Raw genomic sequence first — 70,157 nt, forward strand, 5'->3', positions numbered from 1 at the left:
GATTCTGATTCCAATCTCTCGAGCTGCGCTTAACAGGAAAAAGTGGACAGGACAGTGCTTCCAACCTTGGGTTTTGTCAGCAATCCAGTGGTACTAAAAGGGATTTGGGACTGGGCCAGCGTATGGCCCTAGCCCTGGCAAAGAGGAGGAGATGAGGCATTGGGGTTACTGAGCTCACACATCCCCACGGCGTTAGCCACTGGGACCTCTCATTTCACCTGCCATCTGTAACACTAACGTCTTTGGAGGCAGTGTTACCCATTTAACTACAGATGACATCTTTTCTGTCATAAAATCCGGGCGTGATTGATTGGTGCGTCCAGAGGGTCACGGCGTGCCGGTCCACGTCACATTCATCTTCCACCTCCCTTCCCTCTGAGAAACCACCATTCACACTGCTTGATTTTTTTTTTCCAAAACACCATTTTAATAAGGAAACAACAGAAATAAAAGATTGTTCTCTGGCTGGAGCCCAGACCCCATATAATACATCATATGTACAAAGTGGCCTTGGTCCGGACTGAGATTGCTCCTGGGGGTTCTTGACTTCTGCCACATTCCTGGGTCCTTGGACATCTGCTCCTCTCCAGAATGTAGCTGCCCTCTCCTGGCATGCCATAACACAGTGGCAGGAAGAGGGAACATGGTAAGTGGCTTAGAGGAGGGACTGGTGGGGAAGGAGACATTTGTAACAGCCAGATAAACTTCAAGGAAGGGCTCTCCCTCCTCAGAGTAGAGGGATGCCGGAGAGCCGTAGGGTGTCCTGCTTTGGTGTGGAGCGTGAGTATCCAGTGGGGCCCAGCCTGAGCTTGGAATAGAGTCCCTGAACCTTTTAGGATTCTTAAATCATCACCTCCCCAGGACAGGGCAGAAGGCTTCTTAACTGTCCAATTCTGAGCCTTTAGAGAGGGACTAGAAACCTCCCTGAGGGGCTGGTGTTGGCGCGCCAGGACTACCAAGAGGTCACAGTTGAGAACAATTTTGGCCTCTGGTAGCTGGCCCTGTGAGGGGCACCCTGCTGTCAAGTCAGCTCTTCTGGAGTCCTCACACGCCAGGCGGGATGGTGGCTAATGAGTAACAAGTGCCCCTCCTCGGTCAGCCTGCAACTTCCAGGCTGGAGGTCCAGGGCAAAAGAGAAGCAGGAGAATGATGGCTGCTGGTAATGTGTTCCAGCTACGTTCTACCCGAGGCAGGTGCCCCTGAATCCAAAGAAGGGCCCGAAGCGGGCACATCGATGCCAAGAAAATAGGTCACTGTGGGCATTGCAGGCGGGGAAGGGGTTGGTGGTGTCTCTTCCCAGGCGGTATGTACAGGAGGTGAGGGACAGCAGAGAGCCGGGAGCCCTGCCACTGGCCTGCGATGCAGGACTGCGTGTGCATCCCCAGGCTGCTCCCACCTAGATGGAAACTTCATATTCTCTCGTCTCCTGCAAAGGAAAGAGACTGCGGGGAGTTGGAAACTTGGAGAAGAGCTGTCAAGCCCAAATTATCCACCTTCCCAAGGCACAGAGGAGAATAAGAGGGCTCAGCAGGACCCTCAGGCAGGCAAACCCACCCAAGGGATCAAAGAACCAATCCGGAAGAGGTATCTAGGCTCGCGTGGATACTTACTCCAGTCTCATAAGTTGGATTGTCAAATGCTGACTCTACCGTGATGCGGTTATAGGGGCGAGGATGAGTTCGGGGAAGTTGCAGGGGACTTTTCCCCTGGAATCTGTCGGGGAACAAAAGAGTCAAGAGTACAGGCCAGGGGTGAGTTGGGTACACAGAATAGGAAGAAAAGCCAGACCCACCTGGAGAAATAGAGGTACACTCCTCCCACCAGCAACACCATGGCCACCAATGGTAGGAAGATGGCAGCAGCCATGTGAGCAGCGTCCAGGGCACTGGAGGCGGCAGGTGCCTTGGCAACTGAAAGCAAAGGGTGGGTGGGGTTAGAGTTAATGTCCCCATTTCTTGGAGCCTATGTCCCCTCCCTTCTTAAAGACATTTGGAGACCAGCTCCCATTAGCTGCCTATGGTAGACAAGAAGCTTAATGTCCCGATAGGCCCAAACTGTTCCTTCTCTGCCTTTCATTTGTGGGAACCCATGACCTGGGAGCTGCTAGAACCAGGTGTGAGGGGGACCATACATCTGGCTCTCAAGCATGGGGACTCACCATCCAGGCTACGGCCGTTGTAGAACCCATCCAGAGAGGCTGGAACAAGAGGGGAGGGCCAAGGGCAGTGGGTGAGCCTGATGGACCAAACCATCCAATGCAAGGAGCACAGAAGTGGACTGACCATGGGAAGGATTTGACCCGGGAGAGTCTACTCCTGCAGTGTCTTGGTGATGTCAGATCAGAGACTAGCAAAGACGGGGAACGGGAAGGGGCACGGGCCAATGCTTCTAATTCTCAACACAGAATTGATTTACTAGAATAGTTCTAGGGTCCGTACTGTGGTGGTGGCAGCAGTGGAGGGGGCACATGTTTAAGGGAGTGGTAGGTAGCACTTACCAGCCCTACAGATGGGTGGTGGGTCACTCCAATGCGAGGGGTGTCCAGGCACGCATTTGATGCTGGCCTGGCCCTTCAGCACATAACCAGGGGCACAGGAGAAGTGGATGGTGGCCCCTGCTGGGTGAAGCCGCTTCTCAGGGCTGCGGGCACCATTCTCCGGGGCGCTGAGGCCATGGCACGGCTTGAATTGTTCCACTGCAAGGCAGGCAGGAGCAGTGAAGGTGTCAGGTTTTGATCTTACTAGAGGCTCCCCTCCTGCCCACTGTACACTCACAGAGACACTTGGGGGCCCTGTCACTCCACTTGGGACTGCCTGCTTGCCGATCATGGCAGGTGAGAATGGCACTCCCCGTCAGCACAAAACCCTGGTCACAGACATACTGCACAGTTGATCCCACGGGAAACTTGGGGCTGGATATGAGGCGTCGGCTGTGCTCCACATCCCCTGGGTCATGGCAGGATGTCACTATGGATAGAGAGGGAAAGCAGGGCAGGCTCAGTGTCTGGGGTGACAGCTCAGTTCATAGGAGTGCTTTCAAAGAATCCACGGAACTCCGGATTTAATGGACGGCACTGCATAAACCCAGCCTGGTGGTGCACGCTGATATCCTGGCACTCCAGAAGGTGGATGTGATCCCACTAAGAAAGTAGAGGCAGGAGGATCAGAAATTCTAGGGAATCCTCAGTTTCATAGGCGCTTCAGGCTAGAAACTATGAGAGAAGGAGTGAGAGCAAGGGGTGGGGTGGGGGAGGGGAAGAGAGCGAGGGGGTGGGGAGAAAGGTCCGTTCGCCCTGGCTATATGAGTGTTACAGACCAGCTAATGCCAGACTGTAGGGCTCTACTCTGATGTCTTGTTTTGCCAGTGCTGGGACTCAGGATGTCACGCACGCCAGGTGGTGCTCTGCCACAGCGCTACATCCTCAGGCTTTCTGCTTTCTTCACTTTTGTTTATTTGTTTGTTTGTTTTTTGTTTTTTTGGTTTTTGTTTTTGTTTTTTTGTTTTTGGTTTTTCGAGACAGGGTTTCTCTGTATAGCTCTGGCTGTCCTGGAACTCACTTTGTAGACCAGGCTGGCCTCAAACTCAGAAATCCGCCTGCCTCTGCCTCCCGAGTGCTGGGATTAAAGGCGTGCCCGGCCTTTCTTCACTTTTTTAAAAAAAAAAAATGTGTGTGTGTGTGTGTGTGTGTGTCTGTGTAGTTTATATGTACTGCATACATTTAGATACTCATTAAGGCTAGAAGAGGGTGTTGAAATTGGCTACAGGAGGCTGTGAGCAGCTTGATGTAGGTACTGGGAACCACCTAGGTCTTCTGCAAGAGCAGTGAGAGCTCTTAGCCATTCAGCCATCTCCTCTCCACCCTCTTCTTTGGAGATAAATGCCTCACACTATACCTCAGGCAATCTTCAAAGGTCCGATCCTCTTGCCTCAGCTCCTGAATACTGAGATGATAAACGTGTGACAGACCATGCCTGACTGTGTCTACCCTCTGGCTGATGTGTCCTTTTTTTGATCATTAAGGTCAAGAAAGCCATTAATTCTTGGTCACCAGCCAGCTAGGAGATACTTGTAATACTTGTACAGCTTATTTGGAAGTCTTGTGACAATGGAGCATCCCATTTGACAGATAAGGAAACTGAGGGACAAGTTAGAAGATCAAGGATGCTAGCAAAAACAGGACCATTGCTAGACTTTCCTCTCAGGACCCAGGAGGCAGGCTGGGAGGGGCCACAGGGACACTCACCTCTCTGGCATGAAGGCAGGTCCTCACTCCAGCTTAGGTCCCACTGGCACATGAGAATACTGGATCCCACCACCTGGTAACCAGGGTAGCACTGATAGGTGACCACCGTGCCGTGCACCAGCTCAGGCTGTGATGGGTTCTTCCAGCCATTGGGGATCTCGGGTAGCTCTGGACATGTGTCGTTGCGGGGCACCTCTGGAGACACAGAAGCAGGGACATGGAGCCCCTCCTCGGCCAGCACCAAAGTGACTGCTAGTGCCAACACTGAGGTTCTTTTGGTAGGTTATCTTGGACCTAGACTGGCCTAGAGAGGCTTAGCGACTCATCCTCTCTTCTCAAGCCCCAGACCCCAAGTCTCCACCCCTCCCCCACCCATCACCAAGGTTCCAGGGTCGTCATCTTGGCTTCGGCTCTACTCTCAGAAGCACTTGGCCAGTTCCTCAGGCCTGAGAGATGGGTAAAGCAGGTCGAGGAAAAGACCAGCAGAAAGGAAAGCAGCAACACTTTTTTTTTTTTTTTGGAAGTCCTTCTCTCTGCCTCCCTAGAGCTTTCTTGCTCTAACCAAAGTCTCCTGGTGACACATGGCACCTTCCCAGGTTCCCCGTGTCTGACAGGGCATCCAGATTCCCTGTTGTCCTGCACCGTTTGACTAGCCATGATTTTGGGGTCTACAATCCGAATCAGAAAGCACAAGCTCACCAAAGAAGTGGATGACAAATCCTTGCTGGTAACCCAGCGCCGAGGTCCCAGGGTCTGACTGGAACTGGATGGTGACATCGGCCATGGAGGTAAAGAGCTTGAAGTGGCCACGGGGCCCTGAGTATTGGCCCAGGACCCGGGCTGTGAGGTCATCCCCATCGTAGAAGGTCAGTACATCCCCAGAGCCTATGCGCAGCCTGTAGAGGAGGAAGATCAGAGCGGAAGGGGCTGGGGGAGGGGCCGAGGTGGGCGGGACTAGAGGTGTCCCCAGCCTCAGGAGCCGGCTTGCCTGACCCGAGTCACTCACACTCGGATGTCCAGCATGATGCGCTTGTCCTCCTCCACATGCACACCCCAGATGCAGTCCTGCCCTCGGCCATAAGGCTCCGGCCAGTTTGGAGAGAGCACCACGCCTGCAGAGTCTGTGATCTCCCCGCTGCACACGGCTGCAAGGAAGGGGAGCCCGGGAAGGCGCATCCTCTCCAATATGGTGTCCTAGGGCTTTCACCTGCCCACAGGAGTACCCCACCCACTGCTGGGGGACCCCACCTCCTCCCTCTAGGAGAAATATCAATCACACTGAGCTGTGGCCCTGGTTCCATGACTGGCCACTAGGGACCTACCCTGCTTGTTGCCCTAGCAGACCCACCCACTGGTGCCTGCTGACCTCGGCAGGCTGGCTCTGTTTCATTCCACTGGGGGTCGTGGAGGTCGACGCATTCGATGATGATGGAGCCCTGCTCCAGGGTGTAGCCAGGGTCACAGCTGAACTCCACAGTCGTACCCACAGGGTAGGACGGTGCACTGCTGCTGAAGTTGCCGTATTTGACAAAGGGCTCATAGCAATGTCCTTGCTGGAAGGCTGTGAACCACAGGACCCAGGCCAGCTCAGCCTCTCCTGAGTAGGCCAGAGGACAGGTGTTCTACATCTTTCCTCGGGGATTTTCTTTCTCAGGGCAGAATGTGTATCTTGGGCTTGGAACAGGACACAGGGGAACCCGGCATCCAACTCTATTTTGGTCAGGAAGCCCTGTTGAATCACCATTGTACTCTTGTTGGCTAGTTTGGCGCTTAGTATACAAAAGGTGCTCAATACTTTTTGATGTGTTAACAAACCACGGGTATATGTGTGGGTCTAGAGTACCTCCTACAGCAGTTTTCCCTCCAAGTGTTGAGTCCTATATGTAACCTTCTTAAAACCTGGAGAAGTCGGGGGCTGGTGAGATGGCTCAGTGGGTAAGAGCACCCGACTGTTCTTCCAAAGGTCCAGAGTTCAAATCCCAGCAACCACATGGTGGCTCACAACCATCCACAACGAGATCTGGTGCCCTCTTATGGAGTGTCTGAAGACAGCTACAGTGTACTTATATATAATAAATAAATCTTAAAAAAAAAAAAAAACTGGAGAAGTCATTCTCTTGGTCCAGAAATCTGTGGTCCCAACAAATGCCATCCCGAAAGGATGGGGATGGGGATCTCGGGTGGGGGTGGGGGTGGGGGTGGGTCAGGGAAGGAGCAATGGAATGCAGTCGGAAAGGGGAAGAGTATGGGAGAAAGAGCCCAGCACCCTGGTTAGGCTCCAGCAGGCTCACCCTCATAGCGCAGGGCCATGCCTGCAGCTGCCCCACTGCTGTCAGTACTGAACTCCACGAAGAAGTGTCTGCCAGAGCTGAGCAGGCCCTCAATGGGCAGGTATTCCACCTCATAGGAGTCGTACACCGGCGGGGCCTCCACGTTATTTCCGTTGCGGATGATGAGCCTGGACCAGAAGAGAGGCAGCTCTGTGGTTGTTATCCTCCCAACAGGTTGTCCCGTCCAGGCAGGACAGCTCCTCACCTGTCGTCGTCTTCTGCCAGGGAGACCTTTTCAAAGTGCAGGTGCAGCCGCTGGCTCTCTGGAGCCTCTAGCAACCAGTGGCAGGTGAGGTTGTTGCTGTAGTTCCCCGGGAAGCCAGGAGAGACAATGCGGCCAGTGGTGGCATTCCGAATCACTCCACCACAAGCAGCTGTGGGAGGCAGTGGACTTAGCCTTGGTCTCCATCCTTGTTCTAAGCAGCCTCCAAAACCTCTTCCCCATCGCAGCCCCGTACCCTCTACATGGACATAGGGACTTTGTATGGGCACCATCTTTGCTGGGGTGGCTCTGAATGCTAAGCTTGCAGTCTTGACTCTGCAGCAACAAACAGCTCAGACTTCAGAATCCCACATGTGGACCATCCACACCTCGGAGGCATCACATGCTGCTCTCTTGACTGTAGGCAGTTCTGTTGCCGCCCAGCTGTGTGGCTGTTGGCAAGCCTCTCTCTCCTCTACTGACCGGCTCTGATTTCACCAAGCTGACTTTGTTATGTTAACGCTCATATCTAGACTCTTAACTTTCCTGGACATAGCTGATACTTTTATGTCATTCCATCCCCTCTCTCTCTCTCCTTCCTTGTCTCTTTCTTTTCCTCCCTTCCTCCCTCCTTTTTTCTCCTTCCCTTCACTCCCCCTTTTTTTTTAACCCCAGGGAGGCCAGACTGGCCTCAAACTGAGTTGGTGATGTCCTGAACTCCAACCCTCCTGTCTCTGTCTCTCAAGTACTAGGATTAGAGGCACATGCCCTTACACGTGTCTTCTTTATCTTTTTTTCTTTTCTTTTTCCTTCCTTCCTTTTCTTTTTTGTTTTGTTTTGTTTCTTGTTTTTGAGACAGGTCCTTGCTATGTAGTCCTGACCTGGAACTTGCTGTATAGACCAGGCTAGCCTCAAAGTCAAAGATCCACCTGCTTCTGCCACCCCAGTGCTGGATTTAAATGTATGTGTCACCACACCAGGCCTTTTGTTTCTGAAATGGTCTTCCTGTATAGCCCAGGCTAGCTTGGAACTTGCAGTCCTCTTGCTAGCTCCTGGAGTGCTGAGACGGCAAACGTGTCACCACGCCTTGCTACTTCTGTAAAACTAGCTTTCTGGCTTGCCTAGCATGATAACAGACCTCAGATTTGAACCTCCAGAACACAAAACAGAAAGTCAGTTATCTGTTTGGGTCTGTCCCTTAACTAGGATCTCCTTGGGACAGAGGCTGTGTCTTTCAGGGCAGGTTTAGAGTTGGTTCTCATTGTTTGATGACCAAAATAAATGCATGAATGTGGAGAGAAAGCAGGACCAATCAGGGATGATTCTCGCCTTGGCAGACAGACCACTGGCCACAGGGCCCTCAGACACCTTCTGCAGTAGCTCTCTATGCACTACTACACCACCATTCCTTGACTGACTGCTAAGCAATGCTCAACACTGACCCCTCTGGCCTGGTCCTGCTTTTTCTTTCCCCAAAGAAAGGCTGAGCTGCTTGTCTGGGCCCAACCGCGAGGGTTTCTGGAATTCATAGAAGGTGAATGGGGCCGGGAAGGGACCTGAAGCAGGAATCTGGGTTCCAGGCAGCTCTTGTTATTCTCAGATGCACACAGTTCTGCTCTCAGAGGCCAGACTACCATGGCCCACACAGAACATCGTTGCCCCAAAGGCTCCAGATGACAACAGAGTAGAATCTGGATAAGCTTTGTCTCTCACTCGCTATGGAAGAGCAAGCTAACTTTCTACTTGGTCTCAGCATAGAGCTGGCCTCCAAACAGAACCCCATGCCATCTTTGACTTGGAATCACCCAGTGGTTCTCTATTGCTCTTGAGATGAAGCTCAAGCCCATTACGACCTGAGTTCTCTCTATTGATTTTCCGTCTTCCCTTCCTGAAGCCTTCAGGCATACTCAGTGTATATCATGCTGTTTCTGCATGCTCCCACACAGACTCCACCAAACTGCCCTGAACTAACGTTTCTGGACTTGATCCCGGCCATGTCTGTGGGAAGCCACCCAGGTCTCCTCAGTGTGGAACTGAGCTCTCTGGCTGGCCTATATGCCTGCCACACTGAGGCCACCCCACGCCAGTGTTGGCTACACTAAGCCACTTTCCAGCCTCCCCACTAGACGGTGCTCCTTTGAGGCAAGAGGACATGTCTATCTAAGCTCTCTGACCAGCACTAGGAAAAATATAAAAGGAAATAAGGCTCAAAAGACAAAGTCTCTTCTCTTCCAAGAGGACGAGAAGCCAAAGCTGTCTGTCATGCGGCAAACCCGACACTTCCTCCACAAGCCTTCTGGGTTTGTAGCCATCTTGGATCTTTTCATCTCCAGGAACCAGAACTCAGGTCCCTGTTCTCTCATCCGTTCCCTCCTCTCCATTCCCAAAGTCACTGTCCCAGATCAAATCCTCTATCCAGGATGGCCTCTCAGCCTTCAGACAACCACAGTTGGCTCCCCTGAGGAGCAGTTCTGACCTCTTCCCCTTCCTCCTCAAAAGGCTCAACATTGTGCACCTCGTGTCTTGGCCTGACACTGCAGGTCCTTCCCACTGTTTGCTCTACCTGGCTGTCCCCGATGCCTCCAACACCCTCCCCTTCTTGTCTCTCTATTGTTGCTTAGCTTGTTCCCTGCATGGAAAGATCAAACCTTCAGTGCTACCTCCTTAAAGGGGCTGTCTCAATACCAACTGGGAAGGGATGGCTGCTTTGTCCCCAGGTCACTTCAACCTCCGCCCTTTGGCAAGGTCCGGCTATGGAGCTCAGGCTGGCCTAGAACTCAGACCCTTGTGCCTCAGTCTCTCAGGGGCTGGGACTGCGTTGTGACTACCACGCCAGCCACTTTATGACTGTTCCTTGGTACCTTTTACCCCCCTGTTTCAGAATTAGTGACCTATGCTCTAGTTTATTCTTTTAAAAGTTACATGTAGGGCTGGGGAGATCGCCCAGTGGTTAAGAGCACTGATTGCTCTTCCAGAGGACCTGAGTTCAATTCCCAGCAACCACATGGTGACTCACAGCCATCTGTAATGGGATCTGGTGCCCTCTTCTGGTGTATCTAAAAGCAGCAGCAGTGTACTCATATGCATACAATAAATAATTCTTTTTTTTTTTAAAGTTACATGTATATGAATGTGTACTTTTACATGTAAGTGCAATGCTTATGGAGGCCAGAAGGGGGCGTTGGACCCTCGAACTGGAGTTCAGCAATTGAGCGCTGCTGGAGTGTGTGTTGGGATGATTTCAGGTCCTCTTCAAGAGCAGCATGTACTCTTAGCCACGGATCCATCTCTCCAGCATCTCTACGCTCCTTCTTCCCCCTTTTCCTGAAACTGTGGGGTTCTCGGGGCATAAGCTAGGTGTGACTCCTGCCTCTTCTTACCTTCTCTTACCTTCTATGAACTCTGTGGTCACGTGGCCCAGAAACCCTCACTGCTGGGCCCAGACAAGCAGCTCAGCCTTTCTTGGGGAAGAAAAAGCAGGACCAGGCCAGAGGGATCAGTGTTGAGCATTGCTTAGCAGTCAGTCAAGGAATGGTGGTGTAGTAGTGCATAGAGAGCTACTGCAGAAGGTGTCTGAGGGCCCTGTGGCCAGTCGTCTGCCAAGGCGAGAATCATCCCTGATGGGCCCTGCTTTCTTGCCACATTTATGCATTCATGTTACCCATGCAACGTTGAAAACCACCTCTGAACTCGACCTGTGATGCTCACATATAGTGGCCAGGTAATAAGTGTAGGTTGGCTCAGTACGGAGATGCACGACCATCTTCTGTTTTTCTTACAGAAAATAATTGAACTTCCAGACAGCAATGGAGATCAGAGAATGACACCCCCCCCACACACACACACACACATACTTTGCTCCTCTGTTTGACATTGAGCCTTCCTTGTGGGGACCCACTCACCAATGCAGACAGGCTCTTGGGAATCCCAAAAGGGCTGAGTGGCATTGAGACAGGTGAGGAACCTGGCACCCTTGAGCTGGTAGCCAGTGGCACAATGGAAGCGGGCGCTGCCTCCTGGGTGGAGGCTGGTGACAGTCACATCTCCATACGCTGGACGTCGGGGAAAGTGGCAGCTCAGGAGATAGGCTGTGAAGAGAGAATGGGTGACAGTGAGGAAGGAGGGAAGAGGGGGAGGAAGAAGGGGAAGAGGAGGGGGTGCCTGCACAGCCTGCTCCAGGTGCCTTTGGGCTCAGAAGATGCATTGGAAGTCCCACAAAAGCATCTCATTTGTTCCCTTGTAGAAGTGGGGGTTGGTTATCGGAACAGCAGAGACCTGGAAGCTTGAAGACAGAGGTTCCTACCCAAGCCCAAGCTTAAGTAACACTTAAGCTTTCTCTAGGTGTTTTCTTACCCGCCTCCCCCGTCCAACTCCTGAGTGCTGCTACTGACTCTACCTCTGGCTGTCCTGGAACTCAGATCTGCAGATCAGGCTGCTCAGAACTCAGATCCACCTGCCTCTTCCTCCCATGTGCTGGGGGATTAAGAGCGCACTACACAAGCTGTTTCCTTACTTCTTAAGTGAGGCTGGAAATGCTTATGAACCTGAAATCTCTGGGATTGAGACCAGAGGGTCCTGAGTTCAAGGTCAGCCTGAGCTATGTAGTTTGACCATGTCTCAAAAACAACCAAACAGCTAAACTGAAACCATACAGGAGCTGCTAGACCTCTGGCACCCAGATGATGACAAATCTTCTAGAAGTCTGGGTGTACACATAACAGCTCAGTGGTAGCTTGTTCCCTCGTGTTTGAGCCTTGGCGCTAAAAGAAAAACATTATGGAGGACTTGTAGACATTACTTTTCCTGTAGGAAGCAGACGTGAATTTCGGAGGGAGAGACTGAAATCAGGCAGCAAAGATGTCCTCAGTACTCCCCGTGCAATCTGACAAACCTTGACGGCAACAGTAAAGGCCTCTTTGTTTTTATTCTTTTCTATCTTTGAAATGATAATGTAATGGTATCATTTCTCTCTTTTCCTCCACCCGAGCTCTCCCACATACCCTCTCCTTACTCATTTTCAAATGTATGGCCTCTATTTTCATTAACCTTAACATGTAATATATGGCCGGGCGTGGTGGCGCACGCCTTTAATCCCAGCACTCGGGAGGCAGAGGCAGGTGGATTTCTGAGTTCGAAGCCACCTTGGTCTACAAAGTGAGTTCCAGGACAGCCAGAGCTATACAGAGAAACCCTGTCTCGAAAAGCCAAAAAAAACAAAACAAAACATGTAATATATGTATAGGTATATAGATATATATTCTTAAGCATGACCTGCCCAGTATGTATAATGTGACGGGTATGTGTGTTTGCAGGGCTGACCATTTGTTATTGGATAACCGACTGCTGTGTGTCTTCCATGGGGAAGACTGTTTCTCCTGACCTCAGCATCCCTTAGTAGGTCTCTCTTAGTGGTCTTTGCCAATCTACTTTGGCATATCTACAGTTGTTTTGTTCAGCTCACATTTAGGCAGTCACGTTGGTGAGGCTTTATCAGGGTAGCTTCTGACGTTACTAAGAAATGTGATCAGTAGGTCAGCAAACGACTTTTTTTTTTTTAAAGAATTATTTATTTTATGTATAGGAGTAGAACACACGAGAAGAGGGTATTGGGTCCCATAACAGATGGTTGTGAGCCACCATGTGGTTGCTGGGAATTGAACTCGGGACCTCTGCAAGAGCAGTCACTGCTCTTAACCACTGAGCCATCTCTCCAGCCCTGCAAACGACTTTGGGACAGTGGGAGAGGTGTGAGAAAGTCACACTCACTTTCTTGGAAATTGGAGGGGGATTGGCCACTCTGGTTGCTTTGGGAGTTGTCATACCATTTATGACCACACAGGGGCAGCAAATCCCATAAAATTGCCTGGTAAACCCCAACCCTTAGGCTAAAGCCCAGAAATAGCTTATAAAGAGGGAGTCTGGCTTGGGTCTAAGAGGTAGGTAGAATGCCTGGAGCAGACAAGGAGAAAAGTAAAAAAGAAGGCTTGACTGTGCCTCTGTGCCTTTATGTGAACAGAAAAAGGGGCTGCCTTTGGGCAGATGAGCTACCAAAGTTTGAGTTGACTGTGACTCAGTTTTGAGGCCTTCCCCACCTGTCATTCTTAGTCGCTATGTGAAAACAAGAAGAGAGTTTTGAGGGGTTGACCAATAAAAGGCTAGTTGTGACTGGCCAGTGGAGAGGGCAGTGCTCAGGAGATGGGTTCTGGGGTCAGACTCCCTGGGTTTAAATGCAGATTCTGCCCGCTACTCCCTACACTGCCACCTTGGGCAGGTTACTTCTTTGCTCCATGCCTCGATGGTTTCTTTGTTTAACCGGTGATTTAGAGCACTGCCTGCAGCGCTGGGGAGGTTAAGCGAGAGGCCATATGTGCAGCGCCTGCACAACGCACACACCTACCTCTGCCCCGTTTCCCCCAAAGCTGGTTGTTAATGTTTGCCATTGCGAGTAGGAACGGCTTCTTACATTTGCTGTGCTGTCTAGTTTCTAAAGAGCCCTTTCTCGCCTAGTACCCATCATACACGCAGAAGAAAGAAGGTAGGGTAGGGGCTATTGACCCATTTTAAAGATAAAGAAAGCTGAGGTTGGAAGAGGCTGAGGGTCAGAGAGCTTCTGACCCTTGTCATACTGTAGAAGTGTGGTAGGGTAGGGATTGGAGTACCTGCCTGTCTCTCAAGGTTCTTTGCTTCCTACCTGGCCCCAGTTAATATGGGATCCTGGCTGGTGGAGTCAGAGACACCGGAGAGTGACAGGCCAGGCTGGCCTTGGAGCTGGTCCAGCAAGTCCCTCATTCTCCCTCGGCGGCGAGGACAGGGAGGACTGCACCCAGCCTGGGGATGAGGAGGAGCTGACTCCCTGGGAGCCATAGGCCAGGTGTCAGACTCAGCACCTGCGCTCTCATCTTCCCCGTGAGTCCCAGCACAACCTGGGGAGGGAGTGGGCTGGAATCATGTGAAAGCAGGGGGCTGGTAGCATCGAGAGGCACCCCCAGACTCCATCGTGGGTAAGTGCCACTTCCCAAGATGAGCTTCCTATTGCCATGACAACCAACCGTTCCTAGGGAGTCTGCACCACCACAATCTGTTGAGTTATTTTCTTGCTGGCGGCTGTTTCGGAGCCAACTCCAGTGCCAGGAATGCTTGGATGCAGGAGGGAGGGGCCTCCCCGGCACTCTGACTCTCCACCCGGACTGGGGGACTGGGACTCGGCCAGAGGAATCTATCCAGACACAGGCCTGTGTGGAAGCTCACGACTGTACCCTCCTTCATCAGCTTGGACAGCGCCTGCCTGCACAGGTGTAGGCGTGTGTTCCCAGGCCCTCCCTCACTCTCCTGGCACCCTCTTTCTCCAGCCCACGAGAAATGCCCGTGAGCACACGCTCCTCCTGTTCCCATCTCTGGGATCAGGGCTAATTACAGTCTATAATTAGGGGAATTACACTCATTAAGGAAAGAGCTGATCATTGACAAAAACTGGGCAGAGGAGGGAGGGCCGCTGGGACAAAGAGCAGGAGTGGGCCAGCTCCCCTAGGCTCTCCTAGGACTCTGCTCCCCCTGCTAGGCCCTGTTGCTTTCTCCCACTTTTGTCTGGAAGCACAAAGAGGGAACTGGAGTTTTGTGCAAAGGAATTTGCAGCAAGAGAAAAGGTTACTGTGGCATGAAATTATGCCTGCTGCTGAGGAGGATTGATGAGCCATTAGGGAGGCTGGAGGGGCCGCCCAGATGGTCATCCCTGCCAGGGTGGGGACCTACCACTGCTGAGGGCCTGGACAACCTCTGCCCAGCATTAAGGTCCCTGCTGACAGAGGCTGCTCCCCCCAGTTTGGGTGGCAAAGCCTTGACAAGGTGAAGAGACAGGGTCAGAGCATTCCTAGCTCCAGGATGCCTGCCCCCCCCCCCCCATCAATTCTTCCCCCCTACAGGGCTGCAGAAGTGGTCCATGCCGGCACAAGACAATGTCTTGATTGTTCTTACCAATTATCCCCCTGTTAGCTCGTGCGCGTGGGGGGTGGGGGAGTGGGATGGGGGTGGGGGGTGGGGGTGTCTGAATTAAAGTTAACCTGTGCAAAGGATGGAACAGACTTTCAGCCCAGGGAAGGGGGTGGGCAAGAAGGAACCCTATGGGGAAGCTCCAGCTTCGCCTCGCATCCTGCAAGCCCTGTAATGCTGGTTTCCTTAGTGGAGGGCATGCTATGTACCTTTTTGCTTTACTCAAAAGGTAACTGACTTTGTAGTCTAGATGGTTTGGTCTTCCCAGTAGGAAAGAGAGGGTCAGGCAGCGACTGCAGAGTGAGGAGCAGAGAGGGAAGAGTGGAGTTTCTAGCCAGCATAGTAGCTGGGGCCTATAATCCTTACACTCAGGAGGCCCAGGCCCTAGTGCTCTGGTGAGTTTGAGGTCGGCCTGAGCTACGGTGTAAGATAAGGGCTGTGAGATGATTCATCAGTGAAGGTGTCGACTGCCAAGGCTGAGGACCCGAGATCAACCCCTGAACCTACATGGTAAAAAAAGAAAATGCTTCGTGCCAAGTTGTCCTGGGCCATTGTGTGTGTGTGTGTGTGTGTGTGTGTGTCTGTATGTCTATGTATTTGTGTGGAGAGTATGCCTTTGAAGTATTCGCTAAAGACTACAAATAATATGTGAAGATTGTAAAGACGCTGGCTTATTCTGAATTGTGGTGTGTAGATAGCCTGTCTTATTTTTGTACTTTTCTATAGTTTTAAATGCTTTAAAAATGAATAAGAGCCGGGCGTGGTGGCGCACGCCTTTAATCCCAGCACTCGGGAGGCAGAGGCAGGCGGATTTCTGAGTTCGAGGCCAGCCTGGTCTACAAAGTGAGTTCCAGGACAGCCAGGGCTACACAGAGAAACCCTGTCTCGAAAAACCAAAAAAAAAAAAAAAAAAAAGAATAAGAATTGTGGTGAAGTTGGACACTTGACTCTGTATTTATAGCAATATTACAGTAGATTAATTGCCAAACAAATATTTTTTCCTTAGGTTTTTTTTTTTTTTTGGTCTTTTTGTTATTTTGTCTTTTTTTTTTCCAGAGCTGAGGACCGAACCCTCTACCACTGAGCTAAATCCCCAGCCCCCAATCAAATATGCTTGCTTTTTTTTCTTTTTCTTTTTCTTTTTCTTTTTTTCTTTCTTTTTCTCTTTTCTTTTTTTTTTTTTTTTTTGAGACAGAGTCTCACTGCATAGACCTGGCTGGCTTGGAACTCACTGTGTAGACCATGTTGACCTCAAAGACATACAGATCTGCCTCCTCAGCCTCTGTGTGCCACTGTGCCCAGCATAAATGAATAAATAAATAAATAAATAAATAAACATTTTACAGAAAATATTTCTAAAATTTTACCAGTAATGAATGGATCAGTCTTAATTCTCAATATAACATGAAATTATCTTATTTATTAAAAGTGAAAAGGAGCCGGGCAGTGGTGGCGCACGCCTTTAATCCCAGCACTAGGGAGGCAGAGGCAGGTGGATTTCTGAGTTAAGGCCAGCCTGGTCTACAAAGTGAGTTCCAGGACAGCCAGGGCTACACAGAGAAACCCTGTCTCGAAAAAGAAAAAAATCCCAAAAAAAAAAAAAAAAAGGTAAAAAGGAGGGCCAGAGAGATGGCCAGATGTAAACGCACCTGCCACCAAGCCTGATGACCACAGGGTGGAAGGAGCTCTCCGGTTCCCACAAGTTGCCCTCACACAAAACAAATAAATGCACTAAATGCATAAAATTTTTAAAAAGTAAAACTTATTTTTTTTTAGCACTAGTATACTAAAAAATTAAATAAAAGGAAAAAAAAATCAGAGAAGCCAAATGACCTGTTCAAAGTCAAGACCTGTTCAGGTAGCAAGAAGCCCACCCACCTCCTCAGAGTGTGGCTCATTTTATCACGCCCTGCCCCTTTCCTGCGGCATCCCCAGTTGCCATGCGGGGCATGGGCTGGATCCCAGGTGGGCGAGCAAAGCCAGTCTGCTTCGCTAAAGACCTCCAGATGGTCATTGTCAAGTCCCTTCAGCTCCTCACTGACCCAGACTGTGAGGACATCAAAGCCAACCAGGAGAGCAGCCAGTCATGGCTGGCTCCTCTCTGTTGCTCAGACCTTACCTTGGTAGCGGAAATGGAAAGTGCCAGGCCCAGCGGGTAGTGGGAGGCTCTGGAACCTCAGGGCTGCTTGGTGGGTGGGGCTGCGGATAACCTGGCCCCTCAGCAGGAAGGACTGATTAGCCAAGGGCAGTGGATCGGGGCCCCCCAGGCCCTCCACGGTGATGGTCTCCCCTTCCTGAAGGCTGATGTTCTCTACCTGCATGTGGATGGGAGAGAACAGAGCGGTGCTATCAGGACTTCTTGTACCTGAGCCCTGCTGGCCCGTGACTCCAGCAGTGTCACACACTGTATAGCATACTACAGTCCCCAAACTAGGCACTTCACACAGGAAGAGCCCATCTTGCCTCCTTGTAAGTATGAGATGGGTTGGTTAGAGAATATTAAGCATGTTACCAAAGTTCACACGGAGATTATGAGCAGAACTCCCTGTCGGCTTTCTATGGTTTCCTTCTCTGGGGTCTGTTTTCTCATTTGTAGATTTGATGGTACGTGAGGGCCTAAATACCAGACCCACGTACCCAGCTTCCCCTGGACATTCCCGATATATGATGCACATCCCCCTCATGCCCAGCCTGCCTCACTATGAACCACGTCTTCCCCCAGCCAGCAGATCCCGGAGCTGCTGACAATAATCTCACTCACTACCTGGGCACCCATGCCTTGCCTCTCCCCTCATGCCCTGCATCCACTCGGTCATCTGGACTGCATCCGTTCCATCGCCTTCCTCGTGGCTGCTGCTTCCTTTCTCGTCACGATTATTGCTCACCTAGATCACCCAAGCGACCTCCTCAACAGCCTCCCCGCCTGGAGGCTTTAACCCACTCCTCCCTTCCCATCAATATTTTCTGAACTGAAGCCATCAATAGTCTCAGTCCCCGCCGCACATCACAGGGATTCTTGTTTAAATCACTCAGTATTTCTCCAGTGAGTCTGTAGCCTGTGGTTCTATTCCAGACTCTCTGACTGGTTCTGCAGGTCCTGGCAAACAAGATCCCTGCCGGCCCATCAGCTTGGCCTTGTCTTGTGTCATCATAAGTGCTCTGGTCATTTCTTTTGGTTGTCAGAGGCCCCTTTGCTACCATCCTGTTCCTGAGACCCTTAGACCCTGAGCATACTTCCCTTCAAAGGTCAGACAACAACGATTCTGACCACAGAGACGATGCTGTTGGCTGATAGAGCTCCAGATTGAGAGCCTAGAAACAGGGGCTCATCTCCACCCTGCGTTCCTAGGCAAGGACAGTGTTTAGGTTTCATTATATTTATTATTTTTTTAATAGAATCTCATTATTTGGCCCAGGCTAGTCTCAAATTTGTGATTCTCCTGCCTCAGCCTCTTGAGTGTTGGAATTACAGTATGCGCCATCATGCCCGGCAGAGCTTTGCTGCTCAAAATGTAGCCTCTACACCAGCAGCATCTACATCATATAGGGGCTCCTGGGGAAACCAGAACCAAGGTTGAAACATAGCTCAGTTGGTAGGGTGCTTGCTTAGCACACAAGCAGCTACATAAACAGTGGTGTATGCTCATAATCCCAGCACATGGGAGGTAAATACAGGTGCTCACGAGTTGCTAAGTAACCAAGGTCATCATACTTGGTTTAAGTTTAACACCCTCCTCCCTCACCCTGGCTCCCACACCACACACACACACACAAACTCACACACACACACACACACACAAAGAGAGAAGAAAAGAAAGGGGGTGACCCTTAGACCCCAAGTGAGACCCACAAACTCCTTCTCTGAAGTTTAGAGATACTTGAGCAATGGAGACAAATCTCTGAGCTCTAAGGTCTGTGGCTCCTTGCTCTGAGACTGTGCCTTCAAGAGTTAAGCATCTGCACGGGGTTAAGCGGTGCCCAGTGAGTCACCAAACCTTTCCCATTTTATCTTCAAGCACCCCAGCTGGCTCCTCCTCCTCCCTCTCCTGCTCACTGTTTCTGAGAGTGGCCTCTGTGCACATCCTAACCTTCCTACCCCCCCCCCTCCCCCCGACTCATTCTGCCCCAGGTCAGGCCTCTTCTCTCTCCCATTCAAACCTCCTCAGTGGCTTCAGGTTGCTCAGAGGACAAGGTTCAGACTCCCCACTCACAGCCAGTTCCAGTGGCTCCCCCAGCCTCAGTTCCTTGTTGTGCAGCCACAAAACATCCCCTCATTCCTGCCCCTCTGGATAGCAGCCCAAGAATGACTGCCCCGCCCCGTTTCCTACCTCTGTTCCCCACACCAAACCATCAATTCTCTCCTCTCCAGGCTTCTCATCAGACCACCTTCTCCTCATCTACCCACTGAAGCCTTGGATTGTAGACTGGTCTTAGCACAAGTCCCCTGAAGGCCTGTCCCTCACAAGAGCTGGCAAGCATGGCCTGAGCCCAGTCAGGTCCAAGGACACAAGTGCTGCTGGGTATAGAGGGGCTCCTCTGGTTGAGGCAGAGGAGAGGGGGTGGAGGAGGGGCAGCTGCCAGGAGAAGCTCCCATCCCTGCCAGGGAAGGAAGAATTGACGGGAAGGCTCAAAGAGAGACGCTAAGGGCAAAAGCACCCTTTCTGCCAGGAGCTCCCCGCCCAGGCACATTTGGGTGGCGGCTGCCTGACCATCTGCTGGGGACATCCCTCAGGGAATCCCTAGCAGGCGGAGGCTGGATGAGGTCCCTTCAAACTTGGAGATTGCATGATGCTAGAGTTGGGAAAACAAGCCTCACACACGTGGAATCTGTAATTATCGAGAGATGCCAGGCAGCATACGATTCTGCCTTAAGTGGTACTGACTGCAGGCAGCAGGGATTCTCAAGGGGAGAGCGGAGGGCTTGGCAGTTCCCAGATCAGCATGGTGCAGGTGGGTCTCTCAGAGTGCCTTGAGGAAGGGTGTAGGAGGAGGCAGGGGGTTGAAATCAAAGAAGCATTTTCTTCCTAGTTTCTTGTATCTCCAGCTTGACTTCTAACCTGTGCCTGATTATGTTCTGCTGGGATCAGAGGGTGGGTGCGACAGCAATAGAGCATCTTCAATGTGTCAAGGTGGCGAAGTCCTCCCAAATAGAAAGAGGCCCAGAGAGGCTAAGGAACTTTGATAAGGGCACACAGCTATTAAGAAGCAAAGTCTTGCCTTGCTGGAGGTGCAAGGCAGCTCCGCTCTCCTCCCAGTCTCCTGGGGAATATCACCTGCAGAAATAGACTTCAAGACATCTTTATTGCCAGGCTCACAGGCCCTAGGTTTAGCAGGGAGGTGGATTTTAGCTTGGCCTGCCCTGGCCTTTTCAAGATGTTGGGATTTGAGTTCCCATGAGCCATCCTTTTTCTTGGCAATCGGTAAAGCTTAGGAAATTGAGAGCTGAGATCTCCTGCACCCCCTCTTTGGGTCTAGAAAGGGGGTCTGGCTCCCAGCTTAGCCTGGGGATGAGAGCTATGGTCTCCCTGAGCAGTTCTGGGTTAGCTGTGCTAAGCTGGTCCTCTGGGTTTAGAGGACCCACTTGCAGGCTTGGTGCTGAAGCTGGAATGTAATCTGTCACTTGTTGGAGGGCCAGGCTGACAGGGGCCAGACAGGGCTGGGTGTTGGACAAGGGGGGGAGATGAAGTCTTGATGTAATTTGCGGGCATCTGAAGAGTCTGGGAGGCAGATTGAAATGTCAGCTCTGCTCATGAGGGCTGTCTTCCCACACCCCATCCAGTGACAGGAGGGGCCCTGGGAGCCAGGCAGCGGGAGAGAGAAGCAGAAAGAACTTGGAGGATAATTCCCACAGGACCCTGGGCTGTCCGGCACTGCCTTGCCTCTGGAAGACCAGGGGGGGATGCGCAAGTAGAAAACACGGCCATCCTGAGCAGGGCCTGGTTCTTCCTGGAGGGAGGGCTCAGACTGCCTTCTGTCAGCCTCCAGGTCACATGTCTATGACTGACATACACACATGCCAATGGCATGACTCTCCAAAGCAAGCAAGAGGATGCTACCTTGTTTTACCTTCATTTGCTCCAGGCATGGCCGTGGACAACAGGGTGAGCCTGTATGTCATCCCCCTTATGTTGACTGTCCGACATCTAGCAGAGGCCCCAGCTTGTAGCTACCAGGAAGTACGACTTGAGGGGCCATTGTCTACCTGAGCTTAGGAAAGAGTGTCCTGAATCAGAGGGAGTCAGTTATAGGGACTGATCTAGGTTAACCTTTATGGAGGAAGAAGCTGAGGTCCAGAGAAGATCAGGAGCTTAACCAGTCACTAAGAGCTGAGCTATAGGAGGTAGAAGCAGACTTTAGTTTCTTAAGGTCCAGTACTTGTTTATAAGACCTTATATGTCTGTGTGTATGTGTTGGGGGGTATAGTCTGTTTTAGGGACAGGATGAAGGACCTAAAACTATGGAATCATATTTCTCAGCTACTCTCAGTACCTCAGACAGGCCCTCCCAGAGCCCAGAACTACCACCCCCACCCCATCACACATTACTGATGCACTCATCAGGGCTGGTCCTGACCTGGCTCAGCAGGGTACGGTGTTCTGCCCATCAGACTGACAGCTGGCCTGAGAGAGCTTGTGCCAATGGGGCCACCTGGGTATGAGGGCAGGGGCAGTGGGCAGCTGTGCCCAGGCTCCAGATGGTACAGAGAGCAGCCAAGCCAAGAGGGAGGCTGGCAGCGAGAAGGATCTTAGAATGGCAAATGTAGTGAGAGGCAGCCATCAGGTCCAGAAAGGCCTGGAGTCCTCACGAGAGATGGGCTCATGAGAGGGAGGGCAGAGGACCCGTGTGGGTGTCACAGGGCTTATGTCCTGTCCTGAGGGGTTTCTCTGGATCTTTCAGGAAAGAGCCTGCCCCAGTACCAAATGCTCTGCTGGAGCAAACCAGACTCCTTGGACCATGGAGCGCCTGACCTGGCCTCCTCCTGGCTCAGACCCTCAGAAGACATGGAGAGCGTCAGTATCATGGAGAAATGGCAGGCACAGAGGGAAACATTATGGAGGCTTGTGGTGGTCCAAACTTAAAGATTGAGGCTTTTGGAGATTTTGATATTCCCAGACTGCACCTTAACCAAGACCAGAGTCAGGGGTGGATTAAGAGCTGCTTCAGCCTGGAGCCTGGCTGACCTGCTCAGGAGTGTGATTTGTGGACACAATACAATCCTCTCCCTGGCTCTTCACATCTCCCTTGCCCAGCTCCAATTCCCACATGCCCTGGTGATCCCGGTGAACCGGAGGTCCACACTGGGGTTGCCTGCAGGTGAGTTCCATTCCTGACCCTCGTCCCTGCCTCCTACACTACACTGCCTTCTCAAAACATCCCAGAGGACAAGTCCTCCAGGGGACAAGTCGGTCATATCTGCTCCTTCCAAGACCAGGAGGCAGCTGCTGGCCTGTCATCCCACATCTTCAGAATGAGTGTGTTGATCTCCAGGAAGCCCTTCCAGGTTGGGGGAGGCACCCAGATCCGGGAATTTCACAGTTCTTCCGTGCCCCAATCCCACCTGCGCTGAGCATCCTATGATCACTGCTTATAATTTCCATCCTCCTGGAACAGGGGCATCTGTGTCCTCAGTGCTCAGTACAGAACCTGGTACATGGTACTCAAATTCTGTTTGTGAAATAAACCTGCTAATCAAAGATCATTAGTGGATGATTAACTGAAGGATCTTGGGCAAATCCCTTTCCTTGTCTAGGCCTCAGTCTCCTCGGCTATGTAATGGGTATATGGGTCTATAGTATCAGTAATTCTATAGATTCCCAAGTGGCCTGTGTGCTGTATCCAGGAGAAGTAGGTCTGGGGGAGGCAGTCAGAAATACCCCCCCAACCGTATATCCTGTTGTTCCATCTTTTGCTCTTTCCTTAAAGTAGGTGGAGAGCTGGCTGTGGTCCCTCTGTGTCCCTACCCCGACCCCCAACCTCAGATTCTGTCTCAGACCACAGAGTCCTCAAGGACTCTGCTTCTGTGAAGATGAGGAGGGGGTGGACCAGCGCATGCCATGTTTCCTGATGGCAGTCCAGGGCTGTGGCTTTCATCTCAAGGTTGCCTGGTAACCACTTTTGCATTCTAATGTGAAAGTGTGTGAGTGCCAGATGCAGGGCTACCTGAGGGGTGGGCACCCAGGGCCTGGACGTCCACTAGGGCCAGAGTAGGGGCAGGCAGAGCGGTCATTACATCTTGTCTCATTATCTTGTACACCCCGGGGTGGGGGGACCAGGACTGGACCTGGCCTGGCATAAGATTTTAGTTGTGGTGGCAGAGTTGAAGGATGGGTAAAACCAGTCCGAGTTTGCAGTGGGGCAGTCAGCCTGGCATTGCCCCCCCATCTCCTTCCTCACACCTGCAGCTGGCACCTTCCACCCTGTGAGCCACAGCCGGTGCCACCTCTCATTTGGTGATGATTTTACATTAATTACCTTAATTAAGCAGTGCTGAGTGCTAATGGCTTGAGAGGGGGGTGGTTGTTCCTAATTGCCCTTCCAGTCAGCTTGGAATGAGGGGCCTGGAGCTTGACAGAAGAGGAATAAGCAGTTGCAGAAGAAAGAGGGGAGGCCAATATGGGCAGGAGAGCCCTTACCTCCCTCCCTAGCTGGTTGGGAGACCCGAACCTGACTGCCCCAGAGGGGCAAACAGGAGGTGCCCTTTAGGGACACATGCAGCTGGCTGCCTGAGCTGGGACAAGTGGGAAGCAGGCCCAGAGTTGGTGAGCTGGGAGCTTGGTGATGCTTTCCAGACTTGCGGATCTCCCCTCCTGGGGCTTTCTGCTTCCCTGCCTGCTTCCCTTAGAGAGGTGAAACGCTTTGCTTTCCACTCACAGTAGTCTCTAAGGCAGGGGTCAAATGTCTGTGGCTCCCCCGCCACGCCCCTGTGGATCCCTGTTCTAAGAGGCCCTCTAGCATCACACATTGTATCCAGGAAAGTGGACGGCTGGAAACAAGGAGGATGGCCAGGGCTAAGATGGTAGGTGATGGTTCAAGACTTCGAGGACAAGCTGAGAAGGCCCAGGGACACTGACATCAGTGCTGGGCCTCAGTCCATCCAGGGGAAGGAAGGGACTGCTATGTGCATGTGGGGCTTGTGGGAGAAAGAAGCTATATAATCCATTCCATCACTTGCAAACTGTTCAAAACAAAGAGGGAGCTGAGCTGGCCACGAGGCAGAGAAGTAGCAGGACTACCCAGATGCAGAGCCAGAGCCCCCTGGGGCAGGGCGGGAGACAGGAAGGAGCATTACCTTCTCATCTTAGAGAAGTGACGGCTGGGTGGGCAAGGGAGGATGACAGGGAGCGTGTGCCATGGCTACTAAATCACCAGGAGGGATGAGCGGGTGCCAGAGGGCCAACACACACAGTGGTTGCGGTGACGGAGGAAGAGAAGCAGGGGAGTATGAGAGTTTTGGGGGGCAGTCACAGTGATAGAGTTTGTGGGTGAGCTGGTTGGACTAAGAGAAAAGGACCAGGGGACCCCCCTGCTGCTCAGGGGAACGATCCACGCTGTATCATGGTGACCTTCTTCTGGGTTTCTGACTTGGATATAATGGATGACAAGTAGGTTTGGGGCAACAAAAGCTAAATTTGTGGAGGCTGAAAGCCTTACTGATGTTCTACTCAGGCCTGGGGCTTTCAGCAGCTTTTGAATCCCAAAGGGAAGGATAAGCTGCCCCAGAGACGAGGGACAGATCTGACCACGGTGTGTCCATGTCAATCTTCCTGCATCCCAGGACCCAGCACTCGCTACAGGAGAGGACATGTTTGGGGAGGGATGAAGAGAGGAACAGGTACACATGGCTGAAGTGCCATAGCGTCTTCACAGGTGATCCTGTGTCGTTTCCACTCCCACACAGTTTCAGAGGCAGAACCCACATCCGTCCCATCCTCTGCCCACCCAGGGCTGAACCCCTCTTTAAACTCTCTCCTACTCCACTTACCAAGCCCCAAGGAAGAGGCTGAATGAACACACTGCTCTTCCTTGAAGCCCTCCCAGCTATTGCTGGTAGTGCATAAGGCAGAATCCAGCCGTGCTTATTGGTCTATCTTCCAAGCCCTAGGCAACCCCCACCCAACCGGTACCCTAAGCACTTCCACCTCTCCCTGTGTAGACCCCTTTCTAGGAAAGGATAATTTTCCTCTTGATGGATTCTGCTTACTCACCTTGATCTCTACTCCATATCCAGGGTAGACAGAGATATAGTAGAAACAGTCCAGGCCAACATCAGAGGGTGAGCTGGGGGCCGTGGGGGAATCCAGAGAGCCCTCTGGGCCTGAGAAATTCCAGCTACAGGGGCCTGGGAGGCAGGAGGAGACATGAGGCTAAGACCAGCTCTGGTGGGATAGATGAAGATTCAGCTATAGCTGAAATAAGCTCTCTCTCTCTGTGTGTGCATGCGTGTTGAATCTGACCTTTAGGAATGTTTATTTGTTGAAAAAAATGGGACCACCTTAGGGCTACCATGCAACCCTATTTCATTTCTCACAATGGTTCAGTTGGGGTGTGTGTGTGTGTGTGTGTGTGTGTGAGATGAGTGTTTTGCCTGCATGGATGTATGTGCACTACCTTTGTGCCTGGTGTCCACTGAGGCCAGAAGAGGGCATTAGATCCACTGGATCTAGAGTTACAGATGGCTGTTAGTGGCCATGCCAGTGCTAGGAACCCAGCTTCCCTGCAAGAACAGCAAGTATTCTTAACTGCTAAGCCATCTCCCCAGCCCCAGGGTTTCTGATCACTACTTTGTACTTGAGGCTCAGAGAGGCTGACTAAGACCCCGAGGGCTGTGTTACAGTTGGAAGAATCAGAACTTGAACTTGGGGTTATCTGGTTCCAATCCACACGCTTTAGACAGGCTGACCCTTGGTTGTAAAAGGTCCGGCAGGTTGGTGTAGTGTCAGAAAACAGAGGCATTTAGGGATGGTGGTGTGCCCTCCTCCCTCACTTTCAGCCCTGCCAGCCAGCAGGTAGCTGACCTGGTGGCTGAACTGTGGTGACAGTAGTGGTAATGATGGTGGTGGTGGTCTCTTCGTCATCCCCTGAAGCTGTGGAGGTGGCAATGGTTCCCTCGACACCAAGCCCTGTGGTCTTAGACATGACCTCTGGAACCCAAGGTCTGCCCATGTCTCCAGGACCCTCCTGAGTTGGAGTCCATGCTTGGCTAGGGGGTGTAGTACTGGGTCTGTCCTCTGGGAGCAGTGTGGGCACCGCCATACTCGGCCCTGGAGGAAGGGGGGATGTGATAGAAAGCTCAGGGGGTTCGGACTCTAGGTTCCAAGGTTTCTCCCTGGAGTGGGGCTGGGTGGGTGCTGCAGCCACGGCTGGAGTCGGACTGGTAAAGACGGGGCGGTTGTCCTGGTTGGTGAGGCGGGGGAGGGGGCTTGGAGTAAAGTGTGTAGGTGAGTCCGGCTGGAAGGGCAGTGCGGGCCGCGGCGCTTCCTCTCTTTCTAGCCCCTCTTGAAGAAATTCTTCCAGAAGTGGGTGGTGGTTGAGCAGCTTGAGGGTAGGGGCTGTGGTGACGAAGTGGACGCCTCGGTCTGACTGCTCAGGTGTAGGGGCTGCGGTCAGCTCCCCATCCATTTCCCTGATGCCCGTGGCTTGACCTTCCCCCGTGATCGGAGCCTCTGAGGAGAGTCCTGAAATAAGAATGAATGATCAGAGGCTCTCCTGCTACGCCACAGTGAACAGCATCCCACCCAGCGCAGGCAGGAGGAGATCCATCTTGCTTTTGACAGAGAGCCTTGGAGAGTGTGCTCATTGTTGAGAATCATGGCGCTATAAAATTTTAGAGCTGGAAGCAAGGTGACATCACATACTTCAAAGATGGCACATGAGCTATCCTTTCTCCTCCAGCAACCAAGACAGACATTACAAATCGATCATTGCACTATTTCCTGCTGTTTCCAGAATCAGCTTCAGAGTCCTTCTCAGCACAGAATGTAAGGAAGCCGTGACACGACAAATACATATTTGCCGTTTCTAATGCACCTCAAAGGCCTTATTATACTAATGAGGAGATGGGTCACGAAAGCAAGTGCAAAGGCTGGGGCTACAGTAACTCAGCTTGGAGAATGCTTGCCTAACAAGCACGAGGTGCTGGGTTCTATTCCGGCTCTGTGTAAACTAAGCACCTGTGACCTCGCTAGCAAGCATGAAGTGCTGTCAATTCCAGCGCTGTATAAACTAAGAACCCCAGAAGAAAGATTAGAAACTCAAGGTCAGCTTCAACTACATAGTGAGTTTGAGGCCAGAAATGCATGGGGCCCTGTCTCTAAAGAAAAGGAAGAGAAGAAGAAAGAAAGAAAAAAAAAAAAAAAAAAAGCCAGGTGCAGTTGCACCTTTGGATCCAGCGTGCGGGAGGCAAAAGGTTTTGGGTAAACCTGATCTACATGAGTAGGATATCCAGGGCTACATAGAGACCCCTTTTTAAGAGAAAAGATTAAAGAAGAAAGAAAGAAAGAAAGAAAGAAAGAAAGAAAGAAAGAAAGAAAGAAGTGCCCTGTTCAGAGTCTAATACCTTGTGTAACTGGAAGAGACAAGGGTTTTAACAAGAGTAATGTCTCTCACAACAGTGACTTTTCTGGCTGAAATTACAAGACATTCAAATTCATGTCCTGTTCCCAGTGAAACTGCTGGTCATTAGTTTCAAGAAACATATCACATATTTGGAATTTTATTTTAGATTTTCTCATGCTTGGCTTCTTCGCTCAGTCCCCATGAAATCCCTGCTCACTACCCTCTCCAAGAATGATTTCTCTCCTCTTTTTCCCTGATTTCCTGGACTTTGCTATGTAGACCAGGCTGCCCCCTTACTCACAGAGATCCGCCTGCCTCTGCCTCGTAGGCGCTGGCTGGGCTGAAGGGCATATGTCACCTGACTTTCCTGACTTTTTTTTTTTTTTTTCGTTTTTTTCGAGACAGGGTTTCTCTGTATAGCCCTGGCTGTCCTGGCACTCACTTTGTAGACCAGGCTGGCCTCGAACTCAGAAATCCGCCTGCCTCTGCCTCCCAAGTGCTGGGATTAAAGGCGTGCGCCACCACGCCCGGCTTCCTGACTTTTATGGTCTTTCTAGAGCAGTAGAGTCAGGGAAGCCCAAGTTCTGAAGCAGGTAAGGCTTCAGATGCATTCGGGTCCATTTCTCTGCGGTCCAAGTGCCTACATCCTTTAAACCTTAGTTTTCTTGTCTGTAAAATGGAGCTTCAGTCTTATCTCCTTTTCCCATTTGGCCTGTCTCGTTACCTTCCCCCTTTCTTTATTCTGAGACACAGTCTCACTTCCCAGGCTTCAGACCTGTGGTCTGAAGCTCACAATTCCCCACCTCCTGAATGCTGGGATAATAGGCGTACACCCACACATGACCATGCCTTCTTCCTTTAGCTTTCTTAGGCTACTACATGGGGAATTAAATGGGGCGTGGGGGGGGGAGATAGAATGGGCTGCCACCCACCCATTCACAGCATATGTCCCTGATCAATTTTGATAATTTCTTGCTAAAGTCGCATGAGGCACGAGAATCCTTCTCAACAGTTATCCAGGCAGCCATTGCCAACCAGTCAGGCTACAGAAAATGGAACTTATTTCCTGTCTCTTGTCAGCAGTATAGATTGCTCTGCTATTGATTATGTTCACTCCTTTAACCACGTCACTGAAGAGATGACTCACCTTCTGCTTGTGGCCCACTAGACTCCCTAGATCCTTAACTGCCAAGGAAAGGCCAGTAGATTCTGGCTCCATATCCAGTTCATACAGAATCCTGTCAACTCTGAGAAGGCTTAGGTGAGGGGGACATTCCTCATCTCTACAGCTCTCAAAATGGCTGCTGTGAGGATCTAGAAAGAAAGCCTACCTGGGGTGAGACAGCAGAGTTTGCAAGGAGGCCGGTTCCACTACACGTCTGCTGCTGGGGCTGTCTTTCCACAGGCTCACACCCACCCCATGGATTGGCAGACACAAAGAGGAGGCAGATGGGCTACATTCTGCTCAGGAGACCATCACAGCTCTGATGTGTCAGACAAATGGGAGGAGGGAGGAAATTGGGGTGGGAAAGGCAGGTTTAGGTTGGAGGGCTCTCCATTCTTCTGGGTCATGAGACACATGCAATTCAAAGCCTTGAAAACCTGGACCAATTGCTCCGTCCTGAGATGCCCACTAAAGTAGCCCATCTGTGCCCTGGCATTTGTGCCAAGCACTGATATCACAGTGTCCAAACTAGATACCCAGCCAGGCTTATATCCCCCAGAGCAGATGGTCCGACAATCCTGGGTGTCTTTCATCTAAATCAGTGACTTGGCGCTCAAGGGGGAGGGGTGGTGAGTTAGCACTTGTGACATGCTAGGACAAGGCTACTTTCTCTCCCTCCATGCACCCCCTCCAGATGTCATTCTGTCTTTGCCAGGTAAATAGTGACTATTCTCATCATGACATACACGCTGGACCCCCTGGAACTCTATTGTTCCAAGTCCATTTTCCAGGGGTGCCTATCAAGAGGTGTGTCCTGTGGCTCTCAGAGTGGGCACCTGTGGGACTCTTGGGCGGGGGGGGGGGAGAGAGAGAGAGAGAGAGAGAGAGAGAGAGAGAGAGAGAGAGAGAGAACAGAGAGCCTCTGCCTCGGGAAGTGACCATAGCTGGCACCGGTCTCCTGCCAGCAGTCAGGTGGGTGCTGGGCAGTGGAGTGGAGCTAATGGGCACCTCCCGTCACTGTCGATTGAGCTGATTGTGTTATCTAGGGGGACCGAGCACTTGGTTAAATGAGATCGAGATAGCATATCAAACGAGCAAATTGATTCCCAAATCGGCTGCCACTTGTTCCCTGCGGGAGCCACCCACTGTCAGCGAGGGTAAGATAATCTCTAGGAGATAAGCCATGTCTGTAGGAGGTATCTCCAGATACCCTAGTTGACTGTTGGAGGCCTGAGGGTCTGTAGCACGTCACTGGGGTCCCAAGGGTTGTAGTCAGGGGCTTCTCTTTGCCTGGCTACGGTTAATGTTCAGAGAGTGAGTGACTCAAGGACAGAGAGTGATACAGGGACCAGCAGAAGGAGGTGCTGAGCCAGTTCCCTCTGAGACCTTCTATTATTATTATTATTATTATTATTATTATTAAATCTTGCTATGTAGCCCAAGATGGCCTTAAGCTTTCAGCCCTCCTGCGTTAACCTTTCCAAGGGCTAGATGTTTTTCTTGTTGTTTTGCTTTGCTTTTTCATTTGTTTGTTTGTTTTTCAAGACCCGAGTCTCATGTAGCCCAGGCTGGCCTTGTACTTGCCACATGGTCGTGGGTGGCCGTTAGCCCAAGTGCCAGGATTGCAGGCACGTGACAGTATCCCAGCAAGCTTGCATTATTTAATTGACACAGCAACTTGGTGACAGAGGAATCTTTTTCGTGTGTTATGTAAAACCTACAGCCGGGCAAGGGAAAGACTTGCCCAGTGCTGGAGCTGAGAGTCGGTCTGTGACTGGCTAGCTCACTATTGATTATGGTCACTCCTTTAACCACGTCACTGAAGAGATGACACTCACACTCTGCTTGTGGCCCACGAGACTCCCTAGATCCTTAACTGCCAAGGAAAGGCCAGTGGATGCTGGTTCCACTTTCAGTTCATACATGATTTTGTCAGCTCTGAGAAGGCTGGGAGAGTGGTCCTGGTCTTGACGGCTTTCAAAATGGCTGTGGGAAGGATGCACAAGCAAACATGGAGGAATGGATTCATTCAAGGTCTCTGCAGGTTGGAAGTGACCCTGGCCCTTGGGAAGAAGCCTTGGCTGGAACCAAGAGAGCCCCTACTCCATTCCCAAAGCACAGCTGAGCCTGAAACCCAACTTTACTCAATAGTACTAGAGTTCAGGCACACAGACCTGTTCTGGTGTCGGCTCTGCCTGGGGTAGGTTTTTACACAATTTAATCCCAGCACCAGTAAGGCAGAGGCAGGCAGATCTCTTGTGAATTTCAGGCCAGCCTGGTCTACAGACTCCAGGACAGTCAGGGCTATGTGGTGAGACCAGTCTAATGAAAGAAAGAAAGAAAAAAGAAAAGAGAGAGAGAGAAGAAGAAGAGGAGGAGGAGGAGGAGGAAGAGGAGGAGGAGGAGGAGGAGGAGGAGGGAAGGGAACGGAAGGGAAGGGGAGGGGAGGGGGGAGGGGAGGGGAGAGGAGAGGAGAGGAGAGGAGAGGAGAGGAGAGGAGAGGAGAGGAGAGGAGAGGAGAGGAGAGGAGAGGAGAGGAGAGAAGAGAAGAGAAGAGAAGAGAAGAGAAGAGAAGAGAAGAGAAGAGAAGAGAAGAGAAGAGAAGAGAAGAGAAGAGAAGAGAAGAGAAAAGAGACTGGGTGGTGGTGGCTTCCACCTTTAATCCCAGCACTCAGGTCAGGAAGCAGAGGCAGAAGTGTGTTAGAGGCCAGCCTAGTCTACAGAACTACTTCCAGGACAAGGAAACCTTGCCAAAAAAAAAAAAAAAAAAAAAAAGAGGAGGAGGAGGGAGAAGGAGGAGGAAGAGGAGGGAAAAGGATAAAAAAGGAAGAGTGGGGGCTGGTGAGATGGCTCAGTGGGTAAGAGCACCCGACTGCTCTTCCGAAGGTCCAGAGTTCAAATCCCAGCAACCGCATGGTGGTTCACAACCATCCGTAACGAGATCTGGCGCCCTCCTCTGGAGTGTCTGAAGACAGCTACAGTGTACTTACATATAATAAATAAATAAATCTTAAAAAAAAAAAAAAAAAAAAAAGGAAGAGTGGTCTCTGACTTCTCTAGATACCAACGTCCTGGTGGCAGAGAGAGAGATAACAGGGAGGCAGTCCACTAGGATAGAAAGGATTTAGCTAAGAGTGAGGTCTCTCCTCTCTGGAAAACCACAGTCCCTGTTGGATGACCATGCGTATGGCCGGGAGGCATGCCATCCACAAAGAAAGCATAGTTCCGCATCACCCACAAAGAGGATAGTCACCTCTAAGCCTCGTTGGTCCCTGGGACAAAGCTGTGGGTACAACCAGATCCACTTCTATGATCTACACTTAGTCAGTTCACCTGGTGCCTAGACGCGGGGAAGAATTCCCGTGGCTCCCTGCAGAGCTCCAAGGGGCTGGGGCTGCTAGCCTAACCTGGGGCTGGAAAACACCCTCCTCAGATTTCTTCAATCCCCTACTGCAAAAGAGATTCCCTGCAACCCCTAGCCCTGGGCACTGCAGCATGGGCCCTCCCCCCGCATTAGCTCTTAAGCTATGCAAATAGACATCGGAGGGAGCCCTGTTTAAAGTATTTAGACGAAATGAAAAAAGGCTTTCATCGGCACTAATGAGCCATTCAGGATGCCTCCCCAGTGGATTCTCTCCCGCTCCGCCTCCTGGCCCCTCTTAGGAATAGAAGTCCCACCCCTGAGTCCTAGCCTGGTAGTTCCCTGCTCTGTTTTCACAGCCACCCCGCCCCCATAAAGTCCAGTGGGTTAGGGGTACTACAGATGAGGCCCGTTGGTCCCAAACCTGGCAGGTCTGGTTCAGGGTGGAGCCCTTTCCACCTCCTGCTAAGTCTTATGGTCTTACAGATAGGTAAACTAAGGCTTAGGACCAGAAGGCTGGTGGGTGATGAAGCTGGAGGCCGTGCTGTCCCAGGCAATAGTGTGGCCTCAGCACTTCCTCTCAGCACCATCACATCTCTAGATCTTTCTAGACCACAAGGCCTTGGGTTCTAATTCCAAAACCGCTTCACTAATATGCCAACTGTCTCCCTAGCTGTGAAAGGAAGGCATTGACTTCTGGGAGGAGGACTCTCCTGACAGAGACACAGATTCTACCTGCCACCCCCAACCCCATTTTCTACAAAGGTAGGGTTGTCACTTCAAAGCCCAGCATAGGCAGGCCCCAGCCATGTCCAGGACTCATGTCTCAGAGGCAGAAGGCCTAAGATGCTTATGCCCAGTATGGGGAGAAACCCTCTGGTTCTGAGACAAGATCAGATGGACTCTCTCACCATAGGGTAGAACCAGTTCTCAGGCTGGAGGAGAGAGAATGACAACATGGGGGGCCCAGGAGAGCCTGGGGGATGTGGTGAGCAGGGCGTCCACTCCTCTAGGTTCTAAAGGTTAAGCTGGCCCAGCATTGGAAGAATGAGAATTTAATGGGATCCATTTATTATCCCATAAAAATTAATGAGTTTATTCTGGAGGTTTCCTGGCCCCTTTCAAGTTTTAATAGGGGATTAGTGAGGGCCTGGCTCTGCAGACCCCTATTATCCCAGAGTCTGAGGGAGCGAAGGGGGCCCGGTGTGTTAGAGAGTATGGGTGCCCCTGGCCTGAGTCAGTGCCTGTCACATAGTGGTCCAGCTATGCCTCTTAGAAGTTGGCAGGGCCTACTGTCTAATTCTAGAAGCTTCTGACTCCAGACTCACCCCCTATAGTATCCAGCCTTCCAGTAGGTTCAATGCTATGTGCCTGCCTGTACTGACAGGAAGACAACATCACCCTCGTACTATATATGAGGAAACTGAGGCCCAGAGATGGGATGTGGTTTTCTCCAGGTTATCTAAAAGCTATACACAAGCCAGAATGGACACACACTTCCTGTTGTGATGTAGGGCCAACAGCTGGGCTTGGTAACAACTGCTATCCACGCGTTCCTGCCTGTCCTCTCAGCATCCCATCAATCCAGGGACATTTGTGTCATTATCCCAAGAGACAGACATACTCTGGGAGCCCAGAGTGGTTAAGTAATTCATTCATAAGCACACAGAGACCTGGGATTAGAACCTACAGCTTAACTCTGTTGGCTGCTCTGGGCCTCCTATCTCCCCTCCAGTCTGGATGCTGTTATACTAGGGCATCTGTGTGGGAAATCCTGCAGCTTGTGGTGAAGGGGGAGGCTTGGTGGCATCCTGGAGGGGCAGCATTTTGAGGTGGGCACAGAAAATGAGATTTTCCTTGTCAGAATAGGTACCGGAATTCCCTAATACCCCGTTTGTTCATATAATTCACCTGCCTGCTGTGCTGTCTCTATCTACATTTTGTGTCAATACCTTCTTATACTTCCAGGTCCAGGTCTGGTCTCCTCTCCGGATGGCTATTCCTGCCTGGCTGTCCGATGACCTCCGGGGATACTTCCTGATGGGTTCTGAGCAGATGAATAGCCTACACTGTGGCAAAGATACAGCCTTAGGCTTCTCTCTCCCCACATACCTCTGTCCATGAAGGTTGGTTCCTGGTGCTGGGCTTAGTGAAGGGTCGTCTCAGGGCACAGTTCCTAAGCACAGGTCTGCTTGTCTGCACAATCAGGATTCACTTTGCTCCCCAAAGCCTGGCTCTCAGGCGGCATAGGTGGGCAGAGGTGGGTCCAGCAGGGAAAAGCTGGGCAGCTGCTCTCAGCAACTGGTGGGGAGTGTCTGCAGAAGCTAGCAGGTCCCTCATCCCTGTGACCAACCTTCCTATCACACTTTGTCACCATCCTCTTTCCTGCTCAGCCTCTGTTGGGCCAATAAAGTCCAGACTTTGAGTGTGAGCAGGAGCCAGACATGCTTTGATCCCAGCACTTGGGAAACAGAAGCAGGCGGATCTATGTGAGTTGGAGACCAGGCTGGTCTACAGAGCTAGTTCTAGCACAGCCAGGGACACACAAAGAAACCTGTCTTGAAAAACCTAACCAAACCAAACCACCACCGCCACCGTCACCACCAGCGCCACTGCCACCACCACCACCACCACCACCACTGAGCAAGGACACCATCTCCCAGCCAGAGTGGCTAGCCACCAGCCCTCCATTTCTTGTCCCCTCTGTGAGCGCCTCACACTTCCTTCATTTGCCCAGGAGGAAACAGTCCAGGTCTCCACAGTAAACCAGATGTAGGGCCGGGTTTAGAGTGTTGGCACTAGGAAGATGCCTGTCCCACCTGCTCCAAAGAGGGAGCCCTCTGGTGTCTATTATCCATGGCTATACCTCTGGGGACAGAGCACTTATTGCCTCCCAAGAGACCGGGAGCTCCTACAAACATCCTTTGATATCTCCAGGTTGGAGTCTTATTGCCAGGTGGAGGGAGCAGCAAGGGAAGTTGAGGCACAGACCAGGAGTCAGGTCACCCCATCATGGTCTTGCCCCTTATAGGTAAGGCCTGTTGCTGATGTTCAAGCTATTTCCCCAAACCAAGCCTGCACATCCTATCAATACAATGGAGACAGGTGTGTGGGTGCTGTCTGCTCTCACACACGAGGACACAGTGAGCCATAAGGAACTCAGTGTGTGGAAATATCCCAGAGTACTGTTTATCTCGTCTTTACAACACGCTCAGTGACATCACAAGTATTTTACCAGTGTCAGCTCACAGAATTCTATCAGACAGGAACTTTAGCACCCCACTGGACAGTTGATGGAACAGGCGCAGGGAAATCCAGTTCTCAGGGTTATCAGTTTCGCTTTGGTTGTCTGGCCTCAAGCAGTACTTTTTGCAATATTTTATTTTTTCAATAATGAAGATGTTCTAAAGATTTCTAAAATATGTATTTAAATTTTGTACATATCTGTTTGCCTATGTATAAATATGTGCACCTCCGTGATTTTAAGGCTCATAGAGGCCAGAAGAGGGCATCAGATCCCCTGAGACCGGGAATAATAGGCAATTGTTAGCTGTCATGCAGGTAATAGAAACCTATCTGGAGTCCTCTGTAAGAGCATCAAGTGCTGAACCGTCTCTTCAGCCCCAATAGATAGGTTTTATGTCTGTGTTCAGTATGATAGCCAGGGAGAGGGCATGTAGCTTAGAAGTAAAATGCTTTCTTCACATGCACAGGGTCTGGCTTTGAGCCCTAGCATTGCAAACCGTTGAAAACAAGGTAGCCATAGTCATGTGAGGCCATGGAGCATTCTAAATGGAGCTAGTAAGGATGAGGTAGTATATTCTAACTTAATTTCATGTTAGTGGCGACTCTGTACACTGAAAAAATGTAAGGTGGGTAGCCTGGCCTCCCTCCCAAACAATATTCACTACCTCTCAGGAGGAGGAACCTTAGGTGAGGGTCCTGAGAGAGTTAGTATCGGAGAGGCCAAAGAACTAAGGTAAGATGATAAAAAACCCAAAGACTTCTTTAAGGCTTTCACGAAGGCTGCTGGAGGGCTGGGCCTGCTACCCCTCATTTCTCTAATGATATTTGCTTCCTAGCTGTGGCCAAGTATTCTGTAGGTTATTTATTGGGTGCCTTAAAAATTTTTATTTGCTTTATTTTATACATATGAGTATTTTGTCTGCATGCATGTATGTGTACCATCTGCCTGCCTAGTGTTCTCATTGTCAGGAGGAGGGCATCAGATTCCCTATGACTAGAGTGACAGATGGTTATGAGTCACCATGTGGGTGCTGGGGTCTGAACCTGAGTCCTCTGTAAGAGCATCGAGTGCACTCGGACACTGAGCCATCTCTCCGGCCCCAGGTTGCTAGGTACTCGGTGGGCAGTTGTGAGGGCTGGAGCAGAGGCAGTTTAAGAGGATTCTGACTTTATGGAAGGAACATTTGGCCTCCTGTGGTCCAACCAAGCTGGGCTCAGGAATGAGGTATGTGTCTCGTGGGAACACCTAGTCTGCTTTTCCTTCCTTCCCCACTGACCAGTGAGCAGCAGAGGGCAGAGCACCTTGGAGCAGTCCTGGAACAGCAGCTGCTCAGCTGCAGGGCTAGGGCCCGGCAGTCATAGTCACCAAGCATCCCTGTGCCAGTCACAGACTTCCCTAAGAGCCATCTCCCCATCAGAACTGCCGGCTGCTCTTTGTGTTTGGAATTGGTATTTTACATTTTCCATGTGAAGACTTTGCGGCTGAGGGGTAATTCGGATGGACCATCCGACTTCTTCCGAAGGGAAAATGGCCATCAGGGATCAGCCGTTTTACAGCTTGGGATCAACGTTGCTACTGCCCTGGTGGCTGCTTTGTTGTTGGTATATGTGCATGAGGAATAGACATATGCCCATCTGGTAGCATTGGTGTGTGTGTGTGTGTGTGAGTGAGAGAGAGAAAGAGAGTGTGTGTGTGAGAGAGAATGTGTGTTGTGTGTGTGTGTGGTGTATGTGTGTGTGTGTGAGAGAGAGAGAGTTGTGTGTGTGTGGCGTATGTGTGTGTGTTAGAGAGAGTATGTGTATGTGTGTGTGTAGTGTGTGTGTATGTATGTATGCATGTATGTATGTGTGTGTATGTGCATGAATATGTGTGTGCGTGGTATGTTATATATGTATGTATGTATGTATGTATATGTATGTGTGTAAGTACAAATACATACACAGGCCACTAGTCATTTCTATCTGTCCTTGTTTATGAATAATACACCCTAGAACCTTAAGCCCCAAAGACCCTAGGACACAGCAGAAGGTGATACTGTTCCCACAACGGCTGCTATGGCCCCTTATTTTACTACCCCCTCCTTGGACCCTAGTTTGACCTTTCCCAGAGCTGTTTGTCTTATAGCCCCCCAGGCCAGGCGCTGAGGAGGTAGGGAGGGGGAGGCAACACTGCTCTGGGCTGCAGCCAGGCTAGGCCTTTTCACTCCACTGTCCCTTCCCTCCTGTAAGGCTGTGCTCAGGGGCCCAGGGTGGAAGGAGCTCCCTGCTCACTGCCACATTCTCAGGCTTTCCAATTTAAAATCTAATATGGTCTCGCCACTGCAGAGCTGGGGGCTGGAGAGGTGATTAATGAGGCCTCTGCTACAGCGTCACCTGCTGCGTTCTACACCTTCCCCTGCGGCCTTGGGTTTCCCCCTCCTGTCTGCCTGCTGGCCCTGGGGACCTGGAGGCCAGAGCCCTGCCTGCCCGTTAGTGATTCCTGGGGCCGGGGCCTTAGAGCGCTGCCCTGAGAAGTAGGGGCTGCTGAATTGGCTCCCCCCCCCTACCCCCACAGGACAGAAGCAGTGGGAGGAGCCCCCCTCTTTTTACCCTTGCCAGTCTAATCTATCCTTCACCTTGACTGGGCTGCAGCTAACAAGGCAGGGTCTAGGTAGCAACTGAGACTGGGGTTCCTTTACTCATGCCCAGGGTTCTATTCATCAGCTCCTCCATCCATCTGCTACTCTAAGCCCCCTTTTCTACCTAGGATGTTAGGCAGGAGACAGAGGAGCAAGCTATCTGCGGGTCCCAAGGCAGAGGTAAGAGCAGAGGGGCAGAAAGGCATGGCCCTGAGCTGGGTGAGCAAGTCAACAGCCCTCCTGAGCCAGTCCAGTCATTACCAAACCATCAGCAGCAAAGACCGTATTTCTCTGAATGGCAAACCTTGGAAATGTCAGCTGAGACAGGAAGTCTGCAGAGCCAGAAACCCTGTGTTCTCCGTGGAGCCAAGAGCTGAACCATCTCAGCCAGTCCAGAGGCAGAGCTCGGAAACAGGGGGATGACCAAGAGAGAAACAACCATGGCCCCCACTCCCCGACTCTAGACATTAACCCTAGATAACCCCTCACAGCCACAAGCACAGCAAGCAGAGCTACAAGGTTGCAGGGCTGGAGAGCAGCTACCTTCCTAGGTCCCAGCCCAGCATCTCTGGGCTGCTGCCCCAGCCCCAACCCCAGTGTTCAGACAGCGGCCCCTGAGGTCATTCCCAGCTCTTTTGTTCACCTCTGGGAACTTGGCTCCGATGTCCAAGAGTCCTTGGTCCTAATGAAGGGACTTATCTCATGCATAAGGATCAAAGTCACCTCCCTACCCCAGTCACCTTTGCTCTCTGATGCTTCTGTCTGCTGCATCTGGGAAATGCCTATTCAGGAACTGCGTTTGAGGAAGAAGCTCTGCTCATGGAACTCTGGGATACCCTGGTTCTCAACGCTCTAGCATTGGGCTCTAGGTACTTCTTTCATTGGCAGTCACTAGAGTCTCTGCTCTTAGCTGTTGGGGGCCTTATCAAAGCCTTGGCTCCAGGATAGCTCTACCTCTACCACACTGATGGGGTGTAGCTTTGAGCTTGACCTACCCTCTCTGGGCCTGTCTGTTTTTTCTTAGCACTTGGTTCTTGGTTTCTTAACAAGTCCTTAACAAGTCTTTCGGTGGGAGGAGGCAGTTACAACTTCTTTATTATTGGTGCTCAACTCTAGGCATTGAAAGAGCCTCCTGGTGGGCACAGTGGGGGATTATACTCTATTATTTGTCACCTGTATGCGCCAAAGCCCATTTCCTTATATCTAACTCTTGGTCCACATTTGCTGAACATTGGGCATGAGAATACACACACACACACACACACACACACACACACACACACATATATGCATATGCATGTTTTCTATGTGTACATGTTATGAGCATGCATGCTTGTGTGTGTGCAAAGGTGTGTGCATGCATGGGGGGGGCCTCAGGTGGGGTTAGAGGACCCTGAGAGCTCTCCTGAGCACCTGCTGTCTTCTGGCTCTGGGTCACCCTTTGCTTCTTGCACTATCTGATGACTCCAATCCTACAGGTGAGAAAGCTTGGTAAGGGAGCTGACCCGTGGGAGACAGTGTAGCTGAGAGGCAGACCTAGGGGTCTGAGGTAAAGGCAGAGGACAGATGCAGGGACAAAAGGGCCCTGAGAGCAAAGACAGGCTGTACCCAGAAGTAGGCTTCTCTCTGAGGGGGCTGGGGCTGCCTTTCTTTTTGGTCCATTGGTCCAAAAAGCACTTTTCTCTGTGCTCTCCCAGCTGAGACTAGTTTCCAGGGCCAATGGAAATAGCAATGGGGGTGAGTGCTTCTTCCTTCTGGGTCTGGAGATAATGACTTGATAGTGTGGCCTTTGGGTAGCCTTGAGCCTCAGCGTGGGTCTGAACCCCCTCTAGGAAGTGCAAAGATGATATCAGAGGCCCTTGGATAGCTTCACCAGCATTCTCCCTTCTCTCAGCCTCTTGACCCTTCAGCATCCCTTCAGCCCTCCCAGCTCCTGCAGGGGCTGTCAGCAGATCTACCTTACTTCCAAATGACCTAGGGAAGAGTCCCTGGAGTGTTAAGCTCTGCCTTTGGGGACTTGGTGAGGTGAGGGAGCAGAAGTAGCCCAGGCTCTTCCTTCAGCAGGTAGGGATCTTTACTTGCCTCGTGCCACCTACACACTAGCCCAGGCTATCTTTGTCACTATGTTTTTGTGCAACTGAGGGAAGGGATCTCAACTTCTGAGCATCCCAGACTGTGGACTCTCTCTCCAGGCTTGCCCTGTTCCTCCACTTCCACAGAAATCTTCAGCAGGAGAGAGGAGAGGCACGGAGTTGCTAAAAATAGCAGCATCTCTGATCTTCCTTGAGGGGTCAGTGGAGCCCAAGATTGGGGTAAAGAGAATGAAGTGGGCTGTTGGGAGTGGGGACAGCAGCCTGAGCTGAGGCCTGATGTGTTTATTCCATTGGCCACTGCCCCAGAATACACAGAGGGCCCTGACACCCAGGGTTGGATGGACAAGCCAGGCAAGCACGCACAGCCAAAGCTACCTGCATGTCTAGGCTGCTTTCTCCCCAGAATCTTAAAGTTGCTATGCAGACTCAACCCCAACCCCTCACACCCACCTCCTAATCTCATTTTTGCTTTGACCTCCAAGGTCTCTTCTGAGCTGGATGGAGGGACACCTTGAATTGAGAGAGCTAAACTTTCTTCCCCTGTCTTTTTCCTGTTTCTGTTGCTTGAAGCCCAGGACAGGAAAGACCAAGGGAGTGTCAGAGTCAGTATGAGATACAGCAGGGCTAAGACTTCAGACACCAGCCCACATTCAGAGGCCTCATGAGCACCACCCAGACCTGAGGATCAGGCACAGAGGGATGGTGAGAAAGAAGACTAGACTAAGCAGTGTAGAATAGGGCTCTGCTACAGGACAGGTTCTGAGTGGGCCATGCAGGAGGAAAGAGAAAGCAGTCAGGTAAATAAAAAAATAAAAGTGCCTGCACATTACTTTTCATGCCTCACTGGAGACCTCCTTCACACTTGTGGCTGGAAATATCAGGGGTACTTTGATCCCCAAATTGTGACTTTCCTCCAGTTTCTTTAGCCATCCACAAACTAAGGTGTCCTGATAGGAGGGAGACTGCCAGCTGTTGGGCCAGATGTTTCAAATCACCAGCATCTCCTGTCTGGATATAAATAATTTGTACGACTATGTCGGCAGAGCAGTGTGCCAGGTGAAGACCCTTAAAAGTCCATGAACCCAGGCTGTCTCTCTGCTGCTTGGTCTCATGTTGCAGACCTTGAGCTAATGCTCACCCCTGACTTGAGAGCTCAGCCCTGGCCTGGCTTCTTAGTTCATCAGGTCCAGGCCCTCCAGTAACTGCCCAACAAAGTGGCTGCCCCTCTTGGTGCCCTGCATCTCTCCAGCTATTGGGGGACCCTCTCCTCAAATAGAAATTCTAGCCTTTTCCTAGTCTTTACCCTCACTGATTTCCTTCGATTTTCTATGTTGTCTACAAAAGAGGTGGGAGAGAATCTGGTGCCATTTATTCCCACTGGCACAGGGAGGTGACAAGATTCACCCAAGGTCACATAGACATCAAGAGCCAGCACAGGGTAAACTGAGGGGTGGGGTGGGGTGGGGGGAGGTGTTTCCTGGCTTTTTGACTAGTTCTGTGCTGTTGGAATTTTTCCTGATATGCAGTCTCCCCGCACGGCTTGATTCCTCTCTCCCTAGGCTCCAGAGACTCCCCAGGCACCTGCTGGCTTGTGGGACCCTGGCCAGACACTCAGCAGGTGGCTGCTTGGGGGGACAAAGAAGCTGGTGATCGCTGGCTGCAGAGCTGGGAGGGAGGAGGGGGCAGGAAGAGGCCGAGAGGGGAAGCAGTGTAGATGAATCTGGGCTGAGGATGGAGAGAGCAGGAGGAAAACAGCCTGTAGATAAGATGTAGGGATGCTCAATCGCTTAGGGTTTTCCTACCGAGTGTCTCTAAATCCTGCCTGATGGGAAGGAGGGGCTTGATTGTGAAGAGAAAAGCCTTTGGGGAGGGGCTAAAAGTGTGAAGGGGCCTCTGAGGGACATCATGAGGTTACTACCAGGGTATGACAATTCTGGTTAAGTCCTTGGGGACACACTTTGTGGGTAGATAACCTCAACTTGGATTATACAATGTATTTGGTTTGGCGACAAGCAGGAGGTGACAACCCTGTACCATATTTGCATGTGGAAAGTTACAGGGAGACCCAGACCCAGTAGAGATGGGAAAGTTTCATCATGGCCTGGCCTGGGGACTTCAGAGACTTTCTGGGCCTTCACAGAATGAGACAGTGGTTTCCTGCTACAGGTGAGAAACTGAGGCACAGAAGTATGCCAAGATCCTGATCAGGAGTCATCTGTCCCTGCAGTCCAGGGTAGATGGATCCTGTAGGTGTCACTTGGTTGTATCTAGCCCATTTAATTACTACTAGAAGAGGAAAAAATACCCAAACAAAACAAAACAAACAAAACAAAACCAACAACAACAATAACAAAAACCCAAACCCAAAACAAAACCAACAAAAACCAGAAGTCTCTAGTCTACGTAGAGGTAGCTAGAGATGATCTTAGTTATTAAGGATGCAGCTTGTCTCTAAGTTTCTTAAGGTCAGGGCTTGCGTTATAGTCCGGTTTCTGATAGGTGATGAATAGAGGGATCGTTGAACGGAGGACGAGTAAGTGAGTTAATGGCTGAGTACTTAATGGGTTGCATTTGCTGGGTAATCAGGAAAGGGAAGGCAGGAGAATGGAAACAGACAGGACAGACTGGCATTCTGTGAAGGCAGGACCAGCTTCAGCACGACGGGGTCTAGGTTTTATCAAGCATCCTCACCGCATCTCCTCTCCTCCCGGGCTTACTCAGTCTCTGCTCATCTCCTGGCAGAGCCCCTTGTTCCTGCTGGGCTCAGCCAGGACCTCCCACCTCACCCCTTCTCTCCCTGCCAGACACCCTGCCAGCAAGGCTGCAGGCTCTGCAGCCAGAGCCTGGGATTGTTGTTGGAGACCTGGCAGGTTTGTTTGCTCCGGAGCCCTCTGAGAAATCTCAACAATCAATGGCCAACAACACTCTGCCTGCAGCTGCAGCATCGATCTTCTTCTCTTCCAAGGGCTGGTGGCTGGGGGGGACCGCAGGTAGGTAGTTGGATGGGAGCTGGGGAAGGCTTAGGGCTTCCATCTGGGGACTGGGCCTCAATGGAGGCTGGAGGTAGGACCGATTGTCTCATTTATCAAGACCCACAAAGGGCAGAGGTCACCTAAGGCAGCTGACCTTTGCGTTGAGGTGTTTCAGCCCTTTGCCATTAAGGATAGAGTATGATAAAATGTCTCTGTAACTTGCCACAGTAAAGATTGAGAATAGGCATCACTGGAAAGCAACTGTCAAGGCCAGAAATGTGATAGAAGAAAGTTATGGACTATCTACATCTTGAGTCTGTCAGACAATATGAGCTTGAACTTGGTCTATGAAAGGCAGGTAATAGCTTGTACTTCATGGAAATGATATGAGGGGCAGCGAGGGAATGTATTCAAAGCACTTAGGGAGCCTGGCATGTATTTGGTCCTCATAAACATTTGCTGTTATTGCTGCTGTTTATATTATTTGAATAGTGGTGTTCTGGGTTTCCATTTGCCTAGACTACCTCTCTTCCTAGGCTGGAGGAGACACAGCGCTGGCCGATACAAGACTTTGCAAAATGGGCAGGCCTTTGGGGTACCCTTTCTGTTCTCTAGCTAGACAGCCCAGGGTAAGTGACTTGATCTCTCCTAAACTTGTTTTTCCCATCTGTAAAGTGGGGGTAGAAACCTCTTACTGTAAGCATTAAATAGAAAAGGCTTGATCAGTGAAGCTTTGGTCCCTGTGGCTAAGGGTGTTCTCTGGGCTCGTCCACACATCTCAAACCATGTTTGTGCAATGAGCAAATGAATGGTGGACTGGTTGGATGTCAGTACCCATCCCAACACCTGCTTTTTGTAGGAGTGAGAAAGGTTCATGAATCTGTATTACCATCTAGATTTCTCTTAGGCCTCCGCTACTCCATTCAAGGGCATATCTGATCTCAGAGCTCCACATTAGTCTCCACATTAGGCTGTGTGGTGGTTTCTGAAGCCTGAATGGTTGAGTGCACTCTGCAGCCTCAGTCCTCAAGTTCACACAAGGCTTCCTTCTCAGCCAGATACGAACTGTGGGAGGGGATTTGAGAGGCTGGGCCCCTGTGCTCTCCTGTGCTGATTTCTACCCGTGCAATTCTTACAGCTTTCTTAACATGCATTTGGTGTGTGCCACGTGCTAGGTAGGCCCTGAGCCGCTGGGGACACAAGTCGTGGTGGCACTAAGGGATGACTGAGGAAAAGCTTTACCGAATTAAGATCGGCCATTGGCCCCGCCCCCAAACCACCTAAGGCTGATGGCATGACAGCTTAATTTGTAGAAGGGAAAAAAAATCTAAGTAAAGGCTGTAATTTACAGGCAGAATAATTGGCCAACTGTTAGGAAAGGGGAAAAAAATTCCCAACATACAATCTATGTAAAAATAGTGTACTTGCTACGCAAACTCAGCTTCTAGACGCAGTCCCAGCTGCCCCGGGCCAATCATTCCGTTCTAACTGGCAGCTGACCCGAAGTTTCTCCTAAAGAGGCTTCTGGGAGTTGCCCAAGATACTCGGGGTGAGCAAGGTAGGCTCACTGTTCTCTTTCCTGAGTTGTTGGTACGAGAAGGAGCTTCAAACAACCAGGCAAGGGCTCCTGATCCAACAGTCCGGGGACCAGATGGGACACCAAACAGACAATGGGAGCATGGACAAGTCCTCTGACCCAGGCTGGAGGACAGACCATAGAGCAGATGCCTCCTGCCAATTACTGAACTGCCAGTCAAACCAGACTCAAAGGCACGAAGTAGACTAGCCAGGCTGGCCGAGGGGAAGAAAAACAAAACAAAACAAAACAAAACAAAACAAAACAAAACAAAACAAAAAACAGGTAGAAGGAACATCAAGAGTCCAAAAGCTGCTGAGAACTGGGCTTGTCTGAAAAATTGATGCCGAGACAAGACTCCTTTGACCTGGCTGGATTAGTCATCTTTCTGGAATGATGTTGCTTCCTGTTGGAACTGGCCTTGGAGACCCCCTAACACCTGCTTTTCACCTCTTGGCTGTGGACTGGGGTTGGCAGCTTTTCCTCTTCTAGGTGACTCTTATTTATAGAGCTTAGCCCCTCACAGGTGAAAAGCCAGGCTTGGCGACCGACCGTGAATTCCATGCACCCTTACAACGATGGCTCCCGAGAGTGAGGTCTATTGTGAGCCAAGGACATAGTAAGTTGGGTTCTTCCCCATCTGGGCTGAGAGACTCCTTTACTGAAGTTACCCCCCCCCCCCGTCTATTGTTTTGTGTCTGACCGAGGGTGGAGGGTAGGATAATGAACCCTGAGAGCTCTGTCCAAGTAGGGTTACAAGATTCCTGAGCTGAGAGCCATCTGGTAGATGGGCTTGGCTCGAGTTAGGAGGGGTGGAGATAAGAAGGGCTGGAGGAGGCTGGAGGGCTTGGGACTGGATGAGAGAGAGGGTAAGGAGGCAGCCTTTCTGACAAGTCCCTCTGTTCGGGCAGACATGGGGAAGGGGGGTGGGGAGGATGGAAGCTCAGTTTCTAATTAAGCCCAATCTCATTGTCTTCTTGCTCCCCATTAGTGCCCCACAGGATCCCCAAGGCATTTTAAGCTGCCACCCTGCTGAGGCTGGGATGGCCGCCAGGACCTGCCAAGCTTGATTCGCTTAGGCCCATGAGGGGCCAAAAGCCAACTCTGCTTGGGCAGTCTCCTCAGAAACCCAGCAGGAGTTCCCTGTCTGCCAGGTCCACCTCTAGAGCTCTGAGTGGAATCCAAGCTATCTCCCATGAGCCCTTATCCCCAGCAAGAGCCCCGATCCTGAAGAACCAGGCTAGAAAGCAGGGTGTGGTAAAGCTTGGTTAGCAGCCCCCAGACTCCAGCAATAAGCCATCCGAAGCCTGCACCAACCAGAGCGCCACCCCAAAGCAGCAATTTGCATTTTAGGTTAAGTCAGTACTAGGTTAACCCTTGCAGCAGTAGGAATCCTGGAAGCCAAAGCCTTCCTCTTTTTTTCCTCCCACAGTTTCTGGCAGAATAAGCAACTGAGGCTTGCTGTTTCTGCCCCCCCCCGCCCCCATCTTCCTTTCTACCACACTCACAAGAGAGCTTAGAGAGATGGAGCCCTGGGTCCAAGGTCACATAACTATGGAGGCAGCTTCTATACCTGACGACCTAATCTCATCCCAGTGTTGGATGCTTTTACCTTTACAATCTCCCCAGGCCACATTCACACATGCAGAGTTTAATTAACTTTATTGATATTCAGAAATTAAGAGAATGACTAAAGGTAATTGCTCATTAAAAATCATTAAACTGACACAACAGGCCTAGGCAGACACAGCTCCTGTTGAACTGTCTTCTCCCCCACTGTGGCAAGACTTCCCTGGCACTTCCCATGGATTGGGAGGATGCCCCATAGTATGTAATGTCTGTCATACCTGGAACAGATTACATCTAAGCGGGCTGCAAAAGAACTAGGGGCTTGAGCCTGTGGGGCGGAGCACTATCCATCTATCTCTTTGGTTTTCAGAGCCTCTTCCTTCCCTGGACCACTGAAGGTTGGAGGTTTAGACTGTGGCTGACTGTGTCCCTCTTGTAAGCAGAGCTCTGAGGTCTCCCGGGCTGGGCTGCAGCAATGCATCCTCTGGCTAAAAGACTTGCAGCCAAAGGCCTTTACTCTGCAAATATCTCCTTTAATAAACTCTTCAGGAATCTCAGATAGCCAATTGAACTACCTCCAAAATGAGAGGGCTCAGAACCCTAACGATGAGCCTCCCATCTATGTTAAATAGGTGGGGCCTCCTAGTCACCCAGATCTGGGTCCAGGCTCTCTCACATGCCAGGCTAGCCACTGCTTCCAAATCCTCTCTTTCTACCTAGAAAACACATAGTAAGGCAAACTCCACCACACTGGAGAAGCCAATGAACCACAGGACACTGGCTGGGGACACAGACTTCTAGGGAGAGTGGGTAAATTCCTCCCAACTCGAACCTCAACACCTCCAATCTGGGCTGGACTCTCAGCCATACCAGCTTTCTTCTTGGAGACCTATGGTCTCTCTCCAGCTCTGCAAGGAGCTGGCTGGCAGAGACTACACCTCCACACTGGTGGCTTAACTGACGAATTGTCACCCAGCACTCAGAGCTCCTGAACTGCAGACATCCTGAGACCTGAGGAATCCAGATCACACACTCAGATAAGAACTTCCATTGCTAGGAAACAGACACAGACTGTTCCAGGAAAGGAGCTAGGATGTGGCCATACCCCACTCAGGTCCCAAATGCAGAGAGATATCCTTAGATTTCTGGCCCAGGAGATGGATCTCTCTTCATCCCTTCTTATCCCTGGAGTGGGCTTCTTTTTCCTCCCAGCAAGGCGAACATATAATTCCAAGTTTTCCTAGTCTTAGGAGGAGCCAGTGTGGGCAGCCAGGTGGGCTGGGCAAAGATGTGGTCTACTTGTGGGTAGAGCTAGAGATTCAAAGATGTTCTCCCTCTCCATCCCCCGGGACAGGAAAAGAGCGGCTTGGTACTATCCCAGCCCCAAGCAGCCCTGGTCTGGCTGTTCTGACCTCCAAACTCTCCGGCCTTGGAGGATGGAGCCCGAAGGTTACAATCCTCCCTCCCTCCCGCCTTGACAGCAGGCGCTAGGAACCATAACCATATGGCGAGGGACTTTGAGTCCCAAGTCAAAGTGCAGTTTCGCGGACCCCAGCAGGCGATTAGTAAAAGCGGAGAATGACCTAAGCATTTGAAGACTCCCGAGACCACTTGCTTCAGACCCTTCCTGCTTCCCATTCATCTTTCCTCCAAACTCCCTTGCTGCTAACTCCGAGGCCAAGCGTTTCTTGACCGAGATCAATGAAGTTAGGACTTGACTCGGCGTTCGGGGCTGGGGCAAACGGTGAGTTCCGCTAACTAGTCTGCGGCTCCAAGGTTGATAGAACCCGGCAGGAAGGCAGAGCCGAAGAGAAGCAGCGCTCCGTGCATGTGCGTGTGTGCATGTGTGTGTCTGTGTGCAAGAAAAGAATTTCAGGGAGGGCAGCCAGTCTCAGGACCTCAGTTGCTGCAACCCAGAGAAGAGCGAGGGGCTGGGCAGTGGGCTCTCAGGGTCCCCGGATATATTTCCCCAGAATTGTGTTCTAGGTTCCAATCCTGACTTGACAGCGTCAAGGCAGAAGTATAGGTGAGAGATGTCCCAGGCCCGGGTCCCGCCACCACCCGACCCAGTTCCTCTGCAGTGAGGATACGAGGGACCCAGAATAAGCGGCAAAGTCGAGCGAAGTTTGGAGACCAGCGGGGGAGGCAGAACGGCGGGCTGCTAGCTGGGCTGTCCGGACTCTGCACCCGCGACCTGCCGCCCCCCCGCAACGCGCCCGGGCGCCCCTAGACGCCTGGAGTGGAGCGAGGGAGCGCGCGGGAGAGCGCGTGTGTGCGGGGAGGGGGTGGCGTGATGAATTGCAGCAGAGAAATCCCATTAGATCCGGGGAGATGATTAAAGGCGAGGTCTCGGCCGGGCGCGAATGGCGGGAGCCGCGGCGGCTTCCCGCCCGTGGAGCCCGCGCCCCGCCCGGCTGGGTCGGCGCCGGGGACAGCGCAGCCGGCGGGACGCGGTGCTTGGAAGGAACAACAGGACGCACGGAGCAAGGCGCCGGGATGGTCTTGCTTTCCTAACCCTGGGAGTCCGCGCCCGCCCCCGTCCTGTGGCCGGACGCCCGGGTCCCTTACCGTGAGCCAGGAGCGCCAGCAGCGAGGGCAGGAGCAGCAGGGCTGCTGGGCGCATGGTGCTGCTTGCGGCCGCGCCCCGGGTCGGGGCCGCGGTAGGGGAACTGGGGACTGGGAGAGGCGTGGGCGCGGGGGGCAGAGCCGGTCCCGGGGAGAGCAGCGGGGCCGCCGCCGCCGCCGCCGCCAGCGCCTGACAGAATCAGCACCACGGCCAGCGCCTGGCGTCGGCGCCCGGGATCGCCGCGCGGGGCTGGGGGCGGGGGCGCAGGAGGAGCGGCTTACCGTAAAGTCTCAAGCAAAGGCGCAGAAGACCCAGCGGCAAAAGAACAGGCTTTCGAGCCCTGGGGAAAGGACTGCCCTGCTAATGTGGCACACAGCCCCCGCCTTCCCGAGCTGCCCACGCCCAGCCAAGCTTGCCACCCTCTCCCGGGTTAGTAGCTTACCAAGGTGTCAGGTTCTAATCGGATTCTCCATTAAAGAGAACACCCCCTCCTCACTTCTCTCTCCACCCCACCTTGGTACCTGACAGCTACAAGGGTGACCTGAAAAGATGCACATCAGTGAGGCAGCTGGTGAGGCCCGCCTGCCCTTGTGGCAGCTCCATCCTGGGCCGATAATGAAGACGGCTTTTGAACGTACAAAGGACAATAAATTATTACTTTGCGCTCAATAAATGCCAGGGCTCCAGGCAGCTGCATCAGCAGCAAACTGTGCTCACAGAAAAGCTTAATTATCCTGATATTATAGTTAAAAGCCAGTGGCACTTGTGTCCTGGGGAGACATTCTCCACTTGGTAGGGGGCAACCTGGGTCAAGCTGTGGGGTGCTGAAGGCAGCACCCTGGGTCCCCACATAGCCATGGGGTTCCAGACCTTGCTTCCTCTATTTCCTCTGTAGAACAAGAATAGCCACAGGAACACAGATCTTTTATGCCAGTACCAGCTCCGGTCTTGGAACTGACGGAGAAAATGGGATAAGCATGAATATCAGGGGTCTTTATGACTGTTTTAGTTTTAAATTTTCATTTTTTTTTTACCAGAACCTGGCACATGATCTCATACTTGATAGGGAGGGAGGGGTTCTACCACTGAGCCACACCTTCAGCCCACCAGGTATAGCTGATTGTTTCAGATGGAGAAAAACTTGAAGAAGGGGCAGTAAGAGTAGTTGGAATAGTCAATAGCACAGAAAAATAAGATTCCATGACTTTGTGACCTGAGGAGCCCCAGTAAGCCATGGGCCAATAACAGGCTAGCTGTGCAGAACTAGAGGCTATTATTCAGACCCAAGGGACATGGTTAGGCTTGTTACTGAATTTCAGTGGACTCAACAGGACACAAACACGTGGCTGATGTTAATATCTGTAGAGGAAGAAGGAGGCCCTCAAAGGGCAACTTAATGTTTAGTTCTTTCCATGTGAACATGGGTCAAACCCCAACAATTTGTCCACAGCACTTCCCCCATCTCATCCTGGAAGCAAGTGACTTCTGCCCTAAGTTTCATTCCTAGGAGAGTCTTTTGGTCCTTACAGTCTTCCAGCTTTGCTCCTTTGATGCTCTGTAGATCCTTTTGTGGGCCCTGGGGAGCCATCTTGCTTGCTGTAAAGAATCCCAGGCAGCAGGTGGCATGTGGAGTTATCTGGGGAAGATGCTGGGTGAGGATTTTGGACAGTTGTCTGGAGAATCGGAAGAGAAAGGAGAGTAGCAGAAGGAATGGCAGGTAGGGGAGCCTTTGAAGAAAAGATCAGAAATGAGGAGAAGCCAGGAGAGAGGAACGGAGGAAAGAGAGAACCAGAACTGCCCACAGAATGGGAGAACAGGCACAGAAGTCTGGAAACGGGTGAGTGCCATGAGGCTCTTCCTTTCTCACAGGCATTCCTGACATTTCTCACATCCCTGGGTCCTTCAGGACTACACAGCTCTGGGAAAAGGGGGTTGAGCCACAATGCAGGATGAACCTGATAATCTCAGGATTGTTCCTCCTGACTTAAAGGCTTCTGGAGGTCTCACCCGACTGTCTTGGAAGTAGGGCTCTGGATGAGCTGGGAACCTGCAATGTGGCCTTCCTGACTGCCTGGGATACAAGAGGGAGTCCATTGCAGACTACAATCCCAGGATACAACACTCTGTCCTGAGCCCAGGGAATGGATCTGAACTGCATGACTAGAGTAATAATACGGCTTGCTGTCATTCTTTACTGAAGATCTGGTGAACATGGCTTCTGTGGAATGGGTTCCCAGCAAGCTTGAGGCAGAGCCTGGACCAATCTAGGGAGCAGTAGAGTTTTTGGTAGACATCTTCCTAGACATCGGCATTGCCCATAATGGAGGGCAATAAAATGTCCAAGGGGACAGTCATCTCTATCAAGGCTTACAGTTAGAGTTTACTCAACTCATACACACAATTTGAAAAGTGGCACTGGCCAGTGAGATAGCTCAGTGGGTAAAAGGCACTTGCTGTCAAGCCTGGTAACTGGAGTTCTACTCCCTACGCTGCCTAAGGGGAGAATCAACTCCTGTAAGTTATTCTCTGGTTTCTGGACACACACACACACACACACACACACACACACACACACACACCAGCCTGTGGTAACCTGCACAGCCCCCTTTACTGTGTCTACCCAGCTCTTTACTCTCAGAAGGTCCTGATTTTCCTGTCTAATTTTTCACTACAGGTAGTTGCACGGCCTATGTGCCCTCTACTCAAACCTAGCCCAGGGACCAGTACATTCTAAATGTTCAATGAATACTGTAAAGTGGGGATTCCCAAAGCCTAAGGCAGGTCACAGATGCCATACGAAAGCTGAGTAAGAGGAAGATGGGGGGAGGTGAGGGGAGACTTTGCTTTAAAGTCGGTGAGGGCTTCAAACCATGCTGAATCAGCTTGTGTTTCAGCGAATGAAGGAGGGCAGGGTGGTGGTGTGGTTTATGTAGCCAACATCATCATGGAAACTGCCAGGGAGCTGTGGTCAGTAAGGAGACTGGTTCCACAAAGCAGAGTTGCCCCCCCCCCCGCCTCCCATCAACCCCGTAGAAAAGAGTGAGTAACACTGGAGTCATCTGTGGCTAGGCTGTAGGAGGTTCTTTGGTCATCTGAGTGGCAGGTTGTCCTTGGTGGTTACCTTGAAGGGGTTACTTCATTAAGAAGTAATTAAATAAATTAAATTTTATTTATTTATTTATTTATTTGTTTGTTTATTTATATGTAAGTACACTGTAGTTGTCTTCAGACACACCAGAAGAGGGCATCAGATCTCATTATGGATGGTTGTGAGCCACCATGTGGTTTTGGGGATTTGAACTCAGGACCTTCAGAAGAGCAGTCAGTGCTCTTAACTGCTGAGCCATCTCTCCAACCCCCCACTTTCCCGATTCTAAACAACTTGTCAACTCGTGGGATCCACAGGCATATAGGTGGCTTATTTTGAAGTCAGCTGGGATGACACTTGCTTTCTGAGCAAGAAGAGGAGGGAAAAGAAAACCCCAAACCAAGAAAGCCCAGATCTGCTCTTCTGCAAGACAGTTTTCAAATCAGAGCATCCAAAGGGGTTTGGGGTTTTACGGGAGCAGAGGAAAGGGCTGTCACTTCATCCCAGAGACGGTAGGGGCACAGCCACCATCATCTTTGAGCAAGTCTCCAGACTCAGTGGCTTCTGGTATGGCCATGGATATATCAGGCTTGATATCCTTGGCTATCCAAAGTCAGTCACCTCAGGGCTCTGGCTCTGAGCATTAGCTCCCACTCCAGGAATGGGACCAGATCTATGGCAAGAGCCTAGGGTGCACTGAGACAGCAGCAGAAAGCGGTTTGATGTGAACTACTTTCCATCCTCCAAACCAGGGCCTCCAGCCTGCCCACCACCTCCAGCAGAGGCCTTTGATCCTCTACAGCTCCATAAATGTTTAATGCCACTGGCTGGGCAGAAATGAGGCAGGTGCTGGAACACGCAGACTGGAGATAGGACTTGAGATCCATCCTGTTGGCAAAATCATTTGCACTTAGGAGCCCTGGGACAGGTGGGAGGAGCCCCTCCCCCGCCACGTGAAGGCAGAAGTCTCCGGGTTCAAGTTTGTGGCACTAATTAATGAAGCTCTTTGAAAACCATGATAGGGCTGAGACAAAAATGAAGAATCAGTTGAAGAAGCCCAACTCTCCCCCCCCCCCCCCCGCCTCGCCGCCAGCTCCCCACCTTTCCACCCCACCCCTATCCCCCTACCCAGTTTGATTGAAGGAAAAAGATAGAAAGTTAAATGACAATCAAATGCAAATACAGCTCAACAAACACCACAGCAATTACCAGGCTCAGGAAACACATGGCTTTTGCAGGCAGCAGGGGTTGGCAATTTGGAAGCAGGGGCCTGTGCAGAGGTGATGGGCATGGGGCTATTTTAATGGACAGTTAAATAGATGCAAAAACCTTGCATCTAGTTTGCATACGTGCTGATGAGTGGGGAAAGGAGACCCAGGGAGGTTATGCTACCTTCACAGCTGCCTGTGGCTTGTTTTAGATGGGAAGGGGCCCTGAGTGCTTGGGAGGCAAAGCCAATTTGAGTGCCTGGCCAGTCTCTTTGGTCCTACGCACAGGCTGGTACTGAAGTATGAGGATTGAAGTGGAAGCGAGCCCATGGGGTCCTCCATGAAAGGGCTCCAGGCACTGGCCTTCCAACAGCCCAGAGGCTCTGGTAAGAGTGGCCTTCTCTTCAATATTTGCATAATGCTTTGCATCTCATTTGAATGCTATTAATTTGGTGTCAGGCTAGGTTGGCACGGTGTAAGAAAGAGAACAGCTGGCCTTCTCCCTCCCCTCTGTACCCCAGGGCTTACTCTTCTCATAGCCCTCCCCAACCTTGGAGACAGAGGCCTTCACTCCCCGCCTCCATAGTCCCTGACACACACAGAAAGTCTTTTAGGCAAACCAGCTCCTAAAAGCCAAGACCACCTGGATATTGTGGCCAGTCGAAGAGTTATGCTGAAGGAAAAGAAATGGTCCCCAAGGGCACCCTTGCCAGACCCAAAGACACCGTGGGAGGATGGTGGGGGCCTTTGTCTCCCCAAGCGATCAAGGCAGCTTGGCTTGGAAAGGGTCCAAAGATAATAAACCAGGAGAGGGGGGAACAAAGACAGGTGATAATCCCGGAGAAATATGGAAGGCTCTAGAAATAAAATCCTCTGAACTCAGTAGTCCTAGTGCTTGAACTGACATAAAACGTGTCTGCCAGAGGCATTGGGTTTACGGTGCTGCTCAGGGGCTGGGGACTCAGGACCAGGTTGATGATCATGTCTTGAGGAAATGGGTCACCTGGTAAGCTAAGCTCCGTGGAAGGATGCAGAGGCCTCAGGGTTACCATTTAGATACCCTTGGTCAATAGGCACCAGGGATTCCATGGTGACCTAGAGAGGGTGACAGGAGAGGCTTGGCAGTTGGCTGAAATAACCTCTCAAACATCTGAGTTCTGAGATAGGGATGTGGCTCAGTTGGTAGAGTGCCTGCCCAGCATGCATGAATCCCTGGGTTCAATGCCCAGCACTCTACACACTGGGCATGATGATGCATGTCTCTAATCCCAGTCAGCCCTCAGATGGTGGAGGCGGGAGGATTAGAAGTTCAAGGTCACCCTCAACTATAGCTTGGGTTCAGTTTGAGTTGTATGTGACCCTGTCTCAAAGCATCCTCCTTGCTACACATTTGAGTTCTTTCTCTGGGGAAGGGAGCACAGCTTATGATATGCCCCTGCATACAGAAATGATAGGGCCAGTGCCAATCGCTTCTGCTGACACCAGGCAGGAAAGGGTTGGTGTGAACCACATCCCAGCCAGGGTGATCTGACACCTGACCTCACACCACTGTCTCTGATAGCTGCCCAGCCTGGGCCAGGGTGAAGGCAAAAGAGTGTTTGTTCTTCTTGTGCCTGAGGCAAGACTGGGGGGGGGGCTGGCTTGAAAAAATGTGAGAGAGTAATCATGTCTCCCCTTCTGAGCAAGCCCTGGGATGAAGCTTTGCAACTGCAAAAGGCATGGTCTCGTAGCTGATTCACAGTTTGCAGAAAGACCTGAAGTATTTCCTTTTTAAAAAAGATTGCCACATGCATTGAAAGCAAATTTACAATAGATCTGTCTCTTCTCCATTTAAAGGAAGTCAGGCCCTGAGTTCAGTGGATTTTTTTTCTTCTTCTTTACCTTTAAAAATAATAATAGCACCATTTATCATTTGCTGTTTGAGGGCATTAAGCCAGGGATTTGACGACATCTTCACAACAATCCTATGAGGCAGGTACAAAGCTGTCATTGTCTCCATTGTACAGATAGGGACATTGAGGCCCCAGGAGGCTTGGTGATTCACAGCCACTTAATGTTATAGTTGTGCTATATTGCAAAAAGAGGGAAGAAAGGCACATGTCACGGGGCCTTAGTGGAGCAGGTGGCAGAAGGATCATAGGTTTCCTGGGCCTGGGCCTCTCTGCCCAGAGTTCACCTGCAGGGGCCTGGGCCTAGAGGGTCACCTAGGAGCAGGGTCAGGAGAGTAGCTGCTTGGAGCAGGTAGGGACAGTTGGCTCTCTAATCTATCCAGTAGATATTCAATTAAATGGCCAGCACTTAGCTCAGATCCAAATCAGACTTCAAATGTTCCATACCCTCAGAGACAGTCCCCAGAAGCAGGTGGCTGAATACAAAACTGGAGATGTGGCTGTGTGGCCTCTAGGTTCCCATGGGCTTCTCCACCTGTCTCCCTCTCCATTCATCCTTCACTATAGAACTCAGCCATTCATTACTGTCTCAGTCACGTGTCTACAGAATGAGGAAACATGTATTGAGCACTCTATGCCAGGACCAGGAGAGCCCTCAAAGATCTTCCCAGCCTTGGACAGAAGATATGGTGTTAACATGCTATGGTACAACATGGCTATCTCTACAAGGCTCTTGAGGCCCTTGAGATCCAGCGTCTCCCATGAGCATCACTGTCAGGAACATATATTTTTCAGTGAGATATTCTATCTAAAGATCCTGCTGTTGTCTAACCCTAATCCTTCCTGCTGTAGAAGTAGCCCACTCTCTACAGCCCCACAGTGTGGGAATGGGTTTCTGTTGTTCCTTTTCTGGACCCTTCCTTTGACTGTCAGCACAGTGCTGTCCCAGGAAACCCTACATGGAGTGTCAGAAGCATTCATTCTCCCTCGTGATCCCTAAGAAGCCAGCTGCAAACCTGTCTCCCGCCTCTTCATTTTCTAGGCAGGAATATAGGACACAAATCTCAAATGGTGCTCAATTCTAGCTGTGCATTCCCATCCCTGACTCCTCTCCTTGAACTACTTGTCCTCTGATTGTGACATCACAATGGTCTCTATGGCAACCGATTGTGAGGTCACTGGTCCTTAAAGTCACAGAGTCTGCAGGTCCAGACAATGCCTGGAGAAAAGGGAGGCTATAAAATGCCTATCCAAGAGTTAGAAATCCCTCTCCCACCAAAAACAGCAAGCAGGGCTTCCCCAACCTACGCTGGGAGGACTGTTTCTCCACAGTGGTGACTTGCAAGGGACAAAATCTGAGAGAGAGAGAGAGAGAGAGAGAGAGAGAGAGAGAGAGAGAGAGAGAGAGAGAGAGAGAGAGAGTGCTCTCCTAGAGACTGTAACAGCAGACCAGAGTTGAAGTCATCTCAGTTTTGTGCTTGCCTCAGGCATAGTTCAGAGTCCCCACTTCTTCACCTATAAACGGAAAGTAGTGTCACCTGACTTCCAGATGCTCAGTCAGCAAGAAGACCCGAAGGAGGACCTGACACGTGGTTAGTAATCACTGAAGGCTTCTTAAGTTCCCTTCCTCCTCAGCCCTTAGCCTGGATTTTTAATTTTAACTTTAATCTCATATATATGTAGACTTGGCTGCCCTGGAACTTGCTCTGTAGACCAGGCTGGCCTTGAACTCAGAGATCTGCAGATCTGCCTGCCTTGGCCTTCAGAGGGCTGGGATTAAAGGTATGTGCCCCACCGCCTGGCAACTTTTTATATATTTAAGGTGGGTAACATTTGCTTGACATTTAAAAAACTGATTTATTTTATGTGTTGAGTGTTTTGCCTGCATGTGGGTATCTGTGTACCGCGTGCACAGCTGGTGTTCATGAAGACCAGAGAGCACCACATTCCCTAGAACTGGAGTTACAGGCAGTTGTGAGCCACCATGGTGGGCGCTAGGAATCAAGTCTTTGTCATCTGGAAGAACAGCCAGTGCTTTGTTTGTTTGTTTGTTTGTTTGTTGTTTTTTCAAGATAGGGTTTGAAAAACCTATATCTTTGGCTGTCCTGGAACTCACTTTGTAGACCAGGCTGGCCTCGAACTCAGAAATCTGCCTGCCTCTGCCTCCCAAGTCCTGGGATTAAAGACATGTGCCACCACTGCCTGGCCAGCCAGTGCTCTTAAATAGTCATGTTTCCTTATCATTGGCCACTATTGCTGTGTGAAGACAATGTTTAGAGCAAGGTTCAAATCCTGCTTCTGTTACTTTCCAGCTTTAAGCCTCTGAGCCAATAACCACACTTCCGGATCTCAGTGTTCCTGACTGTAAAATGGGAAATAGAAGTAGTATTGCCTACGCTGAATGGCGACTGTGCTTGGGCAATGCAGCATACAGAGCAATGCAGGGCGGATGGCCTTGAATCTGCTGGAAGGTCTGCAGCAGGTCAGCACTGTCTGTCTAGAAGGATCTTGCTTCTGCCCAGTCAGTTTACAGGAAGTGTGAGTTCCTTTGAGAGGCATCCAGAACCAGAGAGCTGGGAGCCTCAGAACAGGACCACAGGGAAGCTGCCTCCACAAGGAGGGTCACTGTCTCCTTTCTGGGTCTTCCTTATGCAAGTACCCTATCATTGCTACCCATCCTAGGCCAGTCACAGGGGCGAGGCGGGGGTCGGGGGGGGGTGTGTGCTCTCTGCCAGGGGGCATCCATGATTCACTAATCAGGGAAGACCAGGCTAGGGCCTGACACAGGGCAGGTGCTCAGCCACAGTTAAGGTTTAATGAAGGCCAACAACAGACAAGCTAACATTTTCTCTCAATACCCTGGACCAGGCATTGCTCTCAGCATTTTATCCAGTCAGTCGCTACAATCCTCTATGAGATGTATATTGATGTTGTTACTATTATTATTATTCATGTTATTATCCATTATATTGCTCTTTTGCTTTTGGTAGTCTTGGGAATTAAACAGAGGACCTCACACATGTTAGGCAAGTTCTGTGTCTCTAAGTGAGATCTCCAGCCTCACTGCTAGTTTTATTTTTGAGACAGGGTCTGCCTACATAACTCAGGCTGGTCTTCCATTTGCAGCAATCCCCCAGACTTCGCCTCCTGAACACTGGGACTCCAGGGTTACAGATGTGAGCCACCATGCCCTGCTCCTCTTTCTAAATGATAACCGTGAGGATGGATCACATCTCTTTACTTATTTTGTACGTCCATGCACCTGCCATGGTGCATGTGTAGAGGTCAGAGAACAACTTTTGGGAGTTGGTTCTACCGAGTAGATCCTGGGGATCAAACTCAGACTGTCAGGCTTGGAGGCGTGTGTCTTGACCTGCTGTGCTATCTCACAAGTTCTCTGTTTCAAGTAATGAAGCAAGAGAATGAGTGATTTGCCCAGTGTCACATAGATAGTATGCAGTAATGGAGTCAGTACTTAAACCCACACACTATCGTCAGCAGCAGCAGCAGTGTAGTAGTATCTATTCAAAACAGGGTTTCTCTGTGTAGCCTTAGCTGTCCTGTAGACCAGACTCACAGATCCACCTGACTGCCTCCCAAATACTGGGATTAAATAAAGGTGTATACTACCACTATCCAGCAACAATAATTATTATTATTGCTATTATTATTAGTTTTTCTTTTATTCTTTTCTTTTTTTTTCTTTTGAGACATGTAAACATGGCTGGCCTATAGTCCCCTATGTAGATCAGGCTGGTCTTGAATTCATCCATCTGTTCTCCTCTTAAGTTCTGGGGTCACAGGCTTTTCTCCACTTTCTAGATACGGGTTTCATGTATCCTAGGCTGGCCCAGAAGCTGCCATTTAGTCAAGGACTTCTGATCATTCTGTTTCTACTCCCGGAGTTATGGGATTGCAGGTGCTCACCACCACGCCTGGCTCATGAGATGGGAGGGCTTCATGGATGGTAGACAAACACTTACCAACTGGGCTTCAGCCCACCTGAACCTTCACACTCCATTCCTACTTGACCCCACAGGCCTTAGCCCCTGCTTGTCCATTTGGTCATAGCTTCCCCGGATCTCCCAGCTTTCCCTCTTACCTCCTCTTCTGATCTTGTCCCAGTGCAGCAGGTACTCCAGTCCCTCACCTCAGCCTCTGGCCTCCCCCTTCCCTCAAGTAAAGCTCTCGGCTGCCGCCACCGCAGTAGGAGCCACCACCGGATCTGTTGCTTATTTCAAGTCCTCTGAAAGCTTGTTGAGTTCTTAACTTATTAAAGATAAGCACATGGAAATAGGGAGCAAATCTCTTTATTTATGACATAATCTCCAGCCCAGAAAAGCGGCAGGAACACTGTTGCCTATATTAGGGAACCAACAGGAAAAAAAAATCAATTAGATTCGCCACAGCATTTCGCTATTAACTTTCTTCTGATGTTTCTCTTAGGGCTGGTCATGGGGGTCTCTGCAGTGGTGGAGCTGGAGAAGAGGAGAGCTTTGTAGGAACAGGGGAGTCAGGGAGGAGACGTCACAGGGAGACAGTAGGGCAGACTGTCAGGCAGACAGGAAGCTTCTCCATCCATCCTTACCTTCATCACCCAGACCTCAGCCAGGAAGTCTTTATATTGACTTAACTTCAGTGTTTCTTGCTGTGAGTTCTTGAGTTTTGTAGGGTAGGTGCTGGGAGTCAGCTGTTACTCTTTGCTTCTTGTAAATGAACCTCAAGGATGATCACATTTCTCCTGGGTGCCAGTGGGGTCCTTGAAGGACCAATATCCTGACTGGAGTCCTCTTGACTGCTGATCATTGGAATCCTTCTCTGTCCTTCCCTCAATCCACCTGTATAGCTTCAGGAACAGCTTCCAAGCAATCTCACAGGGGCAGGGCAACTCTGAAGTCTCCAGTGAGGAGGTGCCCAGCTCCATGACTACCCCAGATCCCATCTCCTCAAAGGTAAGTCACCATAGCTTCTCCAGTAGGTTTGTCTCAAGGCCAGGCCTGTAGCAGGTACTCAGTCAACACTCACTTGGATCAACCTATTCTATAGTCTTGTCGGTTCAATGCTTACTCTGTGTCTAGGTTGAGATCGGCAGGTGTGTGTGACCTGGAGTAGGGTCCTCTGAAACCCCCTGAGCCAGAGGCCTGCCCATATATAAACCAGGTGTGGAAAACACTGGAGAAACAGAGAAAGGTGGGTCCTTGGGTTTCACTAGCCAGCCAGTCCCCCTAACCCATAAGGTCTGTGCTAGCAAGAGACTCATCTCTTCTTTTCTTTTTTCTTTTCTTGTCTCTTCTCTTCTCTCCTTTTTCCTTGTCTCTTCTCTTCTCTTCTTTTCTTCTTCTTCTTCTTTTTTTTTTTTTTTTTAAGATTTATTCATGCACACCAGAAGAGGGCATCAGATTCCATTACAGATGGCTGTGAGCCTCCATGTGGTTGCTGGGAATCGAACTCATGATCTCTGGAAGATCAGCCACTGCTCTTAACTGCTGCGTTCTCTCCAGCCTGGAGAGACCCATCTCTAAAAATAGATTAAAAAAAAAAAAGTGAGCCGGGCGTGGTGGCGCACGCCTTTAATCCCAGCACTCGGGAGGCAGAGGCAGGCGGATTTCTGAGTTCGAGGCCAGCCTGGTCTACAAAGTGAGTTCCAGGACAGCCAGGGCTACACAGGGAAACCCTGTCTCGAAAAACCAAAAAAAAAAAAAAAAAGTGCCAGACCGTGGTGGTACAGGCCTTTAATCCCAGCATTTGGGAGGAGCTCTGAGTTTGAGGCCAACTTGGTCTACAGAGTGAGTTCCAGGACAGCCAGGGCTACACAGGGAGACCCTGTCTCAAAAAACAAAAAACAAAAAAACTAAAAAAAAAACAAAAAACAAACAACAACAACAACAAAACACCAAACAAAATCAAACCATGAAAGAAAGGTGGTTAGTGCTCAGTAGCCTCTGCCCTGCAAATACATAGACCTGTCACTCCCACTCATACATATGCTACTCACATGCAAACACACACAAAGACAGACCCAAACAGAAGGAACCTGTCCAAGCTCACAAGTGGATTAGTATTGTGTGTCCATGAGGAAGTCCCTCCTGAAGTCTACTCTAAGCCTTCCCTATTCCAACAGTGCCTGCTCCTTCTCGGTCCCATAGAAGAGGACGGTGTCCTCACCCATGCAGACGTCCCTCTGTCCAGGCATGTCCAGTAGCAGCACTTTGCACGTTGTTGACTTCAAATGAATATTAAACACAGAACCTCACCGAGGCCAGCCCTGTGGGACAGGCAATGAACCCACCCTCTTCATGCCTGTTCATTATTATAATTAATATTGAGTTGGGGTTGGTGGTAACCTCGGCCTTGCTAGGTGTTTGGGCTGTCTCAGAAGCTCATCCAGATCAATGACAGACAGCTTGGAATTGATAAACTCCCCGCCACCCAGACGAATCAATCGCAACACTGCCGTCACAACAAGCCCAAGAAATCAATCTGATTTCAAGCGAGGTGGTAGCTCAGCGCTGGGCAAGCTGGTTTTAATTTCCGTGTGGCTGAGGCTCAGTTTCCTGTGCACACAGGGGTACCCCTCCTTTCCAGCTGGTGCTCCACTCTCAGGTGCTGGAGGCCTGTGGAAGGCTCAGGCGGAGGGGAGGGGTCAGCTGCAGAACGGTCCAGGTGACCTTGAGGTAGTTATGATTTTGATACTTTTGAGCCCCCAGGCTCAGAAGCAGCTGACTCAGATCCAAAGCTGGGAACTTTGTTTTGCACCAGCTTCAGCTCCAGTTTCTGCTGCCCGCTGCAAAAAAAGCCAAACCAAGCCTGGAGGCTCTTCTGGGCCGCTTCCCAAAGAGGCACTGCAGAAGTAGACTGCCTACTCAGGAGCCAGCACAGTGACCTCGCTCAGTCTTGGGAACCGGGTTTATTTAGCAGAGTGAAAGGTCGCCAAGATAGACGCACCGATTTGGGGGTGCTTACTGTACCTGGACACTAGGCTGTTTATTTAACTCACATATTTTTTGGGGTGCTTAGGATCTCCCACGTGCTAGGCAGGTACTGTACTACTACTGAGCAACATCCTCTGTTCTCGTTTTTGTTTTGTTTGAGACACAACCCTGGCTGACCTTGAACTCATGAACTCATAGAGCTCTCTATCTGTGTCTGCCTCTGGAGTGCTGGGATTAAAAGGCTTGCACCACCAACCCTGGTGTTCTTGAGGTTTTGAGCAGCAAAGGGTCTTTGCTAAGTAGCCCAGGCTACCTCAAACTTCATTTTTCTCTTAATAGTAGCAAGGTTTGAACCCAGGGCCTCCCCTGTGTTTAGCAGACTCCTCCTCACTGAGCGCTGAGTTATATACTTAGCCTCTTAGCCCTTTGTGTGCATGTGTTTCTTTGGCGTTGGGTTGGGGGTGGAGGGAAGTAGGTAGACTTTGTGGTAAGGTGTCTTTTATTGTTCTCCATCTTGCATTTTGAGTCCCGGAGTCTCACTGATTGGCTAGACTAGTTGCTTGGCAGCCTCAAGCTCTGCCTTGTCTCTTCCAGTGTTGCCATTATAGGTGGTCTGTTGTACCAGACTTTTCAGGGAATGTTGAGGATCCAAAGTCAGGTCTTCAGTTGTGAATAGCTATCACTTTACCCATAAGCCATCTCCTCGGCGCCCCCATTTGTACTTAAAACATTTTTTTTTTAAGACAGGGTTTCACTAATTGTCCTAGGCTGACCTTGAACTCACTTTGTGTGACCCAGGCAGGTTTTGAACTTACTGGGTAACTTGAATTCCAGACCTTTCTTTGCCCAAGGCCCTGGCAAGAAAGCCTTGAGTCAGGATTCACCTCACTGAGAAAGGCAAGGCCATTAAAGCAAAAGTGTGAGGATTACATGGTTACGGAGGCTGGGCCTTCTACTTGGTATCTTCAGAACCCCAGCCCCAAAGCAGCCCATTGGGCGCAGCCTCTGAGCATACGTGGGTGCTTTCTGATTCCAGCAATGTGCGAGCCATCAGCCAGCTCAGTCTGCGGTGGATTTAGAGTATGTCTGTGGTACTGTGCAATGGCTGAAGACACCCTGGTGACAGGGAGATTACACACTCTTCTGCTCTGGGTGGGTGTCAACGCTGGGAGGTGCAGCTCTGGTAGCCAGGAGGTCTCCGATCATGGAGGGGGGCTTCTGTCCACCCTGGTGTGGGGGCCACTGGCTGGGCTGGCTCCTGAGGGAGACCCAGCAATGCAGAGTGATGTAAACCAGGCAAGTATGGAGCCTTGGGCTTTCGAGCTTTCTGAGGGCTAGGGCTTTCCTTACCCTCCTCTCCCATCCCTTCCCTTCTCTTTGCTCCCCAGTCCTTTTCTGCTGAAATCATGTAGCAACCCTTTCATCTACCCAATACAGAACAGGAAGAGAGAAACTGAAATCGAAGCTGGAGGGAACAGGCTTAGCCCCTGGGAGGGACTTCCTCATTAGCCCATGTTCAGGATAGGATATTGGGAGATACAGTGTATTGGCTTCTGTGGAGGTCCTGGTGGGGTCACAGTTCAGCAGGGCCCCAGGTGACTTTTACATCCTGAAAGCCACTGAGAGGCAAGAAGACCTCTGATAATTGGCTTTGTCTTTTGTAACTTTCTCCTCTCTCTTTCTCCCTCCCTCCTTCCTTCCTTGCTTTTTGTTTGTTTGTTTGAATAGGTAATTTCTGCACATGGCTTTGAAAATAAGGGCATAGAGCTTCCCTCCCCAGTGGCCAGTGGTGTTACCCTTTTCCTGTCTGGGTGTGCAGCCAGCAAAGAGGGATCCATGGCTGCTCCTTAGCAGTCGCAGCACACGCTCCTGTTCCTTGCTTTTGTCACCTGACAGTATATCTCGGCGACGACTGGGAATCAGTACATAAAGAGTGCCTTACTCAGGTGTCTTTTTATGGTCACAGGCTTCTCAGGGTTACAGAAGTAATCACAGCTGGTTTGATTAGCTTCAGATGTTGCCATTTACAACATCTCAGCCCAGAGAGGGCTGGAAACCTCCCCAAGGTCACGCAGCAAGGACTAGAGCTTCTCTCCCTCGCAAGTCCCAACTCCTGCCCCCCCCCCACGACCCCCCTACCTCCCCGCCATCCCAGCGCTGCCCAGGTGACCAGAAGGGAGGAAGGGAGGAGGGGGCGTCTCTAATTGAAATGCATTGCGCGCTCTGGACCAGCACCTGGCGGGATGCGCTGCAGGAGAGCTGCGCGGTGCGGAGGGGGCTGCGGCCTGGCGCCCACGTGGGAGCGAGAGAGACCGGGCTGCTTCCCCGCAATCCGTTGCCGCGTGCTTCCCGGTAATGAGCTCCCAGGGCCCGAGGTGAGCTTCCCCCGGCTGCTCACACGGCAGCCGCGTGGCACCAAAGAACACCGGTACTTTTTTTCTTCCCTGCCTGACAGCTCATTAGAAGAATTAATTTACTCCAGCGTTTGCAGTTTAAAGGACATTATTTACTGGTTAATTGTTGTTATTACAAAATGTTAAATATCATTATTTATTTCCCAAGTCCTGACAGCTTCTCTGACAAGAATTTATGGGTGATTGCCGTGTCACCACTGGTGGGTGTCCTGCACAGGGGCAATGTGAGGTATGGGAGTGGCCTTCAGGCCCTGGTGTCTTGTTAGGGAAGACTGCGCGGAGGGCCTGCACACCATACTGGCTCATTGTCCCCTCTGCGCCCTAATTTCTGCCCAATGAGGAGTGGAGGGTGGAGGAAATCGGCTATCAAGACACTGGTGTTTCCCTAAATCTTCAGTTTGGGGGTCAGGGTGGCACTTGCCAGAAGACCAGCCGCCAAGATTTTGGGTCCTTCCATGTAAAAGGCTGTTTATTCCCAGGGCTCAGAATGCTTCCAAACCATGCAGGAAGGCCCGTGTTTTAGCTCCAACCCAACAACAACAACAGCAACAAAATGGACTTGGTGGATCACATTTTGATGGATCAGGACCTTGGAGGTGGGAGCCAAGGGGATCAAGGTCTCCTCTGGTTAAACAACAAAGTGTGAGGCCAGCCTGGGATATAGGAGGACCCTGTCTCAACAAATCAAAACAACAAAAACTATCAAAGGTTAATTCTCCAAATGGGAAAGCTTTGTTTCTGTCCCAGCTGAGTTGAGCGTGGTCTGAGAACATGAAGATCAGAAGATGCTGGTGTCCGGGAACTAAGGACCTGCTATCAATCTGAGTTTGACCTGTTCAGGAGACTTCACATAAAAGCTAAGATTTATGGCTTCTCTTGAAAAATCAGAGACTCTTGCCACACTTGACCCATGGTCAATTGGCAGTGACCTTTGGGTCACCGAAGGGCAAAGCCATTCAAGGAATGTGCTGGCTCTTTCCAGCTGCCGAGTGCCCCACCTGCACTGTTTCCTGGGCTCTGTGCACATTTGAGTTTCCAATCTGACCTTCTGTAATGACCGTGGAGAGATGAAGAAACAGATTTCGAAAGCCACAGCCACAGTCTGGTCCACCCTCACTCTACCAACACTGCCTCTTTCAAATCTGTCTGCTTCCACCTCCTCTGGGTCAGCATGGAGTGGGCTCTGGCAGCCTAGGAACCAGGAGCAAGAGGCGGCCCAGTGAGAATGACAAAGATCATGGCTATATGAATAGCATTCGTGTATTCATGCAGTAAATTGTTCTGGAGGATCTACGTGGTATAAAAGGATGCAGGCATACACTGTTCCATAAAGGAACCCAGTCTGGTGAAGCTATGTGTCACTCAGGAACGTGGTTACAATTCGGGAAGATGGAGAGGTTTAGGAAGATGTGACTGGCAGGTGTATGTGGGGAGGGAAGGTTTCCAGAGGAGAGAATACATACTTCACCCAGCTGCTGGACTGCCCGTGTCCTCACGCAGACGCTCATGTCTTATTTAATTCTCTCAACAGAGCTGATTGAAAATAGCTGTCAGGATCCAGGCATAGGGGTGCAAGCCTCTGCCATCGCCTGGGAGGTGGAAGCAGGAGAGGCAGAATTTCTAGGCTAGCCTTGGCTATAAGACACTCTGTTTCAAAACAACAAACGAACACGCAAATGAACAAGGCAACAAAGAAAACCCAACAACTAAAAATAACTGCCAGCAGCCAAGCAGAGTAGTATAAGTCCACATGTTGATCTTGAGTTCAAGTCCACCCAGAGCTACATAATGAGACCCTAAGTCACTACAGCTGTCAAGTGGGACATAAATTATCTGCTGTCAGTTAATAAGATGGTGACTCTACAGGCCCAAGAACCAACCTGCTATGAGAATCCCTGTCTTCTCCCTAATTAGATGCTATAGGTCATGCCAGCCTGGGGACTCTGTGGTTCAACAAGGATATCCCAGTAGTATAGCCGAGAAAGGCAGCCCATCACCATCATTCGTATCTTACAACCTGTGTACAGGGCAGGGCTAAATCCTCTCATTTCACCAATCAGGGACCAAAGGTGCAGAGGCTCTGGACAGAGGGCACTGCTGCCTGAGGCTGAGGCCTAGCACTGAGGAAACTTGGAGCTGAGATCTTACAGGCTGACTTCAAACAAAGGCCCTTTGGACAAGGGCTTTGGTCTCAGCCTTTCCTCCCAGGGACCTTGACAGCAGCAGGTAGCCTTGAGGAATATACTGGAAAACCAAAGAAGATGGGAAGTCCTTTGAAAGCGAATGGAAATGGGCTCAGGGAAGCCCTTCCCAAGGCTGGGCTGCAAATTAGCATAAAGTTATTTCCAGACCGAAGTCTGGCTTATTTTAGACCCTTCCTCATTTCCTCCAGGGCAGAAGAAGCCTTAATCCCTTGCCTGGTGAGAAAGAGACCTTCACTATGGGAGTGAATCGGGAGCAGATCGGAAACTGTAGCTGCTGTGTAGATTTTTACACCATCTCAGAGTCTTAGGGCTTGCTGTTCTTCATAGGTCTTCTCCAGCAGGTCTCTCATTTTATTTTATTGCCATATTAAATTTAAAAAAAAAATTGTCTATTCATTTTTGGAATAGGTAATATGTGCCCAGGGTGCACAATTCAAAAAGCATAAAAGAGCTCACAGCGCAGAGTCCCTCCCCATCCTCAGAGTCAGCCGATGCCGTCAATAGCTTGCTTCATGATATTTAAAAATAGCATTGTTTCTCTTTTCTGTTCATGTAGAAAATACAATAATTCCTGCGGAAGAAAATAAAAATCACATGTGCCACACTCCTCAGAGCTGAGGGCTCTGCACATTCCTGTGTTTAATCAGCCAGCCTTTTCTCTGTGCATAGATGGTTACAAGCTTGCATAACCCCTCTTTATTACTTGTTTACATTAAATATGACTCCTCGGAAACAAAGACCAGAGAGGGTGCGTTCGAACTGGATAGAGACGGGGTGCCTTGGTGAGAGTGATGGGGTTAAAGGGGGGCTCTGCTTCCTTCGTGTTACTTGAAATCCTTTTAGATGAAAATGCATTCGTGCAATACTTCCTTTTGGTATTTTTCTGGAATCGATTCTAAATGATTGCTTCAGAAGGCTACTATTAAACGGATCATTCATGATTGTGATCTTAAGATGTTTACAAGGGTTTTGTTTGTTTGTTTGTTTGTTTTATTTTATTTTAGATAGATTCTGACTACATAGTCCTGGCTGGCTGGACCAGAACTCACTGGGTAGAGTAGTCTGACCTTGAACTCACAGAGATCTGCCTGACTCTGCCTCCCGGGTGCTGAGTTGAAAGGTGTGTGCCACCACACCTACCTTGTGGGCGTTTTGAACAATGGAACCATGCCCGCAGAATGGGTGGCAGAGGCAGGCAGATCTCTCTGAGTTCAAGGACAGTCAGGGCTACATAGTGAAACCCTGTCTTAAATAAATAAATGAATGTAAAGCATGCAGATGAGGGCTGCATGTAGTGGCACACATCTGTGGTCTCAACACTCAGGACCCCGAGACAGGAGGATCACAGGAAGTCTGAAGCCAACTTGGACTATACAGTGAGACCCTACTTTAAAATAAAAACATTATTTTAAAGGATGAAAAGAAAGAAGCATACACACACACACAAAGTTTTTTGATCCACAGTGTCAAATTTATTTCTTTCTATGTTGTTTTAATCTCTAGTTCAACTATCAGCAGCTGCTCCCAGCCCCAACATCCATCAGACTCATTCATCACAGGCCAAGGGTCAGGTCTGAGATGGACCCATGGGAGGCTAAGTTTTTCCCCTGCCACTGGCAGGATGGTGTATATATTTATATATTTAATGATTTTACTATTTCTCTCTACCTTATGTGTACTAGTGTGGCTGTCTGTCTGTCTGTCTGTGTAAGAGTGTTGGATCTCCTGGAACTGGAGTCAGACAGTTGTGAGCTGCCATGTGGGCACTGGGACCTAGGACCTCTGAAAGATGAGCCAGTGCTCCTAACCACTGAGCAATCCTCCCAGCTCCATATATTTATTCCTTTATACCAAGGATTAGACCTACTTGTACTTGCTAGGCAAGTGCTCTATCACTGAGCCACAACCGCAGTGCTGTGGCAATTCTTTCTTTAGGTCATTGATAGGCGCCTGGGGAGTCTTTGTGACCCCTATGGGAAGTTGATGAAACCTGGGGTGTAGAATACCTCAGCAGGTGGGACAGGGGCCTCCAGGAGTCTGAGTTATAAGATCAAAGTGGTATGTAGCCAGGACAGAGCTAGATCTTTCTCCCAGGTGTCCTATATCAGTGAGTTCAGATCACAGTGCTAAAAGCAGGGCTCTGACAGCTCCTTTTAGAGTTACATCTGGGCAAGTTCCAGTGGCACAGAGGAGACCTTCTAAAGCCAACATCTCCAGCTCCTGCACCCTCTAAATGTCAAAGTCAGACTTCTCTTGGATTCCAAACACCCAATTCTGTGACCTGCCTACAACCTTAGCCCTTTAGCTTTCTGGCAAGTGGACCCCTGTCATTTGGAAATGTTTAGAGAAACAAGACAGACAGGAGAAAGACTTGTTGGTTTAGTATGGAAAGCTGGCTTTCTGAAAATGTCCCTCTCCTCCCTCTGGGGCCCCTACATCTCCATAGTATCTGAGGTTTCCTCTTGATAGGGGCTGGAGGGGGAAGAAAGCCCAAGATTGCATCTCATTGGTGAGATGAATAATACATTTGAAGCATCTCACAAACTGTGTTTGATCCGCCTAAAGCTTCAACCGTTAACGCATTTCTCTTTATCCCCAGCAAGGGAGGGCTAGGAACTGTCAACATTTTCCTTTCTGCTTAATTTGTGCCCTCTCCATAAAGAGAAAAAACAGGGGTTTGGGGGAGAGAGGGAGGCTGGGAAGGAGGATGATGATACAGTCCTGGAATAACGTGAGGCGGGCGCTTCAGCACCATGGCCTGCTCCCGGAGCCTGGGAACTTCTAGGGTTGGCAGGGCAGAGAAAGGGCAGTGTTGTTCCAGGGAGGGGGCTGTGCTGTGCGTGCTGGGGCTCTTTGGGTGCCAATTTGCAGAATGGTATGAGCTTCCAAAGCTGGTTCCTTTGAGAGCCCTGCTCCAGTGCTCCTGGAAGGAGAGGGGAGGTGGGAGGTTGAGGCTGGCTGGTTGCTAAGCACCCATGATGCTTCTTTTGATTCATAGCAAGCAGAGAAGCCATATCCAGGCTCAGGGGCCAGTGCTGTATCTGTGTGTTAAGCTGCACGCTTCAGCCACTCTCCATGTTTCTCCAGGGGGGTGGCTTTAGCACTAAGGATGCTCTCTATGGACACTGGTGGTAAGAGGGGGCCAGGGAAAGTTCACATTTTTAAAAGTCTATTTTGGCTGGGTGTGATGGTACACGCCTTTAATCCCAGCACTTGGGAGGGGAGGCAGGCAGATTTCTGAGTTCGAGGCCAGCCTGGTCTACAAAGTGAGTTCCAGGACAGCCAGGGCTATACAGAGAAACCCTGTCTCGAAAAACAAAAAACAAAACAACAACAACAAAAAAGTTGAGCTGGTGAGATGGCTTGGCGGTTAAGAGCGCCGACTGCTCTTCCAAAGGTCCTGAGTTCAAATCCCAGCAAACACATGGTGGCTCACAACCATCCATAACAAAATCTGATGCTCTCTTCTGGAGTGTCTGAAGACAGCTACAGTGTACTTACATATAATAAATAAATAAATATTTAAAAAAATTTAAAAAGTATTTTGCTTTATTGATTTTACTTTATGAGTGTTTTGCCTACATGTATGTATGTGTATCATGGAGGCTAAACAAGTGTGTCAGATCCCCCAGAACTGGAGTTACAGTGGGCTGTGAGCTACCATGTACGTTCCAGGAACTGAACTCAAGTCCTGTGGAAGAGCAACAAGTGCTCTTAGCTGCTGAGCTGAGCCTTTGTCTTTCCAGCCCTGAGAGTTCACATTCTTATCTACATTGCTGCTGTTTTGTCAAGTCTGCAGTGTCCTGCCCCTTCTCTGTCCTGTATGACAGGGAACAAGACAGAGGAGGTTAGAAGCTCAGACAACGGAGGGCCAGCTGGGTCTTCTCTTTGACTGCCCATATGTCTCAGTTTCCTGTGTATAAAATAGAGATGCTCACAG

The 70,157-nt window shown here is 50.6% G+C and overlaps 1 protein-coding gene across 3 annotated transcripts; it reads right to left on the reverse strand.

Annotated features, from left to right (window-relative positions):
- Positions 1–425: 425 nt before the first annotated feature.
- On the reverse strand, positions 426–48,667 carry Sez6 (seizure related 6 homolog). 3 transcript variants are annotated; one of them, XM_029483331.2, is made up of 17 exons: positions 48,485–48,667; positions 25,777–26,436; positions 24,967–25,100; positions 16,881–17,076; positions 10,678–10,863; positions 6,779–6,947; positions 6,535–6,701; positions 5,610–5,804; positions 5,250–5,388; positions 4,943–5,139; positions 4,244–4,438; positions 2,775–2,966; positions 2,498–2,695; positions 2,159–2,197; positions 1,793–1,910; positions 1,611–1,713; positions 426–1,426 (listed from the first exon to the last, which is right to left on the reverse strand). In XM_029483331.2, exons 1-17 carry the CDS (start codon positions 48,537–48,539, stop codon positions 1,397–1,399), a joined length of 2,973 nt encoding a protein of 990 aa, XP_029339191.1. In that variant the 5' UTR covers positions 48,540–48,667; the 3' UTR covers positions 426–1,396. The 3 variants fall into 3 exon arrangements, with proteins under 3 accessions (XP_029339191.1, XP_021032110.1, XP_085685918.1); XM_021176451.2 differs by having other exon boundaries at positions 426–1,442; XM_085829792.1 differs by lacking the exon at positions 426–1,426 and having other exon boundaries at positions 1,563–1,713.
- Between the last annotated feature and the right edge of the window lie 21,490 nt (positions 48,668–70,157).

Source organism: Mus caroli, unplaced genomic scaffold (assembly GCF_978045245.1).
Source record: "Mus caroli unplaced genomic scaffold, Mus_caroli_1 scaffold_13, whole genome shotgun sequence".
NCBI classification, from domain to species: Eukaryota; Metazoa; Chordata; class Mammalia; order Rodentia; family Muridae; genus Mus; species Mus caroli.

Excerpts from the sequence above, each read along its gene's own strand:
- Sez6 (XM_085829792.1), bottom strand. The coding sequence starts at position 48,539 with ATGCGCCCAGCAGCCCTGCTGCTCCTGCCCTCGCTGCTGGCGCTCCTG. Across the intron at positions 25,101-25,776 it reads CACCACAGTTCAGCCACCAG|GCCCCTGTAGCTGGAATTTC; the intron begins GTCAGCTACCTG and ends CCTGCCTCCCAG. Across the intron at positions 2,696-2,774 it reads CAGGGCCCCCAAGTGTCTCT|TGGAACAATTCAAGCCGTGC; the intron begins GTGAGTGTACAG and ends CCTGCCTTGCAG.